This window comes from Lithobates pipiens, unplaced genomic scaffold (genome assembly GCF_037356315.1).
Source record: "Lithobates pipiens isolate NorthernLeopardFrog02 unplaced genomic scaffold, aLitPip1_a1.2 Scaffold_75, whole genome shotgun sequence".
NCBI lineage: Eukaryota > Metazoa > Chordata > Amphibia > Anura > Ranidae > Lithobates > Lithobates pipiens.
This window is the reverse complement of record NW_027507898.1, coordinates 739,232-811,320: the sequence shown is the minus strand read 5'-3', so window position 1 is coordinate 811,320 and position 72,089 is coordinate 739,232. Positions and strand designations below refer to the sequence as shown.

The following is a 72,089-nucleotide window of genomic DNA, read 5'->3' as shown; positions in this document are numbered from 1 at the left end:
TCTGCGCCCACACTTGCGCAGCGCTTGCTATGGATGTTATAGCAATGGCGGGCTTACAAGCACCACCTACCGTGAGGTAAACCTTTCTTAAGTCCATGTCAATGCATCTATCAAGGATATTGCAAAAGGAGAAAGAGTCTTCCATTTGATGTGTCACATTCTTGGCCAGTCTGGTGACTGCAGCATCCACCATTGGTGGGTTAGATAAAGGAGCCAAATCCTCCTTGAGTGGATATAACTTCTGGAACCTATTGGTTGTGGAGGATTTTCTCTCCCCCTTCTCCCATTCCTCCTGAAACAGGCCTCTTATTTCTGTCATAAGAGGAAAGGAAACCTGCTTCTTTAGGTTCCTCCTATGAAACCCAAAGGGTTGTTCCCCCTTGCAGCAGGCTCTGCTATTGCAGTGAAAAGCGATCTGTGCTTAAGTCACTTTTCAGAGGCATTTGATATTATCACGTAGAAGGGACAAGTGTCCCCGCTATGCAAATTTCAAAGAGTGATTTGCACGCAATGATGTAACTCGCTTGGGGAGGCCTATTCACTTACGGGCCGCACCTACGCGTGCAAAAAGAAGCCCCTGCTCCTTTTTAAGGGGCGACAAGCTTTGCACAATGTTTTTTAAAGGCGCATTCTCCTACGTGACAATCACAGCAGAATCGCATCGCATTTGAGGTGCCCTGAAAGGATAAAGGCACCTAATGCGTGTTGTGTAGCGATTGCCACACAATTTAAAATCAGATTGTATGGTGTGTGATAATAGTTTTTCTCCTTCTTTGGAGGAGGTTTTACTGCCTTAATGAATGGTGGTATCAGCACAAAATCAAAGCCTGAACCTTCAGGCTCCTCTGCCGAGGAGGCGATATCTTTTCCCTCTGCCTGGAAGGTTGGCTGTAACACCGGGTCTGAGGAATCAGCCTGCCTAATCCGCTGGGCTGGAGTCACCCTTGAAGTGCCTGGTACCCCTCTAGTTAGAGAGGGTTATATGGCTTGGTTCAGGACTGGTGCAGGGCCCACACCGTTGGTCCGCTTCTGTCCCTGGTTGTCCGAGATGACCGGAAAACTCTGCCAGGGAATGGGGGACTACTATCTTGAGCAAGGTTAACACCTGCTGACTCTCATACTCCTGGTCTCTGGCAAGCTGCCTGAAGCATTTGCTGCAAAGTAGCTTTCCTGGCATAGGGTCATTTGCCTTTTGGGCGCTAAGCCCTTTGGAGGAGCAGCGGTGTGCTCTCTCTTAAGCGTACATTTGAACCCTTTGTACTGGGGTCTTCCAGGACTGGAGGAGTCACTTTCTGCCCTGGAAAAATCCTGACGATCCAGGGGGCCCCTGGACCTCCTAGAGTAGTGTGTGTGTGTGTGTGTGTGCGCGTGTGCATGTGTCTGTGTCTGTGTCTGTGTGCGCGCGCATATGTGTCTGTATGCATGTATGTTACTTTTAATCCGGACACCCCCCCCCCCATTCCTGTACCATCAGAACTGCTTTTGTAGGGCTTGTTTGTGAAAGCAGCCAGGACTGCTGCTCCTCTGAAAAGCGATCTGTCCATGGATTGCTTTTCAGAGGAGCAGCATTTGACAGGCGGTTAAGAGGCATTATGTTGCCTCCTCACCACCTCTAATAAGCCTGTAAATGCAGCATCACTATACCGCAACTGTGCAATGCACACAGTTGCGGTGTAGTTGCAGTGCAGCCCCATTCAGCCTGGGTATACCTCCAGCTGCAGCCACAGCATGTGTACACCCCCAGCTGCTCCCTCTACAGCTAAAGGGGGGAGAAGTTGGGGTGGTAAAAACATCTTAACCATGTGGTTTTACTGCCCCTCAAACCTGACATGTGAACAAGCCCTTGGTTCACATCTGTGTGGCTGCGTGTAGGGCAGCCCATTCATTTCAATGGGCTTCCCTAACCACAAAAATCAAGGGAAAGAAGTCCTCGACCTTTTTTTTTTTTTTTTATTTGCACTTCACCAAAAGCACCCCACATTTTCCAATGTGTGAGGTACCATTGGGAATTAACAGTACCCCTAAAGAGCAGAACATTCATCTGTGTGTTGGGAACGAGCGTGACAAAGGCAAGAGAATTCTTGTTGGGTAGTGTAGTGCTCGGATGGACACACTTAGACCGAATTTTAATGGTTCAAAAAATGTCAGGCAAAATGGTCGGCCCTCACGCATGTTCACTTCATTAAATCTGGCCATCTTTGAAAAAAGTTTGGACACCCCTGTTGTAAATAGTGGATGCGTATGGATTATTTTTGAAGAATAATTATATTGTTTAGTGTCATGGTATTAATAATAAAAGGGGCTTGCTAAACCTTGTCCATGCGTTCGGAGAGGCTTTTGTTCTTTCATATGTTAAAATTCTAAGAGCTCTCCTCTCTGCAGTAATAAGGGCGGACTGGATGACTCTTCCCCATTTTTAATGGATATATATAATTTTTATCCAAAAATATATTAATGAAAAACATTTTTTGCATACAATACACAAACATCTCAAAACGTATAGTATAGGGTCCTTGTACAGAACCAGTTTCAGAACAAAAATCATTGTATGTACAAGGAAACACACAGCTATAAGCTGTAATCATAGAGAAGCAAAAAATAAACTTTGAACATCAAATGACAAATCTCACTCATCAAACATATGGGTAGACCCCCAGTGTATAGTCAAATTTTTTTATGTGGCTGATTTCTGATTGAAACTTTTCCATATGTACTGAAAAATAGTTTATGCTGTGGGTATTATTTTCAGTTGAGTGTACATAAGGCCCCTTTCATACTGGGGCGGGAGTGGCGTTGGCGGTAAAGCGGCGCTATTTTTAGCGCCGCTTTAACGTTGTTTTAGCAGCGGTATGCGGCCGCTAGCGGGCCGTTTTAACCCCCGCTATCGGCCAAAAAAGGGTTAAAACTGACCGCAAAGCACACAAAATTCCAACCGAAACGGTCAGATTGGATTATATTGTCGGAAAATCCGATCATGTGCGAGCTCTATCGGACTTTTTCCATCGGAAATTCAGACGGAAAAAATTTGAAAGTAGGATGTCAAATTTTCCGACAACAAAATCCCATCTGACTTTTTCCGATCATTTGTAGAGAATTCCGATCGGACAAAGTGCCACGCATGCTCAGATCAAAGTACGAGAGCAAAGCTATTGGCTACTAGGCTGAACGTAGTCCCATTCGAACGAACGAACGTCATCACGTTCCGATTGATCAAACTTTCCAACAACTTTGTCCAACCGTGTGTATGCAACACCAGTTTTGGACAAAATCCATTGGAAAAAATCTGACGGATTTTGTGGTCGGAATTTCCCACTGTGTGTACAAGGGCTTATATTAAACTCGCAAGGTCAGCCTGCTTGCCTAACAGACTAGTCAGATGACACTCTCAGAGACGACCAATCACTACTCCCCCCGTCCTCACCGTTTTTAATGAACATTTAGAGCCCTTTCACACTGACTGTCAGCCACGTTAGAAGTAAAGTGCCGCTAGTTTTAGCGACACTTTACCATAGTTGTAGTGGTGCTTTTCAGGCGCTAGAGGGACACTTTTAACCCCCGCTAGCAGCCAAAGAAAGGGTAAATAGCGCCCGAAAAGTGCCGCTGCTGAACAGCTTTGTAGGCGCTTTGGCAGCGCTGCTCATTCATTTCAATGGGCAGGAGCAGTGGAGGAGCAGTGTTTACACCACTCCTCCACCGCCCCAAAGATGCTGCTTGCGGGACTTTTTCTAACGTCCTGCAAGTGCACTGCCCCAGTGTGGAAGCACTCGGGCTCTCACACTGGGGCTGCAGACAAGGCATTTTTCAGGCGCTATTTTTAGCTCAAAAGCACCTGAAAAAGGCTCCAGTGTGAAAGGGGTCTTAAAAGTGCAAAAACGGGGGGCGTGGCCTGCACCGGAGCTTAATGGCAGCATAAGTCCGGAGCTCCGGAGACATGGTGGAAACAACGGCTTAACCCTACTGATAGACACCCCGTTTTGGCCCCTAAACCTGGCGTTCTACCTCGGGCACCGCTGAGGATCATGCCGAACAAGAGAAAAGGCTCGTCCAAGCCAAAACGCCTGATGGATGACTTTACCAGGCCGGGGCATGGAGGTAGGCAATATGGCGCTGACGCCACATCCACCCCTTCTCACACTCCTCGGTTTACTCAACTGAATGCTGACACCTCACCCTCCCTAGATGAACCGCAAGACAGCTCACACTCCCCACCTCCACACTCTCCCTCCGGAAGCCCGGTTAAGGCTAAGATGATAAAAAAAGCAAAGGAAGAGGCACCTCTGGGTGTAGAGATAACATACACTTTAATTATAAAAACATTTAATACAGGCAACTCACATTTTGGATGTGGTCTATGAGCATTCAGTCACTTTAAAAGCAGAGCATGGATGTGGTCATCTGATAGTCTGTCAAGCTGAGGCGCTGTAGCTGCTAGTGGCCAGGAAGTGGCACAGACACCGGCTGTGGAGTGCAGTTCAAAGCAGAGCGAAGTCTGGAGCGCCGGCGGAGAGAGAGATGACATCATGAGGTGGGTGCGACCGGTTTCGTGAGCGTACAGGCTGAGGTTGTTTGACAGCCGCGCACCTTCATCAAGCAAGTGGGACAACAACAAAGACTGATATATATAGGCCATGCACAGGAGGAGGGGGAGGAGGCACTTAAAATGCAGGTCCAGAGGATTACAAATCTTAGTTGCAAAAAAAAAAAAAAAAGGGTGTCAGCGAGAACATGAAATAAGATATAACTGGATTGGAAATGGAAGATGAACAAAACAAAAACAAATTAAAATAAATAAAATAATAAAGATGATGAATGTAAAAATAAAATTTAAAATAAAATAAATATAACCATGGTACGGAAAATAAATAAATAAATAAATTAAAAATGTTTTTTTTTTTAAATTCAAGACTCATGGGTAAATACAGAGACAGCAATAGATAAATGATATACACACTATATCGTAAATAAATTAAAGTTAAATCGATATGATATGGAGAAAAGGGAGGGAGAGAAAAGGAACAATATAAAAATAACTGGCATGAGGAATAAAAACTAGTTGTATAAAAATCATGTATTAAGAAGTTACTGCTGATGAAAAAATATAAATATGTATATAGGTCAAAAAATGTACACATATAAACATATATGTACATATACATGACCCTTTGGGTCATGGGAACCTCAACTTGTCCACTTACGAGTCCCCGGACCAAATAATAGGCTTGAACTTACCCCCAGCCTACTTGAGCAGCGTATAGCTGCACCCGGGTATATACCCCTTAGAACCACTTAGGTGTCGCTCTTCTGATGGCTCCCTGTTCTACAGTAACACGTTCACGGTATTACCCATCGGCAAGTACCCCTCTGCTTTTGTTCAACTTTTTATATTTTTATCTGTTTTGTTTGTTTTTTATTTACTTTGCCCTCACACAGTCTGGTGTCACAGTCGAACACGATCTGCCGCGAGATCTCTCTCCCACGAGATCCTATGAAGTTATGGGATGGAATCAACACCCTGCCTCTCGGACTAGACCTGCACTCACAGTGAGTAAATGTGATTTTCTTGTGGCAGGGGCACATTTACCTTTTTTGGAATGGGTATGTGTTATGCCGCTCACACTGAGACAACTACGCCAACATCCTCATAGCACACTATTGCTCCTATGGCTATAAACTTTTTATCAGTTAATGTTAATGGCCTCTACCACCCGGTGAAACGGAAATCTCTATGGGCTGAAGCCTTACAGAACAGGAGTGACGTCTTGTGCGCCCAGGAAACCCACTTTTGCGAAGCTTCGGCTCCACCATGCAGTAATAGGCAATATCCACATGTTTTTACAGCTAACTCCACATCCAAAACTAGAGGGGTGCTGACTGTGATTCGGGACACTGTTGCATTTACTTTACAAGAGGAACACAAGGACCCCAATGGTCGATTCCACATACTCATTTGTGACATTAACCAAATAACGTATACTATTGTCAACGTGTACGTCCCTAATTCACGACAGCTTAGTTTCTTCCTTAAGCTCATGAAAAGGATCAACAGTATTAGAAGGGGTCTCTTGATAATGTGTGGCGACTTTATTGTGGTGCCTGACCCCACGGTGGACTCCACAGCAAGGACGACCCGCACAAGTTTATCCTTACTTGAAACACTTTATGGGGAGAAGTTGTTCGATGTGTGTCGCTGTCTACACCCTGAAGGAAGGGACTACACGTTCTTCTCGGCGACACATCGAACTTACTCCAGGATCGACTTGTTCTTGGTAGACCAAAGGACTCTGTCTAGGATCATCTCTTCTGATATTAATGATATCACGTGGTCTGACCACGCTTCTATAAAATTTTCAATGACTGACACCTCCATGGTGGGCTCCACCCCGGTCTGGAGAGCTAATTCTTTTCTTATGCAACAACCGGAGTGTAGGCTGCGCATGGAGCAACTTTTGAAATACTTTTTTGCCTTAAATGAACCATCGGTGTGCAATCAGTTCACCTTGTGGAACTCCCACAATGCGTATATGAGGGGAATTCTTATCCAAATGGGGGCGAGGGCAAGAAGGCAGCAGCAGAAAAAGATCCATGACATCACATCTAAAATTAATGACCTAGAATTAAAAAATAAACACCAACCATCCCCCTCCAATTCTAAGATGTTAACCCAACTAAGATATGATCTCAGAACACTCTTATTGGAGGATTTTGAGAAACATACCAAACGACTTAAAATGAAATACTACGCACATGGAAATAGAGCAGGGAAACTGTTAGCACACCAAATTAAAGGGCATAGACACAAAACCAAAATCCCATTCCTCTTGCACCCCACCACTAAACTGAAAATGCAACATCCACAAGACATAGCAGACACATTTAGCCACTACTACAGCACCCTCTATAACCTTAAAAAAGACAGAGATACACCACAACCCACCACCGACATGATCAATTACTTTTTACTGAAAATCTCACTACCAACACTAACACCACAACAAATAGCATCCCTGAACGCACCGTTTACTACTGAAGAAATAAATGAAGCAATTGATACACTTCCAATTAACAAATCCCCAGGCCCGGATGGCTTTGTGGGGGAATATTACCGCATTTTTAAAGATATCTTAGCACCTTATCTGGGTAAAATTTTCAACAATGCGCTGCCTCTTCGTCCTTCCTCCCTGAAATGCTCGAAGCCTTAATCGTGACATTGCCGAAGCCAGGGAAAGACCCAAATGCACCTGCAAATTTTCTACCTATCTCCTTGTTGAACACCGATCTGAAATTATACGCTAAACTGATAGCAAACAGCCTGATAGACGTTCTGCCACTTCTAATAGACCCAGACCAGACTGGTTTCACTAGGGGGCGTCAAACTTCGGATGCCACCAGGCGACTGATGAACATTGTTCATCTGGCTGGGGCTGAGAGGAGGCCTTCTCTGCTGCTGGCATTGGACGCAAAGAAGGCCTTTGACCGGGTACATTGGGGCTACATGGAGATGGTCCTGCGGCGATATGGCTTTCAGAGATTTATTCTGCAGGCAATATTGGCCCTATACTCTACACCGTCTACCCGAGTGTACACCTCGGGCATTCTCTCCAAGCCGTTCCAAATTACTAATGGCACCCGTCAGGGGTGCCTGCTTTCCCCTTTAATTTTTAACCTCATATTGGAGCCCTTGGCCACCCTTATTAGAGGGCATCCTAACATTACTGGCTTCCATACCCATAAATCTGAACATATCATCAGCCTCTTTGCAGACGATATTATTCTAATGCTTACGAACCCTGAAACACGGTTTCCATATGCCTGGAGCAAAGATAGGGTCAAATACCTAGGGATCTTCCTGACTGCTTCAACTAGAGAACTCTTCTCGGCCAATTATATGCCTTTTCTTAATTCTCTGCCGTTGAATCTTCAGGATCTAGCGAAGGCTGAGCTGCTTTGGTCGGGGCATCTAGCAGCGTTTAAAATGGTGATCTTACCACAGATCATCTATCTATTCAGAGCATTACCCATCCCGATCCCCAACTCATACTTTATAAAAATGCAATCTATAATTAATAAATTCTTATGGAAAGGAAAGAAAGCAAGGTGGGCCTTTAAGAAATCAATAGCGGTAAGAAGATCCGGAGGAGTGGGTAATGTACTGATTAAAGATTACTACACGGCCTCGGTTCTTGCGCAACTGAGATCGTGGTTTCCAAATTCACCCAGAACGAAATGGCAGGAGCTGGAGGAATTTCAGCTTTCAGGCGCCAACACCTATAACTACTTAATGGCTAGTACTATTAAACGGATGCCTGATGTGTCCCTAGCCCCAGCAATCCGTGCGTCCTTACAGGCCTGGGAACTCCTACTTAATACCCCTCACACTAACACTCCCTTGTCCTCAATTCAGTTACCTCTTGCATGCCTATCAGAGATCATACCTGATCTTCAGGTGACGCATTGGGTCAGGAAGGGGATTAAGAATATCGCTGAACTACTCATAGGACCCTCTATGAAAATGTTCAGGTCGCTACAAATCGAATTTGACCTTAAAGACTCTGACCTCTATAGGTATACCAAAATACAACACTTTCTCAAAGATAACTCCCCTATCTCGATTCAGCTACCGTGGAGGATCTTCCTCTACTTAAATAATACAACCACTAACATTAAAGGAATTTCCCTGTTCTACAACTCATTAAACGGTAAATTATCGTTCACCAAAAGCTATAGTATTATGGCCTGGGAACGGGATTGGGGATCCCAATACTCATCAGACAAATGGCAACAGGCACTTCAATTCACGTACTCTGCCACCATGTGTATCAACTTATGGGAACTAACACAAAAAATACTCCTGAGGTGGTATTTAACCCCGTACAGAGTGTCCAAGTTTGATAACCAAACATCCCCGCTGTGTTGGAGGCAGTGTGGATGTGTAGGCACGCTCTTTCACATTTTGCGGGAATGCACTAGCATTCAAACACTCTGGGATAAAGTGTTCTATACGATTGAGAACATATTACAGATACAAATACCAAAACACCCTGGTATGGCCATTCTGTCACTTGACTTGGATACACTACCCAAAAGAGCAAGAGTAATAGCTACCCACATCTTACTGAGCACTAGGCTGGTGATCATGAGACATTGGAGGGATCATAATCCCCCTGATCTGGGAGAAATATTAGCTACCACTAATATTCATGCTACGTATGAAATTCTATTTGCCTCATCCCAAGGCAAATATCCGAGGGCACAAGAACAATGGAAACCGTGGACTGACTGGTACAGACTAGAGCAACACCCCTAAAAGGGCTTTTGACTACTTGAGTAATAGATGTGAATTAATTACAAACAACAGACACAAAAGACTGTGTACTTTTATTTAAATTTCTCTTTTTCTTTTTCTGTGTTTTTCTTTTATCTCTTGCTTTTGCAAATCTATATTGAATTTGGTTCAAATTACACTGTATTTGCCCCCACATTCAATACAAAGTTGAAGATACTGAAGGTTATCAGTGACAAGGTCCTCCACAACCAATAAAACGCTAATAGCAATCGGGGAGGTGGGAGGTCCTCTTGGCCCTACACAGTGTGGTCCCAGTTGGGGTGGTGGGTCGGGGGACGCCCAGTTCTTCCATTATATAAGCATTGATGGCGGGGGTAATATTATTATATTATTCTACCCTGATTGAAGTTCCACCAAGATTTGAACTGTATCAGATAGATCTAATATGGCCGTCTAGGCCGTTTGAGCGTGAACAAATGTTGTTTATTTGTTAAGAAACACTGTTTATACTCTGTCTATGGAAAAAACCTGTATATCTTTTATATACTTTAATAAAAATTGTATTGTTAAAAAAAAAAAGTGCAAAAACGTTTTGAAGACCCCTTGTATTACATTGATGGATAAGGGAGAACCTATATATTCTGGTGAGGTCAGGTGATCTCTGTTCTGTGCCACCTGGACAGCTGTCTGGGTGGACGTGTGTCCTGTGCCCCGTGCTGCTAGGCCAGAGATTGGGCCTATCCTGGGGGCAACTGGTTGCTAGGCTGTGTGATGGCCTATTCAGAGGTAGGAGAGCAGCACAGGGTTGGGATTGCGGCTTGCAGTCCAACCAGAAGTGACGGTTCTGCCGGCCGGAGAACCTGTCAGTGGTCGGAGGTAGAAGGGAAGCTGTCGCCACAAAGGGACCTACCACCTTTATTAGGGACCACAGTGAGTAACTGAAGTAAGTACTAGAGCAGCATTCTCACCAAACGGGCACGGTGGAGAATTGGGAAACTTCAGATGGTGATCAAGTCAGGTACCCAACCAGCGCAGGTGACGCTTGCAGAGCAGCCTTGTGAGTCAAGTCAGGGACCGATCCAGTTAACAGGGGTGAAGCTTGAGAGCTATCTGGAATGGCAATCTAGGGACCCAGCAGGGAAGCATGGGTGATGCTTGAGGGAGGTACCACCTCAAAGTAGGTGTTCCAGGGATTCAGAGTCAGTGTATCGGGGGGTCCAGTGAGAGACCAGGAGCTCAAGGGGCTGAAGAACTACAAGTAGAAGTTGTAGCGAAGCAAAGAGGACTGTAAAGATTTGTGTTAGGAACTGTTATCCCTTGTACACACGGTCGGACATTCCGACAACAAAATCCGTTGGATTTTGTCACACGGATTTTGTCCAAAACTTGTGTTGCATACACACGGTCGGACAAAGTTGTTGGAAAATCGTTTGGAACGTGATGACGTTCGTTCGTAAGGACGGGACTATGTTCAGGCTAGTAGCCAATAGCTTGGGTCTAGGAATTTGATCTGAGCATGCGTGGCACTTTGTCCGATCGGAATTCTCTACAAACGATCGGACAAAGTCCGATCGGATCATGTTGTCGGAAATTTTTATAGCTCAGCTCTAAAACTTTGTCGGTCGGATATTCCGACGGAAACAGTCCGATGCAGCCCAAACACGGTCAGATTATCCAACAACACGGTCCAATCGGACATTTTCCGTCGGAATGTCCGGCCGTGTGTACAAGGGCTAAGACTGTTGCCATAGGAGACAGCAATCCTGCATGTGCAGATGTGGCACCTTGCTGGGACCTTTCCCTGTACGGCTGTCCTCTTATTGAAGTCTCAGAGTCTGCCAAATGGAATTGCAACTTCTTAAGGGTGTCCTGGCCCTAACCCTCTTTCCCCCTCAAAGTATAAAAAGGACTGTTAAGAGAACTAATACCTCTTTTACATCCAAGACGTGCCTGGCGCCCAATAACTTTATCCACCTTGCACCCACTATGCCTCACAACCCACCACATACAGAAGGATGTCGGCTATTCTTGGCCCTGAAAGTTCTCATTAGACTGGACAAGGCCAGAGACCTTACTACATATGAGTGATTAGGATGCAGGCAGTTGCTTTCCATTGCTTTCAAATGGGCTGCCTCTCACAGGTATGAACTCATCCTTAGCTGACTTTGTTAATGTATTTAGGCCTAATTCACACCTATTCAGGTTGCAGTTTTCATATTCCAGGTGCATTTTGCATTTTTCAATGCACATTTTTGATCCATTGAAGTCTATGGAACCAAAAGCCAGAAAAAAGCCCCTGGGCCTTTCCATAAAATGCACAGATGTAAACTACATCCATAGGAAACAATGTTATATGGACAGTAGTGTGTTTCTGCAAAACTGAAATTGCACAAAGAAAATGTATAGGCGTGATCCAGGCCTAAAAGAAGAGCCCCAGGTTCCTTCAGAAAAAATAAGTCAGCAGCTGTAAATACTGTAGGGCACTTACCTGTCCAGGAATGCAGAGGTGTCCTGACCCAAGCCGATTTTTCAATCAGCTACCGGGTGCTGCTGCTGCCATCTCGATTAAAGTCTTGTAGAGTGGGAGAATTATTGCTTTATCCCTGGAGGTAATCCCCTTTGTAATGCATGCCAATATTCTGTTTGCTTTGTTAGCAGCAGCTTGGTATTGCATGCTCTTGCTGAGTCTATCATCTACTAGGACCCCCAGGGTCCTTTTCCATCCTAGATTCCCCCAGAGGTTCACCCCCTGGTTCACCCTATGTTGATGTGTTACATGACAAAGACTGTGTATGTATGATAAATACTGGTCACTGCATACAATAAAGAGGCACTTCATCCCCCTTCCCCCTCCCCCGAAGTTAATTTAGAAGTTTATTTTACCCTAGTGATCCAGGGTGCGATGGTGATGCTTGTCAAATGCCAGTGTGCCTTCTATGAATACCGCAATCAATGCAGCAGTTCGCTGGCCAATGCACTTAGGGTATGCATAGCCCAAACCTATGTTTCACTTCTGCAAAGTACTGAGGGTACTCCTGTCCGAGTATCTTCAGCTGTAGCAGCGGAGATTAGGGCGTACTTCTCTGACTTGTATGATATCAGGAAGGGATGGACTCCAGTTCAGTTGGCAACCCATAGTAAGAATATCAGATGTATCAAGAGCCCGTGGCCCCAGAGGCCTAATGGTAACTTCAAGGGTTAGGGAGAGCTGACATCCATCCTTGTAGAGTGGGTTACCAGGTATGGTGGGTGTGATGCAAGATGAAATGATGGGCACATGTCACTTTTTGAATGCGAGCATGAGATTTATTGTCTCTTAACAGAACTGTGAGAGAGAGGGTTAGGGGCCAGGACACCCTTGAGTAGATGCAATGGTAATTGCCAGACTCCGAGACTTCTATAGGCAGACAGCTATACAGTGTAAGGCCTCCAGCTGGATGAAACTTCTGTATAGGTAGGACCGCTGTCTCCTATGGCAACTAATCTTGCAACAGTCACTAACAGTAGTTGTACATAACTCTTTGTAACACAGAACAGCCCTTTTCTTATCTCACAGTATCCCACTGTAGTTATTCACTTACTGAACTCCTGGTCTCTCACTAGACTTCCGAATCCCCTGAGCTCTTCCACAGCTATCTCACTGTATACACCTCAGGCGTCACCCCCGCAATCCTGCTGGGTCCCTAGCTTGGCACTTGCATCCCTGGCTAGTGAGAAGTTTGCTCTGGTACTGGCTTCAGCTTACTCACAGTAGTCTCTGGTAACAAGGTAAATGGCCCCTTAGTGGCGACAGCTTCCCTTCTACCTCTGACCAAACTGGTTCCCCGTCTGGCTGAACCTTCGCAACTCAGTTGGACTCCAATCCTGCAGTCCCAACCCTGCGCTGCTTCTACTGCTCCTGGAAAGGCCTCAGGCAGCCTAGCAGCCAGGTGTCCCTGGGATAGGCCTCAGGCTCCTGGACTAGCAGTCCGGGGGGCGACATAAAACACATCCACCCAGACAGCCGTCTAGGTGGCACAGAACTTCACCCAAATAAATAGGCTCTCCCAGCAGGCCAAGGGACATAATTAAACCCTTGTCTGTTGGCTGAGACACCCCATCCATTCATGATCTGTCCTTGCTATGCCCTTGTATATCTAATGTCACTTAATGACAGAAGAGAGAAGTGCAACAATTCCAGAATTAGGAGGAAATCAGTGGATCTCCTAACAATTAGCCAGGACAATTACTACCTGGCAAACTAAATTTGTTATAAACCCTGCCTAAACACCAGGGTTCTACAAAGAGAACACTGTATCTCTTGCAATCAACATTACCCACCATTCAGCCTGAGGTGATTGAGGAATTAGAGAAACCTATCACGCCTGATGATTTTCTCCAGGCAATTAGGCAGACAAAACCAGGCAAGGTGCCTGGGCCAGGTGATTTCATCTTGGCCTACTATAAATGCTTCTAAGACAGACTGGAATCATATTTTGTAACAATCTCTCATGCAGCCTAACCAGATATGGTCAGAGTCTCTGGCAGGATATATTAGAGTTATCCCGAAGCAGGTGAAAGATGTCACACATTGCCCCAATTACAGACGCATATCTCTCCCTAATGTAAATCTCAAACTGTTCACCAAAATTTGGCAGGTCATCTGCCTCCAAACGATAATACACTTAGATCAGGTTGGCTTTATGCCCTGCAGAGAAGTAAGAGATGTAACAATTAGTGTACTCAATGTGATTCACTCCACCCTGTCAAAGGCAGAACCTGCTTTTATTCTATCCATGGATGCTGAGAAAGCCTTCAACCATCATTTTTATTTTGACGCTCGAGCCATTCCTTCGCCAGGTCAGGTCAGGTGAATCCAAACATCAGTGATATAATAATTGGCAATTACTGTCACAAAGTATCAGCTTATGCACTTACTTGTTCTTCCTTATTCACTATTTACTGTTCTCCCTAAGTCAACCTGATGTCACTGTCTCTAATCTGCTAGTGGAGTTTTGTCGGTATGGAAAACGTTCAAATTTTCAAATATCAAACATCTGAAGCATTAGCATATAAAATTATGACAAGGTCGTACCGAATGCCAGCTACATTACACCGAAGATACTGTTGTTGGCAAAGGTGTATTTTAGTTTTGTGCTACCCTAGGCAAGACTAAAATCCCACCCCTTCTTCTCAAGTGGCTGTCTGGGGTCTCTAGTGGCTGTGTGGGGCCTCCAGTGGTTATGCAGAGTCTTTAGTGGCTATGCGGGGTCTCTGGTGGCTGTGTGGGGTCTCTGGTGGCTGTGTGGGATCTCTGGTGGCTGTGCGGGGTCTCCGGTGGCTGCGTGGAATCTCTAGTGGCTATGCAGGGTCTTTGGTGGACTGTGGGGTAGTAACCCCCTGCTAGCCTGCCACAGCCCTCCCCCCCAAACCCCTCACTTGCCTGCCACAGTGCACCCCCCAACACCTTGTTTTCCCTGCGATAGATACACCCCTGGTTGTTGCCACTGTGCTGCTGAAGGGAGAGATATGCTACACATATTTTGGTCTTGCCCAGCCCTTCAGCCCTTCTGGAAGCGAGTGCATGCTATTATGCAAATATTTACGAAAACTCAGGTCCCCTACATGTGTGCTTTCTTTCTTCTACATCACTCCCCAATACAGGTGAAGGTATACAAGAAATCAGTGGTGCAACATTTGGTTAATGCATCAGTCCCTTCTCTCACACAATGGTTCCGTGAGGTTGAGGATATTCGCCATTTGGAGAGTCTGACCAGCCCCCTAAATGATAACGAAGAGAAAATGAATAGGACCTTGTCCTACTGCCCCATGGGTCTGACAGCTGTTATGGTCTTTGCTGACAGCTCCCCGAAATATTTTTAAAAACTCCCAAGGCACACCTGCAAAAATCTCGTGGCACACACAATTTGAGAATCACTGATGTAGAGACTAGCCATGTGTAGCAATGGGATATCGCATACCTAAAGATTAGCTTGACCGTCAGTTACAGACCATCAGGCACAGATTGGATAAGGAGCAGATTTGCCTACAGCCCACCTTCCCCTATTCCCTCCCTACTACATAGCCTTCCCCAATTCCTCCCTACCGTCTTATTTTTTTTAATTTTTCAATTTTTATTTTATATTTTTTGGACCTTGGTGTAGTCTTTTGACATGGAGCATTGGACTGGTAAAGTCCAGGGAAGTGGCCAACTCACTGATGTATAGGTGGATCACCTGCACTGTTTTCCAAGGTAGCTGGTGACCTGTATTGCCATCCTTCTGGCTGGACACATACTATATAAGTTTCTCACTTCATGCTCCTCTGTATGATGAGTAATAAGGTCCTCTTCTGTAAGAGAATGTATATTTACATTTTTGTTGCACCCAATTTAGGGTGGTTACTGTTGTATAATTTTTGCTTTTCCAAATCATGTTGGATCTTTTAGAATGTAAAGATAAAAAAGTAGCAAGGTCACTTGAAGTGCAACCATGGGCAGTAATAAAACTTGATTTACCAGATACACGAAACTATACTGCTGAAGTGCATTAATTGCAACTATCCAAGCCTAGACTGATTGGATATGCAATGTCTGTAAAATTGAAAAAAAGAGAAGGAATCAAAAGGGACCTGCAGGATGGTTGTGCTTGAGGGGCAGTCCTTGATCTTCTTCTGCCAGCTATCATTGGAGCCTTTTAAGAACTAGTTTTGAACTTACTGACAGTTTAAATAAACCAGCATGTTGTATGGTTGCAGTAAAGATGCAGTCAAGGTGCAGTATAGGTGTGGTACAGGTGCAGTTGTATTGCTATGGCTATTTTTGTGATTTTTGTAGCATAGATATATGAAATTTAGTGTTTGTTTTGTTAGTATTTTTGCTTTGTGCTGCTTCTTTTTTTTGCTTTAGTGCTGTGTTGCTTTGTGTCTTAGCCCTTGTACACACGGTCGGATATTCCGATGGACAATGTCCGATAGGACCGTGTTGTTGGATAATCCGACAGTGTGTGGGCTCCATCGGACTGTTTCCATCGGAGTATCCGACGGACCAAGTTTTCCAACTTGTCTATAAAATTTTCTGACAACATGCTCCGATTGGACTTTGTCCGATCATGTGTAGAGAATTCCGATCGGACAAAGTGCCACGCATGCTCAGATCACATTCCTAGACCAAAGCTATTGGCTACTAGCCTAAACGCAGTCCCGTCGTAACGAAATAACGTCATCACGTTAAGTACGATCGGATTTTCTGACAACTTTGTCCGACTGTGTGTATGCAACAGTTTCGGCACAAAAACTGACGGATTTGGTTGTCGAAATGTCCGACTGTGTGTACAAGGGCTAACAGCCATAACAATGGAATTTTAAAGTGTTGTCAATTAGAGAATCCAAGAGAAGTAATAAACATCCTTCTATTGCAGCAGTAAGAGGCAGACTCCATAGCGTGTGGAAAGGGACAATATCTTTAGCAGGGAGATGTTTTATGGGAAGTCATGGATAAATGTTTAGGCTGGAGAGACCCTAAAGTGATTGTAAGGGTAATTTTTTTAAACAAATATGTCATGCACACCTCCGCTGTGCAGCTCGTTTTGCACAGAGTGTCCCCGAACCTGCTCTTCTGGGGTCTGCCAGCAGCTCTAGCGGCTCCTCCCCACATCTGATAACCTTGTGGGCATGCTCCCAAGTCCAGAATTTGTGTTTATAGATACAGAATGCCAGACTTGGCCCCGCCCCCCAGCGCTCACGTCATTGGATTTGATTGACAGCAGTGGGAGCCAATGACTGTTCTGCTATCAATCTATCTAATCAAGAGCTGGGAAGCTCATGGAATAGGAGCCAGCGTGTCCCCACCGACTGAATGAAGGGGTTCAGGTAAGTAAAACAGGGGAGCTAGGGGGCCAGTGACTGCCTTTACAACCCCTTTAAGGACTTTCTCTGATAAGCATAATTGCACAGTAAATGACGTATTTAGCTAATCCACTTTGTCCTGTCAAAGTAAGAACAGTTGCGATCCACAGTTCTATGCAAGGTCAAGGGAATTAAAACTACTTTAAAAATTCTAGTTCCTTAGCTCACTGAGTATTCAAATTAGGAGTTCTTGCATTTACATGCTTCTTCTGCATATATAGCCCAGAAACTATTGAAATCAGAAAAGGACCAGTAACTACTGTAGCATTTTCAGAATATCAGCATGAATGGCAGCAATTGCAACCTCAGTACAGATAAAAATGATCTGATTTATATTGCATTTGCTATGGCCTTACCTGTTGGATAATGGTATATGGATATCTTGTCTACATTTGTCTTGCATGACATACAGATTAGTGGCAGGGAAATGGTTAATGGTCATTTGTATTCTGTCACTCTGTCCCAATTTCTCAGTTAATCATCCTTAATCGGCTTTGTACTGTGACATCCCAGCAGTCAGGATAGAACTTAACCCTTGCATGATCTGGACTACCAGAATGCTTACGTACTAAAAGCAGAAGAGTCTGTTTCCAGATCTCATAGATATTGAGACATTATTAGAATGGCTTCAAACAGTTAGCCTTATCTTTAATTAATGAAAAAGCATAGGCTGCCTTTCATTTTCCAGCCTCCAGTAATGAGACATACTGTATCTGCTATATTGCCTCCTAAATGTTCCTTGTTCAGAGAGGTCTTGCTCTTCTGGAGTCGAATTGCTCTGTCCCTTTCTTCCTTAATTCTCTATTCTCTTTTTTCGCAAAACCATTTTAATCTACCAGTTGTATTCTACTGCCTTAAAGTGGTTGTAAACCCTTACAACACACTTTCACCTACAGGTAAGCCTAGATTAAGGCTTACCTGTAGGTGCTGTAAATATCTCCTAAACCTACATGGTTTAGGAGACATTTACAATTCCGCTTACGAGGATTCCTTCTGCGCATGCGCCAATGTATTCGGCACATGAGCACTATAGAAGGGTCACGGCATGCCGTTTTCATTAAAGGACATGCCGTGACTGGCAGCTCCCGTGCACACGTGACTCCGGCCAGTCATAAAGCCGGAGTCCGTGACCCCGGAAGGAAGATGGGGGCTTCCAGCCGGTGAGGAAATCAGGGACATCGCTGGCTCCTGTGTAAGGTAAATGACACATAATGGGGTACTATGCGATGCATAGTAGCCCATTATGCTTTGCCTTTGCAGGGAAACAAAGAGGAAGTAAACCCATCAGGGTTTACTTCCTCTTTAAACCCATTCATCCAAGCTTTACATAATTGCAGCTGTGAAGTTTTTTGTTGAAAACCCACATTAAAATGGAATAAACCCCCAAAAAAAATTGTAATACTTAGTTTTCATCTGATGATATGCTGTGTCACTTATTTGGTACACTGGTCCTATTTCGGTCTTGATTAGGACAATCCTGTTTTTTATACATGTGATCTGGCCAGTAACACACCTTCTGTATTAGAGTGCCCCCACTTTGGATGAAAGAGCACAAGGGGCACATTTGGACACCAGCTGAAGTGTTAGATGTACTAGCAGATTTAGATAAACTAACAAATTGAAGCCAAACTTTATAATTATAAGCAGTTAAAACAAACATTTTTGTTTTTCTTTTGGGATAAAGGTTTACATAAATAAATAAAATATAACTATTGTAAACACCCCTGTCAATGGTAAATGGTTTGTCACAACCCTGTAACTGCTACACCTACAGGAGAACTGTGCTGTTGTAAAGAAACAGACTTACTGTCCAGATTACTAGATGCAAATAAGGGAAGGAAAGCCTAAAAAAGAAACCTAATATAGCCATCATATCTTAAGAACTGATAAGCAGCAATATATAATAGTTTGCTTTTCGGTTTAATACAGCTTTAATACATTTTTCAAGGTACCTATAACTGGGTTGAAGGTTATGAGTAGAGCATTGTTGTGTGTTCTTCGTTGTACACATTTGTACTGCAAGGTGTCAGAAAATTGGAAATTTTATGTGGGCATGTCAGTGGCAGAACTATCAGAGTTGCAAAGGTCGCATTTGCAAACAGGCCCTGGTGTCTCGCCACTGTTGGGGGACCCCAGCGGGGTTTCTTTTCACAGGACTCTGAGCTGAGAGCGTCTCTCTCATACAGCTCAGAGCCTACACTAACAGTTCCACCTACCTCTGCCCTCGCACAGATGAGAGAGGAGAGAGACAGTCTGCTCCTTCTCCTCCGTCCCCGTCCTCCTGTGTGTGCACCATGGAAATTGTGAAGCTAAGCAGCTCACACATCGTGCATTGCACACGCAGGAGGAGAGGGGTGGGAGGAGAAGGAGAAGATTTCCTCTCTCCTCTCTCATCTGTGTGAGAGAGAAGGGAGGGGGGACTGTCAGTGCAGGCTCTGAGCTGTATGAGAGAGACGATATCAGCTCAGCTAAGCTCAGCTAAGAAGCATTTTGCACCCTAGGCAAGACCAGCTACTTGCGCAAAGGAAAAAAAATAAGATTTTCTCTTACTGTCAGTTTTTAGATAAATCAAAATTTCAAAATATATGTGTAGCTGCTGGTACCTTCTTGCAGTATGCCTTGGGTTTTGCCAATGTTTCCCCACAATCCAGTGGGCAATATTTGTCCATACTATAATAAATATGTACATGATGCCATAATACTGTACACAGGGAATTTTGAATATGATTGCTGCAGTTGCAGACTGTGTATAATATACTGCCTGTTTGTCTACAGCTTGAGCAAGGCAGCAATTATTACAGGCCACACGGTCTGTTACACACACGTATACTGTACCTTCTCTTTTCTTTTTTTCTCTTCTCAGCTCCAGAGTGAGCCTCCACAGTTCTCACCGTGTGGGACAGCCGGGGACTGCACGAGCTCTTCTGCTCTGTTGTGGGTGGGACCGGAGGAGGGAATGACATTATGTTGAGGCAGGCTGCGTGCCGTGCCTGCACTCAGCACATCATTGGCCATAGTGCCAGCCAGACTGCAGCTTAATTATAATTGCAATAGGGATTGGTGGGGTCTGGCAGGCGGCAGTGTCAGCACCAATCCAATTTGTGCACAGACAGTGCTGCCCGGACAGACCGCGAGGCCTACACACTGCACCGCAGCAATACACAGTGAGTGAAACTCACAGAGTGAGCACACAGGACACAGCAATATTCCAATGGAGCCGCGGCTGCCACCGGGCCCAGTGAACTGACATGATGATCCATCTGTGCTGGCCTGCACCCCTTCCAGCTAGGCAGCAGTGCACCCCTAGGCGGCAGTGCACCCTGGCGGCTGTCTAGTTTGCCTAGTGAGAGCGCCAGTCCTACCAAGGAGGCACTGTTAGGCTGCACTGAAGGGCAATGATATATGGCATTGATAAGCACTGATAGGTGGCACAGGCGGCACTGGTAGGTAGCATTAATGAGCTTTGATAGGTGGCACTGATAGGCAGCATTGATGAGCACCAATAGGTGGTACTGATGGGCACTAATAGGCGTCATTGAGCACTGACAGGTGGCACTGATGGGCATCGATCACTGATGGGCAGCACTGATAGGCTGCACTGATGACCACTCATAGCTGCCACTGATGGCTACTGATAGGTGGCATTGAGGAGCACTGATAGGCAGCACTGATGAGGCTGCACTGGTAATCAGGGCACTGATGATCAGTGCCAGAGTTATTAGTGTAAACAATGCACTGGCAGTCTTAATGGTTACCAGGTCTACTTTTTTCACACAGATATAGCGTGGGAGGACAGGACTGATGATAACCGGCAAATCTATTTACAAGTGATCAGATGGTAAAGGGCCACTGTGATTGACCGATACTGTGATCAGTGATCACAGCATTCACAGAGTGCGCTGGATGCGTTACCCAGGAGGCAGGGTTTTGTAAGGATGTTCATACATACCCTCCCAAAATTGGAAGCCTGGGGCATGCCATTCACGTATTTTATTTGAAGTTTATACATGGACCTCAATGTGCTGTAACCTCTCCATAGGAAAAGAATACTGTTACAAAAAATATAATGGCAAAGTTTTCTATCTCTAGATGGTAACTAAATGTTAGCTAAGAAATGGCATTGTGTTATTTGGTAAGAGGCAAGCTAAAAATACATGTCAATGTTGGATTAGTCTTGTGCTTAATCTTTAAACTGCTGACAAAACAAGTTCTAATAATGAAATCCAGGACTGTTGGGCCGAATGTCTCTGTTTTTTTCATAAGCTCCCTGTATAATTTGCCTTGCACACAGCTGCTAGCCTGGGCACACACACTGGCTGTAAGTTGCCTTGAACCATCCAGTCGATTTTGCAGTCGAAAGCTGGTTGATATCACCTAAAATGTTTGCTGCCTTGGGATACATACAATATTTTGCAGCAGTGAAGTGACGGCAAATTTACACAATTCCTACTCCACATTCTATTAATTTTCATGGGAGACTGAGCTCTGCTAATCCAAATGGATCAATAATGATTATGTATAGAAAAGGAGGGGAAGACAGGAAACACCACCTGAGTGTAGCATTAGTGTAAACAATTTAATTGTCAAGATATAAAACACAAAGATACAGGTTTAAAAAATGCTCATCTGTAGTGGGGTGTCACTCAGGTCTCTCCGAACATCCTCACGCTGTATCCACGGGCTGTGAAGGTGAAGGGAGGTCTGTAGTCTGTTCTATGGCCACCAGAAAGTCCAACAAACACACAGAAATTACATCACCAGAAGTGGGGAGACAGCCGGGAACACTGCACAGGATTGGCTGCGCGCTCGGAACATCAGCTACTTCTACTCGGCAGTAGAAGGAGCAGATGTATTTGTGATATAAAAAATTAAAAGTCAGCAGTTACAAATCCTGTAGCTGCTGACTTTTAAAGGGGTTGTAAAGGTAAAAGTTTTTTCACCTTAATGCATTCTATGCATTAAGGTGAAAAAACATCCGACAATGCCGGCCCCCCCATCCCCCCGTTTTACTTACCTAACCCCTCGAAAGTCCCGTGCTTGCCCCCGACATCCTCTTCGCCGCTCACTCTGGCTGTTGATTGGCTAGAGTGGATGGATTGAAGGCAGCGCAGCCATTGGCTCGCGCTGCAGTCAATCACATCCAATGATGCGGCGCACCGGGGGAGGGGCCGAGTGATACAGTGAGTGGCTACTGCCGCCTGCTGTATCACGGGAACGTGCCCAGAAGCACGCCACACCATGCGAGGGAGCTCGCATGAAGTTGTGGAGTCCTTGCGGGGAGGAGCCGAGACAGCCGCAGAGGGACCCCAGAAGAGCAGGTTCGGGGCCACTCTGTGCAAAACGAGCTGCACAGTGGGGGTAAGTATAACATGTGTGTTATTTATTTTAAAAAATGTAGTGATCCTTTAATAAAAGGACACTTACCTGTCCATGGATCCAGCGCTGTCCTCACCTGAGCTACTTCTTCACTAGCCTTCAGGTTCCCAGCACTGGCATCCTAACTGTGGGTAGCTGGTCTTTACAGCCAGCTGCCCACCTTGTTGCATGTTGTGAATGGTCCCGCAGATCTCTCATGGTCCGTGCAGGGGGAGGGGGAGAGGAGAACTGTCAAAACTAGGTACCCACCCCCCCCCCCCCCAAAAAAAAATTACATGTCAAACGAGGCAGGGAAGGAGGACTTAAAGTAGAACCTCCCCTCTTCGGTGGAGTTCTGCTTGAAAGGACATCTTCCCTTTTGAAAAATGTTTTAGGTCTCTTCACACCTGTCCAGTGCTTTGCATTAGTCCAAGCATGTGTGCATTATGTTAAGGCAGTGCAAATGCACAGCAATGCATAGCAAATTTGAAAGGCGAATAGCAAATGCTTTGAGCTTTGTTAGCCTAAAGGTTTGGTCTAAAAGTGGCAACATTTTTAAACTGATAAATTTGTAAGAAAACTGCCAAACTTGAAAGAGAGGAAGAATGAGTGACTTGTGAATGAGTGAAATTTATTTTTTAAATTCAATTTCATAGCTTTAAACGTGAAAATAAAGTGTAACAAAGATGGCTAAAAGACAATTGAAAAACTGTGATCGTGAAAAGAAAGATAAATGACAAATTCTTGTGCTGAACAAAACCAACAAGCCTGTTTTTATATGACTAAAAATTGGCCAATAATAACAAAAAATGTGGCAGCTACCGTAAGTAGAGAAAATAGCTGCTCAATGTTTCATAAATACCCCCTTTGTGTTCTCCACATTTCAGTTTACCGTAAATTACTGCATCACTTAGATTAATTAATTTAACAATCCAAGAAGCATTTAAACAACCTGAAATCATCTACATGATTGGGAAAATTAGATTAGAGGAGGTGATAAGGGGAAGTGGAGGTAGCCAAGGCTTTAATAAAACTATGTTCTTCTGTGGCTATCAGACTGAAAAGTCCAGTGTCCTTTATTACAGTTGCTTGCTCAACTTTCGCACTTGCCTCTCCCGGGCTTCAAATGCTATTTTGGTGTCCATCAGCTCATTGACGGAACGTTTGACTTCAGTGAGATCTCGCTCCGCTTGAGAAAATCGCTCTACCAGCTCTCGGTTTTCATTTCTCAAGTCTTCACAGAGTTGCCTCACCTCATCACTCTGTCGCTGGCATCGGACTCGTAGTGCTTCTGCCTCTGCTAGTAGGGTTTCGACTGTACGGACCACCCCTTCTAACTGCTCCCGAGACATATCTGAAATTGCAAACAAAATGGTCCACAAAATAATCTTAACTGAAGTATGTTGTCTATAGGAGACTCTGTCATGGTAAATTTGATTTATCTAGTGCAGTCTTTCTCAGCCTTTTTCCCTTTGAGAAACCCTTGCTAACAATTACAGTATCTCACAAAAGTGAGTACACCCCTCACATTTTTGTAAATATGTTATTATATCTTTTCATGTGACAACACTGAAGAATTTACACTTTGCTACAATGTAAAGTAGTGAGTATACAGCTTGTATAACAGTGTAAATTTGCTGTCCCCTCAAAATAACTCAACACACAGCCATTAATGGCTAAACCACTGGCAACAAAAGTAAGTACACTCCTAAGTGAAAATGTCCAAATTGGGCCCAAAGTTTCAATATTTTGTGTGGCCACCATTATTTTCCAGCACTGCCATAACCCTCTTGGGCATGGAATTCACCAGAGCTTCACAGGTTGCCACTGGATTCCTCTTCTACTCCTTCATGGCAACATCGCGGAGCTGGTGGATGTTAGTGACCTTGCGCTCCTCCACCTTCCATTTGCAGATGCTTAATAAGGTTTAGGTCTGGAGAATTGCTTAACCAGTCCATCACCTTTACCTTCAGCTTCTTTAGCAAGGCAGTGGTCATCTTGGAGGTGTGTTTGCAGTCGTTATCCTGTTGGAATATTGCTCTGCAGCCCAATCTACATAGGGAGGGGATCATAATCTGCTTCAGTATGTCACAGTACATGTTGGCATTCATGGTTCCCTCAATGAAGTGTAGCTCCCCAGTTCCAGGAGCAGCACTCATGCAGCCCCAGACCTTGACACTCCCACCACCATGCTTGACTGTAGGCAAGACACACTTGTCTTTGTACTCCTCACCTGGTTGCCACCACACACACTTGACACCATCTGAACCAAATAAGTTTATCTTGGTCTCATCAGACCACAGAACATGGTTCCAGAAATCCATGTCCTTAGTCTGCTTGTCTTCAGCAAACTGTTTGGGGTCTTTCTTGTGTATCATCTTTACAAGAGGCTTCCTTCTGGGATGACAGCCCTGCAGACCAATTTGATGCAGAGTGCAGCGTATGGTCTGAGCACTGACAGGCTGACCTCCCACCCCTTCAACCTCTGCAGCAATGCTGGCAGCACTCATACGTCTATTTCCCAAAACAACCTTTGGATATGACGCTGAGCACGTGTACTCAACTTCTTTGGTCAACCATGGTGAGGCCTGCCTGAGTGGAACCTGTCCTGTTAAACTGCTGTATGGTGTTCGTCACAGTGCTGCAGCTCAGTTTCAGGGTCTTGGCAATCTTCTTAAAGCAGACGCCATCTTTATGTAGAGCAACAATTCTTTTTTTCAGATCCTCAAAGAGCTCTTTGCCATGAGGTGCCATGTTGAATTTCCAGTGACCAGTATGAGAGACTAAAAGCGATAAAATACCAAATTTAACACACCTGCTCCCCAATCACACCTGAGACCTTGTAACACTAACGAGTCACATGAAACCGGGGGAACGGAAAATGGCTAATTGGGCCCAATTTGGACATCTTCACTTAGGAGTGTACTCACTTTTGTTGCCAGCAGTTTAAACATTAATGGCTGTGTGTTGAGTTATTTTGAGGGGACAGCAAATTTACACTGGTATACAAGCTGTACACTCACTACTTTACATTGTAGCAAGTGTATTTTTTTCAGTGTTGTCACATAAAAAGATATAATAAAATATTTACGAAATTGTGAGGGGTGTATTCACTTTTGTGAGATACTGTATATTTATAGTTCATAACACATTAGCATAATCAGTAAGCGTTATAAATGTAATTCTGTAATAAAAATAATACAAAAAGTGAATGTGATGTATTAAACACCTAAGGGGGATTTTGTTTTTTGCATATGCCAAAATCCTTGTACCCACAAAAAATCCTTTAATTACTGTGCCACGAGCAAGAGTCTAACAGACACTCACAAACCTCAGCACAATAATTTTTAGAAAATACATATGTTATGCATATGCTTTCTGAACTCACATCCATAGCTCACCTCTGCTCTTCCCTTTCACGTCTGCATCTCTCTGTCCAAGACTTACCTCTATACCTGTTCTGCACAGCACACCTCTGCACCCCCATCCACAACTCACCTTTGCCACCACATCTACAGTCCACCTCTCGCCTGCTGTCTCCTTCCTTCCAGCAGCTGGATTGCCTCTATTACCACCTGCATTGAATATCTCTGCCTCCTGCCTTGGCACACTGCGGTAAGAGCTACTAACTGGATCCTCCACAAATTCTCTGCAGTAGCGAAATAAACATGGTGGACGGCAGTGCTCTGATTTGGAATAAATATGCTGATATAGAGAATCAGATAGAAATCAGAACTCATGATTTGCATGCTTGTTCCAGATTAGGGTCTCAAAATACCAGAGACAGAGACTGCCAGGCAACTAACATTTTCAGAGGGAGGTCAACATTGTCGGCTTTTATATTTCTTGACAACAGATCTCCTTTAAGGGCAAAACCTTCACTGTAGTCTTAAAAGCAAGGTTAGATATACTCCCCCTTGCTAAACCGACAACTACTTGGTAGCCCAAACAATCCCTTTTTTTAAAGAGGAAGTAAACTTCCTTTCCAGACTTTTACCTATAGGTAAGCCTATAATAAGGCTTACCTATAGGTAGTGTATATATCTCCTAAACGTACTCTGTTTAGGAGATATGTACATTGCATGCAGCCAGTGACATCACTGGCGCATGCGCTCTGAAGGAATGGCCACCCATGCCATTCCTTCTGAGCCCTGTGTCGTAAATGGCGGCTCCTGTGCACACGTGTTAGAGTGACGTCATCGCTGCTGTGGCCAGCCACAGAGCTGGAGCCCACGAACCCGGAAGCAAGATGGGTGAAGATTGAAGCGGCACTGGAACAGCTTTGCTTTAAGGTGAGTTTCACATAATGCACATTATGACTTTACCTTTCAGGAAAAAAAAAAGCCATCGGTTTACAACTGCTTTAAATGAGACTAACCTTTACTGAAAGAGATATTTACAAGGAGGGGTCAACAGTGGCATATTACATGCTTCCTTAGTACACAACACAAATGAGCAGTAAATATGTCATATAGCCTTCTATTAAACTCTGCTGAGGGTTAGGCCAACCAATACTGCACCATAGTCACAGTCAAGATTACCTAGCATACATAAAAGAAGTGATAGAATCGACTCAAACTCATTACATTTATGAATCAATTCTAGCTCTTCGGCCTCACAAAAAAGAACATACTCATAAAATATGGCAGCCATGGTTAAAATGGGCTAGTCCCCAAAACATTGCATGAGTTCTTTGTTCCTAGATAACTTGAATTAAAAAATTACTTACCCCGCTCTAATATTTTAATCTTTTTGTATCTATTAAATGACAGGTTACTATTACTGTCCCGAACACAGTTTAGTACCCATAGGGGTGTTCGGGAATATATTTATGTTCATCATCTTTGAATTACTTAAATTGGCAGTATATAAATATATGAAGATAATATTGATATTACTTTTGTGTATTGTCTCCACATTGGATGTATTAATAACCTCCCGATCGTTATCTTTATTATTCCGATTATAATTGAGATAATTAATATGGTTTTCTTTATATTATATTTTCTTATTATTTTTGGATACTATTATCTATGTATCTAACTACTGTAATTATTTAGTCATAATTTCTGTCATTTGTCTTGATAAAAATGTAAACTTTAATAAAAACTATTGATTAAAAAAAAAAGATTACCTAGCATACATTGGTTCAAGATGATCACATCACCTTCACAGTGGTTGGGGGTATTGTACTCATAACATATTCTATACTTTAATTGCACTATATATAAGATTTTAAATTACTGTCTGGACTTTAACCATTCTATCCTAAACTTCCTCTTGTTACATAATAATTTCATAAGAATGAATACATAAATAAATGTGAATGATAAGTCTGCACTTAGACCCCTTTCACACTGGAGGCATTTTTCAGGTGCTTTAGCGCTAAAAATAGCACCTGTAAAGCGCCTGAAAAACACTTCATCTGCAGTCCCAGTGTGAAAGCCAGAGTGAGTTCATACTGGGACACTGCGCTGGGAGGACGTTAAAAAAAAGTCCTGCGAGCAGCATCTTTGGGGTGCTTTAGGAGCCCCTGCCCATTAAAATCAATGGGCAGCACCGCCAAAGCCCTTTGCAGGCTCTTTTAACCCTTTATTCAGCCACTAGTAGGGGTTAAAAGTGCCCACTAGCTGCCGAAAAGCACCTCTAAAAGTTAAATTACCGCTAAAACTTGCGGCGCTTTACCGCTAACGCGGCTGCGCTGTCAGTGTGAAAGGGCTCTTAAAGACAAATTTATCTCAACACTATAATACAAAACAGCAGGGTCTGAAATTGTATAAAACAGTAGGTTATTTAAGGTGAAGGTATAGGGTGGGTCATTTAAACATACACTTGGTAGGGTTAATAGGCACATTATCTGCGACCGTCCTAGCTTTCTATATGTATTGCATATTGGCAAAGTAAAATATCCCTGCTATAATTCCTAATCCTGTACATAACTTCTAAAAAATGCTTTGGATTTGAAATAACTAACATGTTTTTCTTTTTTTTTCATTAAAACAAATCTGTCACAAATGAAATAAGATCATAGTGTTGTAGCAAGTGATCATATTTATGGTAATTGTTCTACAATGATTTGGAGTTCTTGTACAAAGCAATAAAATAAAAGACTAATAAAAAAAGAAAGCTGATTGCTATAGGTTAGTATAGTTTGTATTAACATTGCCATTTGCCTTTCCTTATAAAATAGTGCTGATGTGCACTGTTATTTTAAACAGAAAAATATTAACATCTGTACCACCTAGCCTCACTGCGGACATTGCGCCAATACACAGACAAAAACAAAAGGTGGTAAGGAAAAAAGAATATCTGGAAAGCAATTAATGTGCTTCACATTGGGAATAGTAGTGATGTTGGGTAGATTGATATCATGCTTGTCTTTGGAGATTATTTAGAAAAAGGATGGTAAAATAGAAGGTTTGGTAAGGAGGAGCAAGAATATGGGGAGCGTCTTACCGTAGAAGCGGCTGCTTTGCTTCAGATAGATGTTGAGTTGAGTTAATGGGTCCAGCGTGATCAATGTATGCCTCAACGGCTTCCTTGGTGTTCTAATTTTTTTATAATGTGTACAATACTTCGCCCTTTGTCTTGTCAGTTTCCGCTGATGTCACTCTTCTTACCTCATTCCTTCATCAATGACCTCTACACCTCTTCTCTTAATATGATCAATTCTTTGTCACTATATGCATCATAGTTTTATTGCTGCCTTTTGTTTGCCCCCTTTGTCTTCTGCCCTTTGTCACAATCTCATTCTCTCCCCTTTGTGATAATCTTTCCATTAATCCCTCTCTTCTCATCCCAATCCCTGCAGATCCCCAGCTGTTTCTTACGTGGAGGTGATCGTCATTCTAATCCTGCTCACGCCATCTTGTGTTTGATACTTGGCCTTCTATCTGCTTATGTCTTCAGAGATTTCAGCTCTGATGCTGTCATACAGAATTATATTGTGTTACTAATATAACAGAGTTAGTTAAGTAGATAATCATAAACAAGTGATTATCTCAAGGTGTGTGTATATTTGCATAGATGCACATATTAGAGGTTTTGAGGTTCATCATGACCAAAGCTTTGCACGTATATGTACATGTACCATAGGCATAATCAGTCTTTATTGAAATTGATTGTTGGTAAACCATTGTATCACAGCTCAAATAGAAACATCACATATAAACCACTGGCTTCCTACTCGGTCACTGCACACTCTACCAATCCGGTAAATTAACAGGTCCTAAGTGCTCAAATACCTACTAAGTGCTCCGGCTGTGAATTGCAGTTCTACCTAGCTGAAGGAAATACAACACTGCAGGAAGAATCCTGGAAAAAATTACCTCCCATTGGCTCCTGCTGCTATCAATCAAATCCAATGACACATGTTCCGGAGGCGGGGCCGAGTCCAGCATTCATGTCTTTGGGCACACATGCTGGACTCAGGACCGCACCCTCAAGGTAAACACCCCCCCCCCCCCCCCCCGAGAGAGTGCTTCTCCTAGGGGGTTATCTCATAAGAGGAGGAGCCGCGAGAGCCACCAAGGAACACCAGAAGTCTGTGTTCAGGGCCACTCTGTGCAAAAGGTAACTGCACAGTGAAGGTAAGTATGACATGTTTGTTATTTAAAGAAAAAAAAAAAAAAAAGCAAACCTTTACATTCACTTTAATGCCTGAATGTGTAATGCACCTTTCTTTGCAATTCAGTCTAGTTCAGGGATTAGCTAGCAAACATTGAGCCATGCCCTCACCACCAATCAAGGCTACCTAAGACTACTGAACTCTGCTCTGACTCTAGCTAAAGTTTCCATAATATAAAATAATTGTAACAAATCCAGTAGAGACCATGGGGTTCCCTTTGCAAAAGGCCTCAAAATTCAAGAGATCTTTTTATTCTTAAAAGCTATAAGAAACTGTTAGGTGGTTTTAAGCGAGCCTGACCCAGACCTAAAACAAAATATCCTTTACAGCCAAGGAAGCCGCCATCTTGGCCTTTGTTTGGGCTGCAATTGCCATGGTGCTGCACATGTGATCAGTTATGACACCAGCTGTTTGATGGCTTGACAGTTCGGTTGAGAGCACAAGCAACTGTGACAGTTATCATTCATGGCATGTAACTCCAAAGTAACAATAGTATTGAAAAGCTTTTTGAAGCCTGCACTTGCCCCTGTTGGTTGTCAAAATGATCTTTGTGTTTCAGGGGAGCCCCTATGATCCTAGGTCCAAACTGAAGAAGGAGCCTTGAACTCTACCCACATTTTGTTTCATCCCTGCTCTCTCCTAGCACTTTGCCTGGCCCGCTGTATATCAAATGCTAAATACCAGTAATACTGGTATTGCTAAATACCAGTCATTTTACTACTTACTGAAACTTTGGCATTTAACCACTTGCTTACTGGGCACTTAAACCCCCCTCAGTCCCAAACCAATTTTCAGCTTTCAGCGCTGATGCACTTTGAATGACAATTGCGCGGTCATACAACACTGTACCCAAATGAAATTTTTATCATTTTTTTCCCACAAATAGAGCTTTCTTTTGGTGGTATTTAATTACAGCTCGGAGTTTTATTTTTTGCTAAACAAACAAAAAAAGATGCAAAAAAAAAAAAAAAAAAAATCATGTTTTAATAGTTTGTTATACAATTTTGCAAACGGGTCATTTTTCTCCTTCATTGAAGTGCGCTGATTAGGCGGCACTGATGGCTGCATTGGTGGGCACTGATGGGCTGCATTGGTGGGCACTGATAGGCTGCATTGGTGGGCACTGATAGGCTGCACTGGTGGGCACTGATAGGCATAGTTAAGGCGGCACTAATAGGCACAGATAAGGCGGCACCGATCGGCACAGATAAGGCGGCACTGATGGGCAAAGATGGGTACAGATAAGATGGCATGGATGGGTGGCACGGATGGGTGGCACGGATGGGCACTGATAGGTACCACTGATAGATGGGACTGATGGGCACTGATAGGTGGCACTGATAGGTGGCTCTGATAGGTGGCACTGCTGGGCACTGATGGGCGGCACTGCTGGGCACTGATGGGCGGCACTGCTGGGCACTGATGGGCGGCACTGGGGTGCAGCACCTTTAAGGAAGATTGTGGGCACTGTGGGTGGCACTGTTGGTTGCACTGCTGGATGGCACTGTGGGTGGCATTGTGGGTGGCACTGTGGGTGGCACTGTGGATGGCGCTGTGGGCACTATGGGCACTGCTGGGTGGCACTGATGGGGGGCACTTACTTTCATTCAGGATGGCACTGCGGTGGGCAGGTGGGCACTGGCAGGAGGCAGGTGGTCAGCTGTATTGCTGGCCGTGATCGGGACTGATGTCCCGATCACGGCCGCCGGTGATCGGCTTTTTTTTTCTCTCCTCGCGCTGTCAGCGCGAGGAGGAATAATAGCCGATTACCGGCTCCGTTCTGTCACATGATCAGCTGTCATTGGCTGACAGCTGATCACGTGATAAGGGGTCGGGATCGACCCCTTGCACGGAACGGTGATCAGGCGAGTCTCGTGGACTCGCCGATCACAGAGCGCGCCGCGCGCGCCCCTCAGGGGGCGCGCAGGCCGCTCGTAACCGGGACGACGTCAATAGACGTAGTCCCGGAAAAGTAGATCCGCGCTAATGCCGTCATTTGGCAATAGCGCGGATTTCAAGTGGTTAAATAGATCCTGTCACCAGAATCAACATTAGGATATATATATATATATATATATACAGTGGTGTGAAAAAGTGTTTGCCCCCTTCCTCATTTCCTGTTCCTTTGCATGTTTGTCACACTTAAGTGTTTCGGAACATCAAACCAATGTAAACAATAGTCAAGGACAACACAAGTAAACACAAAATGCAATTTGTAAATGAAGGTGTTTATTATTAAAGCTGAAAAAAAATCCAAACCATCATGGCCCTGTGTGAAAAAGTGATTGCCCCCCTTGTTAAAACATACTATAACTGTGGTTGTCCACACCTGAGTTCAATTTCTCTAGCCACACCCAGGCCTGATTATTGCCACACCTGTTCACAATCAAGGAATCACTTAAATAGGAGCTGCTTGACACAGTAAGGTCCACCAGAAGATCCTTAAAAGCTACACATCATGCCGAGACCCAAAGAAATTCAGGAACAATTGAGAAAGAAAGTAATTGAGATCTATCAGTCTGGAAAGGGTTATAAAGCCATTTCCAAAGCTTTGGGAACCCAGCGAACCACAGTGAGGGCCATTATCCACAAATGGCGAAGACATGGAACAGTGGTGAACCTTCCCAGGAGTGGCCGGCCGCCCAAAATTACCCCAAGAGCGCAGCGACGACTCATCCAAGAGGTCACAAAAGACCCCACAACAACGTCCAAGGAACTGCAGGCCTCACTTGCCTCAGTTAAGGTCAGCGTTCATGCCTCCACCATCAGGAAAAGACTGGGCAAAAATGGCCTGCATGGCAGAGTTCCAAGGAGAAAACCACTGCTGAGCAAAAAGAACATCAAAGCTCGTCTCAATTTCTCCACAACACATCTTGATGATCCCCAAGACTTTTGGGACAACATTCTGTGGACCGATGAGACAAAAGTGGAACTCTTTGGAAGGTGTGTGTCCAAGTATATCTGGCGTAGAAGGAACACTGCATTTCATAAAAAGAACATTATACCAACAGTAAAATATGGTGGTGGTAGTGTGATGGTCTGGGGCTGTTTTGCTGCTTCAGGACCTGGAAGACTTGCCGTGATAAAAGGAACTATGAATTCTGCTGTCTACCAAGAGATCCTGAAGGAGAATGTCCGACCATCTGTTCGTGTACTCAAGCTGAAACGAACTTGGGTTCTGCAGCAGGACAATGATCCTAAACACACCAGCAAGTCCACCACCGAATGGCTGAAGAAAAACAAAATGAAGACTTTGGAGTGGCCTAGCCAAAGTCCTGACCTGAATCCTATTGAGATGTTGTGGTATGACCTTAAAAAGGCCGTTCATGCTCGAAAACCCTCTAATGTAACTGAATTAGGACAATTGTGCAAAGATGAGTGGGCCAAAATTCCTCCAGGACGCTGTTAAAAGCCTCATTGCACGTTATCGCAAACACTTGGTTGCAGTTGTTGCTGCTAAGGGTGGCCCAACCAGTTATTAGGTTTAGGGGGCAATCACTTTTTCACACAGGGCCATGATGGTTTGGATTTTTTTTCACCTTTAATAATAAACACCTTCTTTACAAATTGCATTTTGTGTTTACTTGTGTTGTCCTTGACTATTGTTTAAATTGGTTTGATGTTCCGAAACACTTAAGTGTGACAAACATGCAAAGGAACAGGAAATGAGGAAGGGGGCAAACACTTTTTCACACCACTGTATATATATAAAACAGTGTTTTATGACCTGGACTGTAGCTTATAATTGCTGTGGAACTTCTTCCTTTGTTGCTGCCGTATTATCCTTCTGCAGTAGGGACAGTACGGTTGAGAGCACAAGCAACTGTGACAGTTATCATTCATGGCATGTAACTCTTTTAGGAAACGGTTGGATGGATGGGTTTAGTTCTGATTTAAATGATTCCAAAGTAACAATAGTATTGAAAAAGCTTTTTGAAGCCTGCACTTGCCCCTGTTGGTTGTCAAAATGATCTTTGTGTTTCAGGGGAGCCCCTATGATCCTAGGTCCAAACTGAAGAAGGAGCCTTGACCTCTACCCACATTTTGTTTTATCCCTGCTCTCTCCTAGCACGTTGCCTGACCCGCTGTATATCAAATGCTAAATACCAGTGATTTTACTACTTACTGAAACTTTGGCATTTAACCACTTTCAGACCAGACCATTTTGCTGGCTTAAGACCAGACCACTTTTTGCGATTCAGCACTGCGTCGCTTTAACTGCGCGGTCGTGCGATGTGGCCTCCAAACAAAATTTACATCCTTTTTTCCCACAAATAGAGCTTTCTTTTGGTGGTATTTGATCACCCCTGCGGTTTTTATTTTTTGCGCTATAAACAAAAAAAAGCAAAAATTTTGAAAAAAATGCATTATTTTTTACTTTTTGCTATAATAAATATCCCCCAAAAATATATAAAAAAACATTTTTTTTCCTCAGTTTAGGCCGATACGTATTCTTCTACATATTTTTGGTAAAATTTATAGCATTTCCAAAATAGGGGATAGTTTTATGGCATTTTTATTAATATTTTTTTTTTACTAGTAATGGCGGCGATCAGCGATTTTAATTGTGACTGCGACATTATGGTGGACACATCGGACACTTTTGACACATTTTTGGGACCATTGTCATTTAAACAGCAATCAGTGCTATACAAATGCACTGATTCCTGTGTAAATGACACTGGCAGTGAAGGGGTTAACCAGGGGGTGGCAGTGTAGGCGTTAAGTGTGTTCTAGGGGCGTGTAGCTAACTGTAGGGGGCTGGGCTGTGTGTTAGTGAACACTGATCTCTGCTCCAATCACAGGGAGCAGAGATCAGTGTCACTTGTTTAGCCTGCCTGTGAGACGATCATGGGTATCCCTGCGGCGATCGTGTCTGCGGGACCCGCCGGTGGTGCGCACGCAATGGCAGGGCGGAAATTTCAACTGGACGTACCTGTACACCAGTTTGCCTGCCCGTGCCATTCTGCCGATGTACATCATCGTGCGCCAGTTGGGAAGTGAGTAAAGAGATCCTGTCACCAGAATCAACATTAGGCTATATATATATATATATATATATATATATATATATATACATATATATATATATATATATTAAAAACAGTGCTGTATAACCGGTTGCTGACCAGCGCACGCCGATGTACATCGGCAGAATGGCACAGGCAGGCATATTGGCATACAGGTACATCCAATCTTCAATGCCTCCCTGCCATCGCGAGCGCGCCACCGGCGGCACGCTCGCGTGTCGGTCGGGACCCCGTGAGTCCGGTCGTGGGTCCCACGGACTCGATCGCCGCGGGCATACCCGCAATCGTCTCACGGGACGGCTGAATGGAGAAATGCCGTTGTAAACAGCACTTCTCCATTCTGCCTAGCAACTAGTGACGCTGATCTCTGCTCCATATGATTGGAGCAGAGATCAGTGTTCACTAAATGAAAGCCCAATCCCCCACAGTTAGTAACACACCCCTAGGAACACTTAACCCCTACACTGCCACCTCACTGGTTAACCCCTTCACTGCCAGTGTCATTTACACAGGAATCACTGCATTTATATAGCAGTGATTGCTGTATAACTGACAATGGTCCCAAAAATGTGTCAAAAATGTCCGATGTGTCCGCCATAATGTCGCAGTCACAATAAAAATCGCTGATCGCCGCCATTACTAGTAAAAAAATAAAAATAAAAAATTATTAATAAAAATGCCATAAAACTATCCCTGTTTTGTAAACTTTTGCGCAAACCAATCAATAATTGCTTATTGCGATTTTTTTAACCAAAAATATGTAGAAGAATACGTATCAGCCTAAACTGAGGGAAAAAAATGTTTTTTTAGATATTTTTGGGGGATATTTATTATAACAAAAAGTAAAAAAATAATGCGTTTTTTTTCAAAATTGTCACTCTATTTTTGTTTATAGCGCAAAAAATTTAAACCGCAGGGGTGATCAAATACCACCAAAAGAAAGCTCTATTTGTGGGAAAAAAAAGGATGACAATTTTGTTTGGGAGCCACGTCGCACGACCGCGCAATTGTCAGTTAAAGCGACGCAGTGCCGAATCGCAAAAAGTGGTCTGGTCTTTGACCAGCAAAATGGTCTGGTCTGTAAGTGGATAATCTGGACTGTAGCTTATAGTTGCTGTGGAACTTCTTCCTTTGTTGCTGCTGTATTATCCTTCTGCAGTAGGGACATGGTAAAACCGAATAATCATTAATGCAGAAGTGCAGAAGACATCAGTAAGGAGACCACATTGCAATGCTTGTCTATGGAGTGTCTCCAGTGCAGTGAACAGCAATCTTGGCTGGGTCTGGATCCATCCTGGAGGATAGTGATTAGCTGTCAGCTGATGCAACAGAGCAAGGAGAAGTGTGTCTGCCTGTAAGCAGGTGCTTACAAGGGGCTCTATGTATTAACAGTTTTTCTTTTGCTGTATCGTGCTCTGAGGTCAACTGTGTTTATGTGTACAGCTGAATGTTACAATGTAACTGTTTGAAACTTTTTCCATGGTTAACCAGTTAGCTGGATCTGAGAAGGAAGGGTTAATGCTGCTGACCGTGTTGCCTCACTCTTTTGCAGAAGGGTACCGCTTCCTGCAGGTCAACCCATATAAATAGGGGCTACTATGTGGCAGATGAGGTTTATTGTTGATAAATGTAAAGTTATGCACTTGGGGGCTAAGAATATGCATGCATCATACATATTAGGCAGAGTACAATTGGGGTAATCAATGGTGGGGAAGGATCTGACTGTTCTGGTAGATCATAAACTTAATAATGGCATGCAATGCCAAGCTGTGGTTTCCAAAGAAAGCAAAATACTTTCTTGTACTAAGAGAGGTATAGAATCCAGAGCGAGAGATATAATTTTGCCCCTGTACAAATCATTAGTAAGACCTCATCTGGAATATGCAGTTTAGTTTTGGGCATCATTTCACAAAAAAGGATATCGGGGAACTGGGGAAAGTGCTGAAAATAACAACCAAACTGCTAAGAGGCATGGAGGAGCTCAGCTGAGGAAAGATTAGAGGAACTGAATTTATTCTCTCTTGAGACAAGCAGATTAAGGGGGGATATGATCAACATGTATAAATACATAAGTTGACCATATAGTGAACTTGGTGTTGAGTTATTCACTTTAAGGTCATCATAGAGGACCGGGGGGGGGGGGGGCTCTTTATGTCTGGAGGAAAAGAGATTTACTCTCCAAATATGGAAATTTTCTTCACAGTAAGCCCTTGTACACACGGTCGGACATTCCGACAACAAAATCCGTCGGATTTTTTCCAACGGATTTTGTCCGAAACTGGTGTTGCATACACACGGTCAGACAAAGTTAGCTATGAGTAAGCGCTGGTTTTAGCGTGAAACGCATCAGCAATTTCGTTCTATATTTTTTCCCTTTGCTGTGATGTCTCGTGTGATATGGAGTTTTTTCACTTGAAAAAATAAAGGCATTTTCATTTTTCGCCTAATCCGGAGTGCGGCTGTCCAGAGTTTTGTTCGTTTCCCGTATACTTGGTTTGTGCAATCAGCCTGCACCTGGAACCCCCACCTGTCTGGAGAGTTGGTAGTCTGTCGGTGGATTGGCCTGGAGCGGTGGACTTTCGCTTTCTTGGTCGGACAAAGTTGTCGGAAAATCTGATGGTTCAGAACGTGATGACGTTCGTTCGTTACGCCGGGACTACGTTGTGGCTAGTAGCCAATAGCTTTGGTCTCGTAATTTGATCTGAGCATGCGTGGCACTTTGTCCGATTGGAATTCTCTACAATCAGACATCCGATCGGATCATATTGTCAGAAAATGTAATATCCAGCTCTCAAACTTTGTTGGTCGGACATTCCAACAGAAAAAGTCAGATGGAGCCCACACATGGTCGGATTATGCGACAACATGGTCCGATTGGACCTTTTCCATCTGAATTTTTGACCGTGTGTACAGGGACTAAGAGCTGTGAAAATGTGGAATAGACTACCTCAAGATCTGGTTCTGTCCAGTTCAGTAGATTGCTTTTTAAAAAAAAGGCCTGGATTCTATGCTAAATGTACATAATATAACTGGATACTAATGTTTATAGGTAAAGTTGATCCAGGAAATATCCAAATTGTATCATGCTTTGCTGGTGTTTTCTTGCCTTCCTCTGGATCCACTGTGGGTAAAGAATTTTTTATATAGAATTTTATATTTTTTTTCTCCCTTTTTATTGGTTTAACTAGAAGGACTTGTGTCTTTTTTCAGCCAGACTAACTATGTAGTACCCCAAGGAGAGGTTTCAGATATACTGTAAAGATGTAGCTGTTACTCTGCCCGTTTCCCTCCATGTGGATGGCCAATCATGGTTCCATAGGGTCTGGATCTACATGGATTTATACTGGATTTTTTGGATTAACTATTGCCTTTGTGGATTTACTGCTCTTGGAAATCTTGTCTTGCTATGGATTATGTATGAAGTCTGCTGCTAAACGCAAATATAATTACCTCAAGGGGCACTTAAAGAGTTTTGTACAGGAAGGTATGCTGAAGATGTCTTGGAGAACTGTTTGTGTGTTACCGTCAACTTCTTTAGTAAATAACTATGTTGTTCAGTTTAATTGCCTGATCTGAAGTCCATAAATGGGTGCATGCGTGGCGTATTAAAGAGCAGGGCTTACAACAGGGGACTGAAGAGGTTAGAAAAGATACAGTACAGAGGTCTAACAAGCAGCATGATGACCAGATAATGCTAAATTGCCATTTCTGAAGACTACAGTATTTGTGTCCAGTGCCGCTGATAGGGGGATCACTGGTCCTCTTGTAGGGGGCTCTTCCTCCAGCAGCTGATAGGTGGTCTCCCCCCCCCCCGCTACCAGCTTTTATCTTCTGAGAAAGAGGCAGTTGTCCCTCACTAATCCCCCCTCTCTGTTTGGGGCCCCCCTCCCAGCACTGGCTCTAATGTTAGCTCTGCTCCTGAGTTTGTTATCTCTGTAACTTTTTTTTCCTCTGTCTCTCTGATGATCCTGGAGCTCCAACTGCCCAGCCTGTATACATTTTTTTTTTTTATCTCATCGTCATTTTTATTTATTAATTCAGTTTTGTGTTTTAGATTTAGCAGGAATTCTGTGAGCATTTGGGATCTTATTGACATTGAACCTACTAAGGATATGGAGAGTATGAGGTTTCTGAGAACCAGTCACTCTGATATATCCGATTGTGCTACTGCTTACATTGCAAGTTCATTAAATTTGCACAGAACAAAATACTAGGCACACTGTTAAACATTGTTTACTTAAATCCCATTATGTTACTGTTGCTTATTGCCCGTTTTGAAAAAAAAAAAAAATCTGTAAATATTGTCCTGCACCCTTTTTCTTTATTAAAAGGATATTCAAAAATCATGAAGCTAAATCTCTGAATGCTCTAATCAAAAATAAAGAACCTGTATGTAGTGTATGTAGCTACTGTATTGTAAACTCCTGTTTGGGAGTGGCTGCAAGTTAAACAGACATATTCTTTAACCACTTCAGCCTGGGAAGGATTTACCCCCTTCCTGACCAAGCCCTTTTTTGCAATACGGTACTGCGTCAATTTAACTGACAATTGTGCGGTCGTGCGACGCTATACCCAAACAAAATTGACGTCCTTTTTTCCCCACAAATAAAGTTTTCTTTTGGTGGTACCGGATCACCTCTGCATTTTTTATTTTTTGTGCTATAAACAAAAAAGGGTGTCTATTTTGAAAAAAAAGCAATATTTTTTACTTTTTGCTATAATAAATATATAAAAAAACTAATTTCTTCCTCAGTTTAGGCCAATATGTATTCTACATATTTTTGGCAAAAAAATAGCAATAAGCGTATATTGATTGGTTTGCACAAAAGTTATCGTGTTTACAAAATAGGGGATAGATTTATGACATTTCTATTTTTATATTAGTAATGGTGAATTTTATTACTGCAACATTGTGGCGGACAGATCGGACACTTTGACAGTATCTTGGGACCATTGGCATTCATACTTCAATCAGTGCTATAAAAATGCACTGATTACTGTGTAAATGTCACTGGCAGGGAAGGGGTTAAACACTAGGGGGCAATCAAGGGGTTAAGTATGTTCCCTCGGCATGTTCCAACTGTAGGGGCGATGGGTTCTCTAGAACATGACAGAGATCTCTGCTCCCAATCACTGGGAGCAGTAGATCCCTGTCATGTTGCTAGGCAGAACAGGGAAATGCCTTGTTTACATAGGCATCTCTCCATTCTGCCTCTCCGTGCCACTGGCGGACATTGAGTTCACTGGACCTGCGGACACGCTCCCCTGGCACGCCGGCTAGCCGCCGATGACGAAGTGACATACGGGTATGTCATTTTGCGCACCTGTGCCACTTTGCCGACGTATATCGGCGCGAGCCGGTGGGCAAGTGGTTAAAGGTCAGAATTGCAACAGCAGATGCTGTGGATGGCATCTCCCCATTCTGCCTCTCCGTGCCATGATCGCGGGCCACTGGCGGACATTGAGATTGCGGGACACGCTCCCCCAGCACGCCGGCTAGCTGCCGATGACGAAGTGACGTACGGGTATGTCATTTTGCGCACCTGTGCCACATTGCCAACGTATATCGGCGTGAGACGGTCGGCAAGTGGTTAAAGGTCAGAATTGCAACAGCAGATGCTGTGGATGGTGTGTATTTTTGTTTAAATCCCACAGTGACAGCTACTGTGTGTGTAAATAGTTAGCTGTTCCGTTAACTTGCTCCAGTGATGATCACTCTCAATCTGCTGGTTCTTAGATCATTTCCCAGAGATGGAAATTCTTTGCACAGGGTGGGAACTAAGAGTGTAATTGTCACAATGACTATTATCAGATATGACTAAAATCAACAAGAATTGACAAAAATACAGCGACCTAATAACAGTTGATCATCCGCACAGTGTTGTATCCCACAAATGTACATTTATATGTGCACTGGGTGTCTCACTAGTGAATCTCTAACCATTGGTCATTGATTGGAAAATGAAATAAACTGAATGGTAAAATATAGCCCATGTACAAAGAAGACTGTTTTCTGAGTTCTTTACCCTATAGACATCATAGTCTAAAGCAGACATATTCAACAGGACTGGTTTACAGTTATATAATGTCTATGCTTGGCTTACATTTGCAAAGAATGTCTCTAAACCAGTAGGAATAGTTTACTAAAGTGTGAACTGATGTGAATAATACACGCATTCCATCATCTGATGAACAGGGCCTTCTGATTCCTCCTGGATTCAATTGTATTGTAACTGTACTGTCTGCCCCCATGTTTGCTCCAAAAACTGTTGGCGCTATATAAATCCTGTATAATATTATTAGAATATTCCTTTGCACATGACTGAATAATAAAATTTAACATGGTTCAGTTAGGCTAAATAAACATTTTACCCATTTAGTGAGTCAAATCCAGACCATTTTTGCAGTCTGCGCAGGGCCCTATGGAACTCAGTGGCCCATTTATACTAAATGAAGGTCAGACAAGTGCTGCCAGCTCTTCTGTCACTGCATAGATCTGGGCAAAGCTCCCCTCTATAGCAAGTAAAAAGCAGGAGGCATTCTTTAGGGTTCCCTGACCATGTTCCTGGTTTGTAACATCTATCATTCTTTACAAAGAGAATAAGTGTTTGCACTTGGGCAGTAGTTGAAAAAGTTAATAATAGGTCTAAAAAAAATTCTAGCATTGGGGCCCATTTTTGACTTTGTCCTCCTTTTGAGTCTAAACACCTACTTGCATCTTCAAATTGGACATAACTAGGCAAACCTTAAAGGACAATGAGGAGGGCCTTGTTTATGCTTTGTTTATGCGGCTTCAGGTTCCAGATGCTGCATGCAGGCAGGCACTTTATTTCTATTGGGATACCGTGGCTGCATGGACACAGCCACTTGTCCCAATTTGACACCTTTCAAATTGGGATGAGCGTCTGTGTCCATGCAACCACTGTGTCCTAATGGATATGAATGGGCTGCCTGCACGCAGCATCTGGTGGCTGAAGCTGCGTAAACAGGGCACTCAATCACAGGCTATGTGTGTCAGCACCCATCTGAATGAGGCCTAAGCTTTTTCCTGGAAAGAGCTGGGAAAGGAATAAATCCAATACAAACAATACTTCTTTCCATTTATTATACGGTATATTTACTAGTAAATTAAAGCACAACCATACACAATTTATTATAAATATTAAATTAAAAAAATGAATTTCAGAGCAGTGCTTGAATTTCAAACCTGCCCAGAATCACAATTTACATAGAATATTTTATATAAATATAACTAGAAAGCCTTATAAATTAAGGGGTAAAGGGGTATACAACGGGATGTTTACACAGTGTTCATTTTTAATAAATGTTTCAAACAGAAAATTCAAGCTGGGGTCCATAGTAAATAAAAAGATATTTACTTTATGTTTGCTAATCGCATATGGAATAATTAAGGGCTGATTGTAATTATTCAAGGGTATATCCACCTAAAAGTAGTATTTTACGGACAGACACTAGTTTGTTGACTCGCTTATCTGCTTTGTATTATTTCTATCTAAAAATGATCAGATCTTTAAATAGTTAACTACTTAACCCACCAGTATTAACTGTAAAAATACATGTAATGCTGGCCATACATTATACAAATTTCTTGTACAAACTTTCTTTAAATTTACCAAAACCATGTGATATGAGGTCAAACCTAAACACTTTCAATTTGTGTGCAATCAGGCAAGCCCTTGCCCTATATAGTTGAAGGTGAATCTAAAGGAAATTGAATTTAAAAAATGTATAATGTAGCTTAAGTTTTTTGGGTGGACTAATCTAAAATGAGAATTCTGATCAATTCCTGATCTAAGGATTGTGGCACCAGTTATAACTTGATTTCCACCTTGAGTATCAATAAAAATGAATGCACCTTTCCATGCACCAGACTTTACCTGAATGTCCATCACATTGAATCTAGGGTGATAAAGCTGTGCAATGGCTACATTGGTTGATGACTGCTTATTGTACATAGGGTCCCAACTTTTAAATGTTTTTAAAACATAGTGCAATTACTGTAAGCCTCTATATATGGTTGGGTGATTCTGGTGGTGTACATAAGTTAATATCGGGCCAGACGACACATATCACATTGGCATGTCTCTGCAGAACCAATTTCGATTTCCTCCCAGCGAGATGCCCCACAAAACAGATGAACCTTCACCTGGAAAAGGACAGGATCACATTGACATATTTTAGTCTATTTTTTTCAAATATAACGACAACCAAATATACAGCAATTTTACTATTATTATGAAGATCATTTACATCAGTCCTTTCATCCCAAAACAACTTTCATAGTGGTATTCCCATACCAGTCATACACACAGATAGATAGACACACCAGAATCAATTTGACTGGAAACCCAATATCCTATTAGCAAGTTTTGTGGGTTTGGGGCAGGAAACTGGATCACACAGATACAATGAGAATATAAGAACTGCATGCAAATAAGATCCTTGAGAGAACTGAACCTAAGTTCAATTTCTACCAAGTACTTGTGCAAACCTTTAGCATTTTCACAATTAATCATGTTGGACAGTATATTTTTAAAGTACATAATTTAAGAAGTACTTAATGTGACGTCAAGAACCTTCCTGATAAGGTCTTACTATGGGTTGGTCTGTGGTAAATTTAAAATATAATTCCATCCAGTTCTACTTTTTATAAAACCATATACAAGACTGGACAGGATTACAAGCAGCTGATTACATTAAAGGGTTCACATACGGTATATGTATTTAATGCTTTTATCTGTTTGCCTGCAATTCAACTTTAAGGCTGGGTTCACACCAGAGAATGTAGCGGCTCACAGCAGGAGCCCAGTGCATCTCCATTCACCATTTCAGGTCCAATTTCAGTCCCAATTTTGGGCTGAATTCGGACCTAAAACAGACCAAAAGATGCACAGGACTCCTGTGCAATTTGCACCAGAGCCACTGCAGAGATGTGTGAACCAGCTCCATAGAGAGCCTGTCACAATCTCCTGCTATGCAAATTCACAATAGTGTGAACCCAGCCTTAAGGAAACCTTTAACGGAAAAATATTGAGGCTGCCATTCCTGACCTCCTAAATTAGATTCCTGGCTGTCTATGGTTTCAATACTTGTGGTATCATTGAGCCAGCAGTGTAGCTAAGTTACAGTCACTGGTAACATTTGTTGGCAATTGCAGGTATGTGTACTCAGTTGTGAAACCCAGGTATAGCAATGACCTACTAATTTAAAACTAAACTTAAAGCCAAAGTCCATGTTTCTTGTCACTTTATATACTGTAATTTGGGCCAAGCAGGTCCAAGCAAACCATTTCCATTGGTAAGTTATTTATCAGCTCTGAGTACTGTATTATACTGTAGTAGCATCAGCTACATACAGTATGCAATGCTAAGTTCTGGCAGTAGCATGGATGACTTCCGCTGCCAGAACAAAGATGGATTAGGCTGAGCACCATTCAGAGGAAGCCTTGTATTTTTATGAGTGAATTGGCCAAGGTAGACAGGAAGTGAGTTGATGTCAGTATTATCAGGTTCAAATAAGGGGAAAAGAGTGTAAGAAAAAAAAGAAAACAAATGTAACCACCACATTTCAGGACCACTAAAACAAAAAATAACGCATTTGGCTAGTACTAGATGGTCCTAAGTGTCATAGGAACTTTCTAGTGGTGAAATACAGTATTTTCAATTTAAATCCATGAAAAACATTTGACTGGCACAGGAAATGGCCTAAAAACACTTATTTTTGCTCCATTTGCTCTGATTGATTTTACATGCACTTGCAAATTGCTATGCAAATCTTTTATAAATACAACCCTACTTTACAATAGACCAGGTAAATCCAGCATAAACAAGTAAATTGGGATGATTTTAACAGTTGTTTTGTCAGCTATCAGAAAAACAGTGTGTTAGTGGAGACAGCATTATAAGAAAAAAATAAATGGGTCCAGGAGTGAACACTGTGAAAAAAAATTGTAAAAATTGTAATTGTTGTAATAGTAATAAATGTAACTGGGAAAACTAGCAGCACATAGTAACTAGAACGTGTTACAAAAATGGACTTGTGCTTTCAGTGCACTTTAAATGCACATCTGCGATTTCCTTTAACTTTATTGGTGTAGTATAAATAAATGTTGAGGCTGTGTTGTACCATTGAGTTTCTTTGAATGCAGTAGGTCCTATTGAGATCTGTTTTATTTTACATATACAGTTTAGCTCATAAGTTTACACACCCTGGCAGAATTTATGATTTCTTGGCCATTTTTCAGAGAATATGAATGATAACACAAAAACTTTTCTTTCACTCATGGTTAGTGTTTGGCTGAAGCCATTTATTATCGATCAACTGTGTTTACTCTTTTTAAATCATAATGACAACAGAAACTACCCAAATGCCCCTGATCAAAAGTTTACATACCCTGGTGATTTTGGCCTGATAACATGCACAAGTTGACGCAAAGGGGTATGAATGGCTATTAAAGATAACCATCCTCACCTGTGATCTGTTTGCTTGTAATTAGTGTGTGTGTGTATAAAAGATCAATGAGTTTCTGGACTCCTGGGCAGACCCTTGCATCTTTCATACAGTGCTGCACAGACGTTTCTGGATTCTGAGTCATGGGGAAAGCAAAATAATTGTCAAAGGATCTGCTGGAAAAAGGTAGATGAACTGTATAAAACAGGAAAGGAATATAAAAAGATATCCAAGGAATTGAAAATGCCAATCAGCAGTGTTCAAAGTCTAATCAAGAATTGGAAAATGAGGGGTTCTGTTGAAACCAAACCAGAGTCAGGTAGACCAACTAAAATTTCAGTCACAACTGCCAGGAAATTTTTTTGGGATGCAAAGAAAAACCCACAAATACCTTCAGGTGAAATACAGGACTCTATGAAAACATGTGGTATGACTATTTCAAGATGCAAAATAAGGTGGCACTGGAAGAAAGATGGGCCGCATGGTCCCGTCGCCAGAAGAAAGCCATTACTATGCAAATGCCACAAAGTATCCCGCTTACAATATGCCAAACAGCACAGAGACAAAGCTTCTGCCACAAAGTCATTTGGAGTGATAAGACCAAAATTGAGCTTTTTGGCCACAACCATAAACGCTATATTTTCAGAGCAGTCAACAAGGCCTATGATGATTCCTACTGTGAAACACAGAGGTGGATTGCTAATGTTTTGGGGATGTGTGAGCTACAAAGGCACAGGAAATTTGGTCAAAATGTATTGCAAGATGAATGCAGTATGTTATCAAAAAATACTGGAGGAACATTTGCATTCATCAGCCAGGAAGCTGTGCATGGGACATACTTGGACATCCCAACGTGACAATGATCCAAAACACAAGGCCAAGTTGACCTGTCATTGGCTACAATAAAGTGAAGGTTCTGAAGTGGCCATCTCAGTCTCCTGACCTCAATATCATTGAGCCACTCTCGGGAGATCTCAAACGTACAGTTCATGCAAGACAGCCCAAGAATTTACAGGAGCTTTTTGCCAAGAAGAATTGGCAGCTTTACCATCTGAGAAGATAAAGAGCCTCATCCACAAATACCCACGGTAAAGACGGTATTAAGAACTGGAGTATGTAAACTTTTGATCAGGGTCATTTGGGTAGTCTCTGTTCTCATTATTATGATTTAAAAAGAGTAAACACAGTTGATTGATAATAAATGGCTTCAGCCAAACACTAACCATAAGCAAAAGAAATGTTTTTGTGTTATCATTCATATTCTCTGAAAAAAGGCCAAGAAATCATAAATTCTGTAGGGTATGTAAACTTATGAGAATAACTGTATAGCAGGTAAAACACAGGCTTTGCTGCATTTTATGTTAGAATTCATGGGTTTGAGCATCACCGATTTTAAATGCAAAGGGCAGTATTTTTCAGTGACATCCATTTACATGAACTCTGTCACTGTCGGATATTTTCAAAACAGTCAGTCAACATTTTAGCCAGATATACCTATAATCAGGTGCAACATAACAGCCCTCTTTTTTTCATTATTAGATATCAAATAATTACCAAGCAGAACCATATAATCATTTTACTGTATCAGGTATAGCCTTCTATTTTTAAGATAAGAAAAAGCATGTAGTGAAAATTTATATTTAATGCTCCAAGCTTATATTTTGCTTTCAGTTTGCAGCGCTGTTTCTAATGGTTAGGCATTTTTAACCAGGGCTTTTTTTTCAGCGGAAAAGTGGGGGAACGCAGTTCCACCACCTCCAGCAATGAATGTACATAATTGAAAGAAGTGCTGGAGGGTCTATTGATCCTGGCAGCTGGGGGATCTTATTGTCGCTGGCGGGGATCTATTTTTGTGGGGTAGTCTATTGTTGCTGAGTAGGTCTATTGTTCCTGGTGGGGGTGGTCTTATTTGCTGGCGGAGATCAATTGTTGCTAGGATGGATCTACTGTTGAGGGAGAGGTCTATTGTTACTGGCTGCTGGGAGATCTGTTGCTGCTGCTGGGAATCTATTATTGCTGGGATGGTATTTAGTTGCAGGGGTCCATTGTTGCTGAAGGGGAAGTCTATTGTTGTGTGGGGATCTGTTGTTGCTGGGGTGGGGCCTATTGCTGCTCACTGCATCAGATCTATTTTATATCTTATTATCATTAACAAATTTCATGAAAATCACTTAGTAGGACAAAATGATATTTGAGCTCTGTATTCTCTAAAAGGGGCGGTATTGGGAGATGGGTAGGAGGTGGAACCAAGGGACCGTGCTCCAAGGTGAGTAGGGGTCAGAAATTAAGGGTGACTCAGAAAGGAGGAGTTCCTGCACCTATTCTCTGAGAAAAAAGCCCTAGTTTTAACTATGATCAATGTATTATAAATATAAGTGCAGTGTAATTATTGAACCCAAATGAGGTTTACTATTGTCAGCAGAGGGAAAATCATCCCGGATTATTGTTATCCTTTAGTAATAATTTTTCTTGGAAGCATTTGCACAATAAAAAAGGGAAAACACAAATACACCAAAAGAAAACATATTAGGAATTATTCAAAAAATGCACTATATATTTTATGTCTGTATTTGTTTTTCCTTAGTGGGAATTATTTTATACCAAAATTGCTGATTTGCAGCAAACTTTTGAAATTATTGTTATGAATGCTCCCCACTATCATTGCATTTTAATAAATATTTAATTGATTATTACAGGTACTTACCTTCTGCATTTTGCTGATGGTGCAGCACTGTGACACTGATGTTATATTGTGTTTGAATCCGCTGGCCACTAAGACAGAATACTTGGATGGGAATGCACTGGATTCACAATGACCAACGCATGCATTTATAATGTGCGTCCCTCTGCAGGTCCCTTTACGATCACTTCTTATAGTAACATTAAATGCTGCAGGGTAGAAAAAAAAGGGTCAATTTATGAAGAAATAACATCACAAAATGTTGATCAAGGGTGTTATCCAATTGCTTTTGAGGAACAGAAAGAATTTTTGTTGGATCACTTTAGACTATCCTTGGTGTGTTTTTTTAATACATTTTTTTCCTTCCTCTGGATCATTTGCAGTTATATCTTTCTGAGAATGCTGCAGTGTTTATTTTTTCTTGTTTCAATTTACTTTTTTTATCTTTCAGCTAAGAGCAGAAAATAATAATATTGTATTTTGATATACTAAACTTACTTATTTAACCACTTACGGACCGCCTCACGCCGATATACATCCTAACTTTGAAGTGGAATATCATTGTTATGACAGCATCTAGCTGCCATAACCCCGGTATCTTCTTCTTCGGCCAGCAGTCCGCTTTCCCATAAGAGTTGTCTCTGCGGCGGATTCACTGCAAGATCACTTTTATCGGCGACGAGAGGAGGCCCCGCCTCCCGCCGTGGTTCAGTGCCCTCTGCCGCTTACCTGAGCCATTGGCAGTGGCAGAAACGATCGGATGTTCTCCCTTGCTGTGTATGGAGAAAAGTGAGGGGAAGATTGTCCCCACCCGTCTGCTTAACATTGCAGGGCGGAAGCGACGCCAAAACATCACTTCCGCCCATAGCTCTTAAAAGGCCATTTTTTATATATTTTTTTAAATGACAATTTTTTCATATTGCATTTTAGTGTAAATATGAGATCTGAGGTGCTTTTTTTCTATTACGGGGGATGTTTACATTCCTTGTAATAGGAATAAAAGTGACACCATTTCAAAAAAAAAAAACAGTGTAAAAATAAAAGGTAAAATAAAGAAAAAAAAATGTTTTAAACATGCCCCATCCCGCCGAGCTCGCATGCAGAAGCGAACGCATACGTGTGTAGCACCCCCACATGAAAACAATGTTCAAACCACACATGTAAGGTATCGGTTGGTAGAGCGAGAGCAATAATTCTAGCCCTAGACCTCCTCTGTAACTCAAAACATGCAACCTGTAGAATTTTTTAAACATTGCCTATGGAGATTTTTAAGGGTATAAGTTTGCCACAATTCAACGAGCGGGTGCAAATTTTGAAGCGTGACATGTTGGGTATCAATCTACTCAGCGTAACATTATCTTTCACAATATGAAAAATTGGGCTAACTTTACTGTTTTATTTTTTAATTCAAAAAAGTGTATTTTTTCCAAAACAAAGTGCACTTGTATGACTGCTGCACAAATACAGTGTGACAGAAAGTATTGCAATGACCACCAATTTATTCTCTAGGGTGTTAGAAAAAAAATATATAATTTTTGGGGGTTCTAAGTAATTTTCTAGCAAAAAAAAATGTTTTTAACTTGTAAACAACACATCTCATAAAGTGTCTCAGTCTTTAAGTGGTTAAATCCACAAACCACTATTACACATGGGGGTTGATTTAATAAAAGCATATACACTGTGCACTTTTGCAAATGCAGTTTCTCCAGAGCTTAGTAAATGAGGTAAAGCTTCACTTTGCAAAGAAAACCCAAATTAGTGCAAGGAATGTTAAAAAACAAAACAAAATTAAACAGCATTTTTGCTTGCAAATGATTGGATGGTAGAATTCAGCAGAGCTTCTGCTCATATACTAAGCTCTGGAGCTACTGCATTTGAAGAGTGCAACTGCACATTTTGAGGTGCACAGTCAATTTGTCTTTCATAAATCAACCCAAACGCTTCACTTTACAAGGAATAGCCAACCACATGAAAGGAAAACAAAATAACAGCATTTTTACTTGCACATGATTGGATATGGAAGTCAGCAGAGCTTCCCCAATTTACTAACAAAGTGATAGCAAAGTGCAATCTATCTGTCATTAGTAAATCACCGCTAAAATGTGTTATTATGCAATTATTTTGAATGTTTACTTATTTATCATTATTTCACCAAACTCATTTTGCTTTAATATGGCATTCTTCAATAGGCAAGATACAGATAACTTTCTACTTGTTAGCAGTTTTGCTAATTACATTTTTTCTGTAGCTATATATCTATATTGCTGAGATTCCCCAGCACCTTATTAGGCTCCAGTGCTCACTTACGGTGAATGTGGCATCCTGGCGTAGCGGCATCATAGCTCTGAGTCTTTAGGGCAAGTTCAGCAAAGATTAGGATAACAGGGGCAAATGTCAAGTACATGATGGCTGTATTGGAGGAGAAAAAAAACTGTTTACTATAGTCATCATTTATAACTACGCTAGTCACTAAATGTAACTGAAATGTGACTTATTCTGGCTTAGAGCCATTTCTCCTGTGCAAACTATAAGCCCACAAAACACATAATAGGGTTGATTTACTAAAGAAGCAAAACATTCTCACTTAGCCCCAATTCACGCCAGTGCGACTTGTCATGCGATTTGACAGGTTCAAATTGCATGACAAGTCGCACCCTATTGTCGGCAATGGAACTGTTCAAATTGGTGCGACTTTGCGGTGACCACGTTTTGAAAAAAAGTTTCAGGTGCGACATGCATAGACATCTGTTCATTAAGTCGCACAGATGTTAGCCAAGTTGCACCAGAAATCGCACTGACCTGCGGCTTTGAAGTCGTACGATTTCAAAACCTTCAGTGTGAACGGGGGCTTAGAAAAGGAAATGTTCACTTGGCTAAATAAACTGCCTCTGCTACTTAAATCATCCCCAATGAGTATTATAAGTAAACATATATATATATATATAAGGATACTATTCTATAAAGCTAAAAAGTCATCAAATATAAACTTGAGTATCTAATCAGGAGTACTTTTGTTTTCCTAGAAATGATAATCATATTGCTAAACTAGAAATTAATGTAAGTTCTGCTTTTCAGCATCTTACCTGAGTAATAATGAATGCCGGTTATTCAGTACAGTCCTCTCTTCTTCATCTACTTGGAATATATACACCTATATGTACTATGTACTGACACACCCATCCACACCCGATTTCTATAATACCACCCACTTGTGCAGTACCCATCCCTTCCTTGGGGCTTTCCAATGATCCAAAATATTGAAAGATCTTCTTTTTCTCACCACTGTACTACAAAACATTGTACTGTATGATGTATCACTAGTACTGCTGCTCGAATAAATGTAAAATTAGGAGTATGGTATTAAAGCATAAGCAGCACAAATTAAATGCTCGTTTTTTTTGTTTTTTGTTTTATTCTTTTTTATTCAGTTTTTAAGCATACAAATAACACTTCGGCTGACAACCACCGGTTATAACACATTTTGTTATAAAACAAAAATCAAGCATGGAATTAATCCCCCCATCCTCCCCCAAAACAATAGAACTTTTGCCTAGATATATACCGTCCAAGTTGGCCTCCAAAATGGAGGAAGGCACTAGGTGACACCCCATCCGTGTTTTGGGCTGTGATGTTAAATACAGTCCAAAGTATGGCCCCGGCTCCCCTTCCCTCCTCCCCAGGACCAAGAATTTTATATGAAGAAATAACTCACCCCCCCCCCCCCCCCCCACAAAAGGGACCAGTTATCCTAATGCAGAATTATCAGTATTTATCTTGTATGCCAGTCATCATATACATCTCCCGTTATGGCCTAGCACACCAATATCAATAGCTATAGGTTATCTGTAATTAGTCTGATACCATATCCGCCGATGCCATCCAACCCCCCCCCCCCCCCACACACACACACACACACACGCACACACCTTGTTGAATTTGGCCAGTGCCCCCCTACTCAAATAAGTGGCTTTATAAAATGGTACTGCCTTATTAACCAATGCTTTCCAGGATTCCAAGGTTGGGGCTGAGGTACTTTTCCAGGAGAGAATAATCTGCTTTTTGGCATAAACTAGCAATAGGGTAAGATGAGTTCTAATAGCCCTGGTAGTAGCCAGGGGCAGTAAGCATACCTCAACCATCATGGGAATCAAAATAGAGGTGACCGACCTTATGCAGCTTGCTACAGTCTGCCAGTATGCTTTGACCTGTAGGCATTCCTAAAAGATATGCATAAAATTTGCTAGTGGCGAGGAGCACCTCCAGCAAGAGGATTGTTGATTCCCAAACATTCTAGCAAGTCTAGCTGGGGTCAGATAGATCCTGTGCAGGAATTTATAGTGAATTAGTCTGTCCCTAGTAGAGACCAGGGTCTGAATTGCATACATCATCCCAGTCATCTCTGTCTAACCCCGAGGTTGCAGCCTCCCGCGCCTGTCTGCAAGGTTCCAACAGTTTTGTCATTTCCTGAAAGAGGTCTTTGTATAGGCTGGAAACTGGTTGAGCTAAAGTGTCACTGCAAGTCAGCAGTTCTAAGTCACTGGGCTCAAGGTTAAGAGGTCCTCCACCAAACTGGGATTGAAAGGTAAGCCTTAATTGAATGTACCAAAAAAAATGTGTATTTGGTAGTTCATAACGTTCAAAACATCAAAGGACATTAGGGTGCCATTTGCTACAATGTGATTTAGTGTCTTAATTACATATTTCGTCCACACTATCAGGTCTGGGTGATCAAAGAAGTGTTGTAGATTGGGATACTTCTACAAGGGGAGGTTTGAAGAAAATTGATCATGACTAGAAGGCCGGAGCCCCTGAGTCACCATGTCCTAATTACAGAGCGCATGGAGGACATCAGCGGGTAGGGGTCCTATAAACCCCCATATACCAAGTGGAATAGTGCTTCATATGAACCCACACATGCTGCCTCAAACGACACCACAGCATCATCCGAAGGTGTGGTCATCCAGCAGTGCGTCACCGTTAATCAGCCAGCTAAAAAATATTTATGGAAATTGGGTACTGCTAGGCCTCCCTCCCCCCATGGTTACTGTAAGATGATCAGTTTAATGCGGGGGATTCCTCCCTGCCACAGAAAGGTAGAGATCATACTGTCTATTGACTTGAAAATTGTTTTTGGTATCCACACCGGAGAGCTTCTAAGGGTATACAGGAGTAAGGGTTAAATGCTCGCCCTTTGAATGATATTTAGATTCTTAAATCGGAACTAAACCCTTTTATCCTTTACAATCAAAGAAGCTGCCATCTTAGCCTCTCTTTAACCTGAAGTTGCCATGGTGCTGCTTTGCAAGGATGAGAAACTGATAGATCACTCCCTCTGTACAGAGTTCTGTGTTGTTTATCAACACAGAGCTCTGGGCTGTGATTGCACACAACCGATCAGCAGGTCCCTGCCATGAATCTTTGGCCCGGCCTTGCTGACAAGCTCCTGCTGTGTACAATCACTGCAGGTGCAGGATGAGGGGCATGCAAGCATGCATGCATCCTAAACCCAGGAGTAGGCAGCGATGTACGATCAATTGGTTAACCCGAGCTAAAAATGCACTACAATCATAAAACTTGACATCAGCACTGACTATTTTAACATAGATATACAGTCATGGCCAAAAATATTGGCACTCCTGTATTTGTCAGATACTGTACCACTTTGCCTAGAAGATTGTTAGAATTACAAATGTTTAGGTATTTTCATGTTTATTTTCTTTGTATTGGTATGACACAAAAAAGTAGAGAAACAAAAAGCCAAATCTGACACATTCCACTCAAAACTAATAATAAAAAAAATGGACTGGATAAAATTATTGGCACCCTCAATTGAATATTTGGTAGCATACTCCTTGGAAAAAAATAACTGAAATCAATGGCTTCCTGTAACCGTCAATGAGTTTCTCTATTGCAATTCTGGGCCACTATTCTTTTGCAAACTGCTCCCGGTCTCTTAGATTTGAATGGTTCCTTTTCTCAACTGCTGTTTTGAGATCTCTCCACAGGTGGGATGGGATTTAGATCTGGACTCATTGCTGGTAAGTTCAGTACTCTCCAGAGCTTTGTCTTAAACCATTTCTGGGTGCTTATTGATGAGTTCTTTGGGTCATTGTCCTGCTGATCCAATTTTCTGACACTGAGCCCTACATTGCACCCCAGAATTCTTTGGCAGTCTTCAGATTTTATAATGCCATGCACAGGGTCAAGACATACAGTGCCTAAAGCAGCAAAGCAACCCCAAAACATTAGTGAACCTCCACTATGTTTGACTGTAGGGACTGTATTCTTTTCTTTAAAGGCCTCAGTAGAATGATGGGCTTTACCAAAAAGCTATAATTTCGTTTCGTCTGTCCACAGCACATTCTCCCAAAAGGATTTTGGCTTCCTCAGGTATGTTTTGGAAAACTTCAATATGGCTTTTTTATGTATCTCAGCAGTGGGGTCCTCGTGGGTCTCTTATCATTGCGTCCCTTTTCATTTAGATAGCGATGTATAATGCAAGCTTACACAGTTGTACCCTGTGCCTGAAGGTCAGCTTGAATTTGTCTGGAAGTTGATCGAGGTTCTTTATCCACAACTTGAACAATCCTTTGTTGATATCTTTAATCAATTTTTCTCTTTTGTCCACGTCCAGGGAGATTAGCTACAGTCCCATGGGCTGTAAACTTCTTGACAATGTTGAATCATCTTTTCAATCAATGCATTCCGTATAAATATTAACATCTGGTAAAAGGTTTAATATATTTTAACTATTTTTGACAAATTGTGAATTGTTTGTCCCTTACCGTAGTGGCTCAACACGTTTTCAGTGGAATTCAATTAGATCTGCCACAAGGCAAAGTATATTCTGCTATGAGTAAATCATGAAACAATAAATGATGATCCTCTCCAGAATGCAAGTGGGATTTAGATGTTGACGTACAAACTTTTTGAACATCAGAAGCAAACACGTTTCATGAATAAAAGAGAATAGGTCAGAAATCTGTTAATCCTGCTGAATTACACAGAACATCATATTTTCCACTTCCTGTTGTGTCATTTATTTAGGGTCAATTGTGATAACCAAAGGGAATTTCTTTTGTTGGATATATACAAATCGGCTCTTGCAATCCAGGGAGAAGATTAAACTTGTTATGGGATAAAATATGATGAGCAACAAATCCCAAATGCCTGTGTCATTGGAGAGTAGTCTTTCTTCCTGTTCAGGACAATGCCCACCTGAATACATCATTCTGTTACCGTAGTCTGAAGTTTAAAGCCTTATTTTCATTGTTTTTCCATTGATAAGAACAGATTCACACACAGTACATGCTGATGCAATGATGGAAGAAAACCAGAAGTGACACAAAAATTACCATGTGGGCTAGATGGAGCTAAAACCTGAATGTGACTGTTGTGCCATAGGTGGCTAAGATCAGGCATCATATGTTTTCATGGAATGCCTACAGCACCTCCAATCTGCACATCTTATAGCAATAACCATTAACATTTATGTAATAAAGATGAAGAAATTACAGTTATTTGATAACATCTTGCTGTAAAAAATAGATTATAAAAAATGTATTACGGAAACTGTTGCCAACCTACCAGATTGAAATTTACTGACACGACACCCAAAATTTACTGGCACAGCCACGTTTTTACTGGAGTTTCCATAAGTTACAAAATTACAGTTTTTAGGCTACAAACAATATGCAATTAGCAATGTTATTAAGGCTTCTTCTACACTGCAGCTTGAAAAAGCTCAGTACAGCTTTTTTTTTACTGAGCTAAAATACAGGCCATTAACTGTAATGTGCCTATGCACACAGGCACGTAAACAGATGCCATGCATTCTTCAGTAAATAATTTTTTTTTAAAAATCACCATTTTTGGTCAGTAATTTACACCAAATGCGTGCAAATACACACGAATGCACACAAATGTGCGCAAATGGCCATTTACATATTGTGCAGAACAAAAATGTGAGAATAAGTTACAGAGCGTGTGTGTGAATTCGTGCAAAAATTGCACAAACACATATACACGAAAATGCACGCAAATACATACAAAAAAAAGTCTGAAAAAGTAAATGCTAAACAGGAGTATTGTGTGCAAGAGATCTTAGGGTATATATTAAGGCAAAAAACATATTTCTTATTTTATTTTTGATATAGTAAGTAGCATTAGTAGTAGTAAGTCAGGGACACAGGAGGGCAAGAAATTAGAGTGAGCAGGCACACACTTGAAATTGACTCTCACAGTGACACTGACAGCAGTGTGCAGCAGCACAGATGATGATGACACCTCACCGATGCAATACGTCCCCTCCTGAGTCACAGTGACTGTAAGTATATCTCTATGTCACGTGGTCCCTTCAGTCCACTCCAGTCCAGACAGCACTGACAGTCCCGCTCCCGTTTTTCCTTCCTCCCCTCCTGCAGACCTGCATAGGAGGCTCCGTCCACTCCGCTCGGCTCCCTTGCACCATGACATCACACAACAGGCTCAGGCACTGCCTTTGCCTGTCTGCGATATTGCCAAAAATTATGGTGCCCAAAAATTCCCATAGATGATGCTTTAAAAGCCTTCACAGCTCATCAGTTAGAGTTAACTAGGAGCTCTTGTCCTAGAATTACTGTTCTCACTCTGACGTTCGCAGCAATGTCACACATATGCAACTTCAGTTTAAATGTGTGTGCACACCCTGGGCTTGCATTTGCGCTTGCGCAGGTGTGAGGGGCTACAAGGGTTTTCCGAAATTTTGTTTTTAAATATTTTATTATAACCATTTTTTTTTTACTTTTTTCTTCTATTTTTATATATTTTTTTACTTGATCGCTATCACAAGGGGTTAATAAACCCTATGTGATAACATTGGGCAGGTGACAGATACTCTTTATGGACACATTAGGGGTCTAATAGACCCCAGTATCTGTCCTGCCCTTCACACCATCTAACCAAGCACAGATCAGCTTTGTAAAGCCTTGTAAACATGATCGGATTTTCCCAGGGGAATTGTGTGATGACAGGCTGTTGGCTGAAAATATGACCGTTTGTACGCTCTGGTGGACAATTGTTTGGCGGATTTTCCGAGGACAAATGTTAGATGGTAGGCTTTCAGATTTTCCGCAGACAAATGTCTGTTGTCAGATTTTCTGAGTGTGTGTACACAAGTCCGTTGGACAAAAGTCCAAAGCACAAATACGCATGCTCAGAAGGTCTTGTAAACTAGCGTTCCTAATGGAGAATTAACATACGTGACGTGGAAAATTATGAAATCTCGAAATGCAGCGCACATTCTCTTCTTTAATGGGATAATAATGAAGCTGCTTTGCTGGTGATACTAATGGGGTTTTTGCAAACAAATTTTCAAAACTTTTTTTTCTAGTGATATCAAGAATAATATTATCCTTGTTTTTTTTTTATTGGTGTAAGTTACCACAACACCATTATCCCGTATTTTTTAAGATCAAAGATACATCTATGTTAGTGTCCCTTGTTAATTTTACATTGCATTTTTTAAAATGTAACTGCCTACTCCCAAACTGTCATTTGTAGCAAAACACATAGCCAAGTATTATTCTACACATTTTTTTTAATTGTGCATTAAAAAAGAAAACAAATAAAATTGGCTATATAACTTAAAGCGGGGTTCCACCCTAAAGTGGAACCTCCGCTGATCGGAACCCTACCCCCCTCCGGTGTCACAATTGGCACCTTTCAGGGGGGAGGGGGGTGGAGATACCTGTCAAAGACAGGTATTTACACCCACTTACGGGCATAGACTCCCGTGGGAGTCTACGCCATTTCCTGTCCTGCCGCGCTGTCTGCTGGGACACACACGGGTCTCAGAGACAGCGCGGACAATTCCTATTGCGCTGCGCGACTTGCGCATGCGCAGTAGGGAACCGGGAAGTGAAGCTGATTCGCTTCACTTCCTGATTCCGTCACCTAGAATGGTGGCGGCAGCAGCCGAGGGCCAAGCGATCGATCGGCCTTGGCTGCTGGCATCGCTGGAACCCAGGACAGGTGAGTGTCCATTTATTAAAAGTCAGCAGCTGTAGTATTTATAGCTGCTGGCTTTTAATATTTTTTTGTAGGTGGAATCCCTCTTTAACCAAAGGTCATTCTATGCATCCAAAAATATAGAAAATATACCAAATGAAATCATTAATCATTATTCAACCAAAAAATAAAATAAAAGCCTATAGGGGGTCAACAATGCCAAGAGTTGGTGAAAGCAGGGGTCTGTCATCCGGAGATAATTCTGAAAATCATCTGGATTCATCTCCTGGAGCTCTCCCAGCAAAGGCATATGACATAATTGGTCCAAAGCAAACAATTTTTGGTTCAAGAAAACCTCCTCCTCCTGTTCCTGGACTGGACTTGGGTCAAAGCAATAACTCCTTGGCCAATAATAAATAACACTTTATCTCCTCCGATTCTGCAACATGGCTGGTTAATGAACAACCGTTGAGAAAGTAACGGAAAAGCATGAAATGAAAAGCGTGACTCACCAAACGCAAAATTTGCAGAGGGAGCCCAAAGGGTGGCGCTAAAGAGCTGTTTGTATGCAAGACAAGTTTGGGGCCAACAAACTTTGGACAAAAGTCAGAGGTTTTGTCTGCAGAAAATCCGATCATGTGTACAAGGCTTTAGATGTGTCTTCTGGCTGTCTGACTGTGCTGGCCAGGAAAGAGTGCATCTGACATGTGAGATCACAGCATGGATTTACCTCGGTCTCACTGCACTCTCTTTACCCCAGCCATTGGCTATGTTCGTGGACGGGAGGGGGGTGCACCACACTGCCGGCTGTGTGAAAGTGATCGGCACAAGTGGAATACTTTTTTTTTTCCCTGTCCGTCCTAAATAGTCTGCTTCAAGATTCACAACAGGATTGTCTTTGGACTGAAAAAATCACCATTGCACCGTACCCAGCACAGCCATCCAATATTATAGTTTGAGGTTAAGAAGAGCAAGGCCTCCCCAAGATAGGGAAAGCTGCAGAGCCTCTTTGACAACCCTGGGGGCCTCCCAGCCCATACAAAAGCGAGAACAATAGTGTCTAGTTTGGTTTTAGGTATAGGAACAGGAATCTGTCTAAAGAAGCGTACACATACATTTTGATAAAAAAGACTGTTCTGACTATGTAAATTTATCTACAAATTCCCACAATAAATGTGGAAATTATCAATATAATCTTCAAAAAAAAAAAATGTAATGCCCATGTCTTGAAGATGCAGACGAGACCTTCAAAACACATACGCATTTGAGGTTTCTGATAAAACAGATACATGCTGTAGATCAATGAATGTCCACATAAGTTGACAACTAAACCTTTTTACCTTTTATAAGGGAGTGTTTCAGGCCCAACTGGAATAAAATGTTATGAAAAAAATGCTTGAGGTGATTGTAGTCATATTAGTGCACTTGCGACAGAAACAATAGTGAGATAAAAGAGGGAGAGCTATAGACTGGGGGGGGGGGGGGTGACAGTCACAGAGGGGGTTGTAAAACTGTTGGATAATGAGTGGAAAAACCCATATATAATTATTATTAGATATTATTATTTTTTGTGTCAAATAGAACTATCATTCTTAGTTGTAGTTACTGTATATAGTTTGATATCAGGGGATGACAAGCTTCACACTTCGACTGACTGACTCCATAATTCCAGTTTACAACGCCAACAGGCCATCATACACAAGCAGGCCAAAATACTGAATATGTTCAGAAGGCAGAGATAAACATCTCAAAACACTAGCAGACTCCTTCCATAAGAAATGTTACAAAGACAAAAAAAGACAAAACCATCAACAACAAAAACACAGCCTTGAAAACTTGAAGAGAACATCTCCTCCAATACAAAGAGAAAAAAAAATAACTATGTACCTCTGCAATAAAAAAACACTGCAAACTGTGCAACCAAATCAATCTAAAAGTTTTGCACATACAAAAGGGACCTTCAATATCATGGAATCATACAACTGCACCTCTAGTAATGTTGTGTACCTCATCCAATGCAAAAGATGCAGCAAAGGATCTTATGTGGGTGAAACAGGACAGAGGTTGCAAACGAGGATGAATTTGCACAGACATTCCATCAAGGAACATAAAGAAGATTCTGCACACCTGTGGACCACACTTTGGAAGACCTCAATGTCTTAATTCTTAAAGGAAATTTCTAAATTATTCAGAAAAGGAAAACTTTTGAACTAAGAATGGACTAAGAAGGCTTTAAGCTTGACAGCATGGGCATGTGGTCGCCCCCTCCTTCTTGTAAAAAAATAAATATATATATATATATATTATTTCTTTATTATATAAGGGATAAAGTCCCTTTAAACCCTAAAGTGGACCTTCCCCTCATTGGAATCCTCCCCCCCTCCGGCGCCACAATTGGCACCTTTCAGGGGGGAGGGGGGTGCAGGTACCTGTACAGTACAGGTATCTGCACCCACTTCCGGGATGGCTCTCTGCGGAAAGGGGCGTAGATTACGCCCCTTTCCGAAAGTCCCTCCTTATTGCGCAGCGCGACTCGCGCATGTGCAGTAGGGAACCGGGAAATGAAGCCGAAAGGCTCCACTTCCTGATTCCCAAACCCAAGATGGCGGCGGCAGCACCCGAGAGATGATCGAGAGATCGGCTTCGGGTGCCGACATCGCGGGCGCACTGGACAGGTAAGTGTCACTATTTTAAAAGTCAGCATCTGCAGTATTTGTAGCTGCTGGCTTTAAAAAAAAAAAAAAAAAACGCGGACTCCCGGCGGACTCCCTCTTTAAGAAATTTTGAATGGGATTGCGGAGGGAAAACATGGTCACATGACATTTGGGAATTTCCCAGAATGTCATGTGACCCCTTGGAATGTTCTGGAAAGGGGTTTATTATTGATAGGACCCTCTTTTTTAAAAATCAAAAACAAGTTTATTGTATAGAAAACAATAAGCATACATACAGTCAGAAGACTATAGGAGCCTCTTATATGAATATTCCCACCAGTGTCAGCTGGTCAGCATTGGTGCAACAAGCTCCCCACCCTCCCTCCCTAGTCGCTAAGCACATTATGTGGTCTGTCGTCCTTCATATTTGTAGGGGGGGACTTTGGTTATAAATATTCTGTATGCTCGAGTCCTTTAAGACTGAGCTGTTTTAAGTTTATTGTTTGAAATTTAAGAATGGAATTAATTAATACAATTATCAAGATGTTGTTATTATTGTTTATTGAATGGAATACACCATTAAATGTGCTGCAGCCAATTTTTTGCCAACAAGTTGTTATGTGTCATTATTTAAATAGGTATTTGACTTTATGGTATTCGGGGAGGGTAGGTGCAGCCTGCATTCCCATGATAGTTCTATTTGACACCAAAAATAATGGCTTGAATTTTGATATGGGTTTTCTCACTCATTATCCACCAGTTTTGTGACCCCCCTCTGTAATTGTCATTCCTGCACTCCAGTCTATAGCTCTCCCTCTGTGTTTTCTCAATAACTATGCTTATTGTATTATCATTGCTGTGTTCAATTATGTGTGTGTGTGTGTGTGTGTTTGTTTTTTTTTTCTTTTCCCTCAGAGATTATCTCTTATTTAACAATCTGCTAAAACTTTTTTGAATCAGTACTGCATGGACCTTAAAGGGGACGTACCCAAAAGCTTGTCCTGAAAAATTGTATGTCAGTGCAAATAAAATAAGTATCATGGACAGTACTGAATTGCATAAAATAAATTAATTGTCTTTCATTGTTCCTGAGGTGTATTCTTGATATTTGCATGTGTTGAGCTTTAAAATGAGTCATAGTCTTGGATTTTTTTTAGGGTGATTAACACTGAAAAGCTAATATACTATAGGCTCTCCAATTTTATAATTCTAATAGGCAAACCATTGATCAGGCACTCACTGGGGGTTATTTACGAAAGGCAAATCCACTTTGCACTACAAGTGCAAAGTGCACTTGGAAGAGCAGTCGCTGTAAATCTGAGTGGTAGAACTGAAATGAGGTGAAGCTCTGCTGATTTTATTATCCAGTCATGTGCAAGCTAAAATGCTGTTTTTTTTTTACTTTCCTTGCATGTCCCCCTCAGATCTACAGCGACTACACTTCCAAATGCACTTTTAGTGCAATTTCAAGTTCACTTTTCACTTGTAGTATGCACTTGTAGTGCAAAGTGGATTTGCCTTTAGTAAATAACCCCTACTGTGCTGTGCTGAAAACACTAGTGACTGAAACCAGGTGTGTAGCTGGAACATGCCCACAACACAGTACTAAATATTGTCCAAAAAATACAGAGGCTATGGGGGTTATTTACTAAATGAAAATCCACTTTGCACTGCAAGTGCACTTGAAAGTGGACTGAAAGTGCACTTGGAAGTAAAGTCACTAGATCCGAGGGGGACATGCAAGGAAAATAAAAAACAGCATTTTAGCTTGCACATGATTGGATGATAAAATCAGCATCAGTGGATTTGCCTTTCGTAAATAACCCCCTATGTCTAGTTATTTCAGAAGGACGCAATGGGGGTTATTTACAAAAGGCAAATCCACTTCGCACTTGGAAGTGCAGTCGCTCTAAATCTAAGGGGTAGATCTGAAATGAGTGGAAGCTCTGCTGATTTTATCATCCAATCATGTGCAAGATAAAATTATGTTTTTTTATTTTCCTTGCATGTCCCCCTCAGATCTACAGTGACTTTACTTCTAAGTGCACTTTCGGGTGCACTTGCAGTGCAAAGTGGATTTTCCTTTAGTAAATAACCCCCAGTGCAGGGAATACAAGGGTAGCGATCAAACAAGATATGCAGGGACAGGAACAAGCAAGCATATTAATAATAAAATGAAGTAAGAACTACTGATCAGCATACAGGTCAATCCTTAGGGCCCATTCACACTAGAAAAGGCACATCTACTGCATGTTTTTTCCTTGCACATTTACATGTATTTGATGTGCGTTATACATGCAGGAGATGCGCATTTACAGGCATTTTTCTATCTGTATTTGTTCTGTAAGGTTTATTCCTTGTTCTTTCTTTCATTGGGCTTCTATGAGCACTGTAATGTGTTGCAGTGTATTTGCATGCGTCTGCGAGCATTTTTGAACATTGCGGAAAAATGAAGCATGCTCCACTTTTTTTGACTGCACTGCAATAATGTGAACTATGCCCATAGGATTACCTTGATTTTGGAGTGCAGTTCAAAATGCATTCAACTGCAACTAACTGCATCCCACTGTGTTAGATGTGAAAGGGCCCTTAAGGTACTGAAGCTAATGGATCAGCATGACAACCAAATCTTTATGTTCTCTCATTGCAGGTTTCTGTCAATGCACATTTAATTATCTCCTGTATGTTCACCTTAATGCTTTGTGAAGCAAGACAAGCATAACATTTAATATGAACAATCAATTAATCACATAGAAGATCAACTCATTGTAAGGGTGAAGGCTACATGCCCTTTTTTTTTTAACAAAGAACAGTTTTTGTCTGCTCTCAAGCAGTCACTTTGATAATGTACAGAAGACTGAATCTGTACAAAAAGTGCTCTTCATGCATCTGCTTCACGGTCTCTCTAGCACAAATAACAATGGTTACATTTTAGTATTGGGTACGTGCTGCAGTTATTATCTGTTATTCCGTGCATGTACAATATTACATTTATGTGTCTGATGTGTTTAATAGGCTGCCTGTTATTGTCTATAATTGTGTTCATCAATTAAAATTTAAAGAGGTTTTCGGGATTAAAAAAAGTTGACCTCGCTTTGTATTCCTCTGCTCACTTAACTGAAGAGGATCCCCCTTATTATCACCCCCTAGTAATTGTGGTGCCAAAGCCCTATTCCTGGATGCATGTTAATGAAGGAACCCAAGTCCCACAGTGTTGAGCATCTTCCTGCATATATTTTTTATATACAGTGGAACCTTGGTTAACGAGTAACGCGGTTAACGAGCGTTTTTAAAGATGAGCAACTTTAAAAAAAAAAAATCTGTTTGCAAGTGTTATGTCGCAAAACAAGCAGAATTCAAGCTAATGGGGTGTGCAGTACCGCATTTGGCCAGAGGTGCGGAAACCGTTCAGAAATACTCTGAATCATTGGGAAATACTCCGTCCCCGAGTGTTTCTGAGCCTTTCCGAGGCTTTCCAAGTTCAACCGAGCTGTCCCTGATTATTTCCGAGGCTCTCCGGCACCCCCCCCCCCCCACCTCTAGCCACATGCGGTATTGCGTGCAATAGAAGTCAAAGTGGAACAAATTAACTTAGTTAATTGACTTCTATGGGGAATCTCGCTTTGATATGCAAGTGCTTTGGATTAAAAGCATTCTCCTGGAACGGATTATGCTCTTAATCCAAGGTTCCACTGATTACTGTTCCTAAATCCCTATAAAATGCAGTTTGTTGCACTTATGTGATTGTGAATTCTCCTTCTGACGCCTTAGCATTCACAGGTGGGAGAAGTAAAATAGTTTTCACATGCCATGAAATGGAGACGTGTCCTGTGTTTCTGGGAGCCCTCGTACTAAAGGGCATTGCACTTTTCTCAGTTCTGTGGATGGAAGGATGTTGAAGGAGTGCCAATCAAATTTATACTGAGCACTAGTGGCAACATAGCTTAGAACTACCACCAAAGTGTACCATTCCCTTTTGTGGGCTGTAAGGAGGACTACAATTGGCTGTGTGTTTGCTGCCAAATGGAACCAGTCCTCCTGGCCTCACATCTTCTTGGATAGGACTGCTACCCACCTGCTGCTAACTGTAGCCCTTCACCATGTGTGTCAGTGTGTGTCAAACTTCTGGCTGTAGGCCTTGATATTCAAGAATGAACATGAAATATATTTTCCACACTTTACTGTATCTTATTGATTAAATTGGAGGATACTTTCACTAACATTTTTTCTAAGTCCTATTTATATCTCACTTACTGTAGCTCTACTTTAAACCAAATCCTGAGTTTCCATCCTCGCCGGTGGCCACAACAATAAACGGGCTGCAATATATGGTTTCTAAGGATGATTGGGACTATCATCCAAGTAGGTCCAACATAATCTTAAAAACAGAGATCTTTCATGATTTAATATAGACATTCAGGATGCAAATCTTCCAATGATCTCCACACCCAGGAAATTGTGCATCTTTATATCATAAACTGTATACATATATGTTCTGTAAATTACTGTTTCATGCAAACCCCACCCATAACTCTTAGCTTTATACTTTTTCTTTTTTATATAAAAATATTAGCACATTTGCGTGCTGTGTATATTCACGTTTGTGAGCACCTATACATTATGGCCATTTGCATTGTGGAATGCCACGTCCTATGACTCAACCAAGAATTTAAAATGTGCAATTGTTAAGGGTTGACTGTGTGCCTAACAATGTGTAATATGTGTAATGTGTGCTGCTTTTCCTTAACTATGGCTGTGGCGGCAGGGTGTCGTGATTAACAATGAATCTACATCGGGAGGACGTTTTATTTATTTATTTTTTCAATAAAGGACTTGTCAAATACTGTCTATTGTCTTTATTTATACTACACATTTTTTGGGGGTGAATAAGTAGGGGTATTATATACTCCATACTCATTCACATGGAGGGGCCAGGATCTGGGGGCCCTCTTATTAAAAGGGGCTTCCAGATTCCGATAAGCCTCCCACCCGCAGATTCCCACAACCACTGGCCGGGGTTGTGGGGAAGAGGCCCTTTTCCCCCTCAACATAGGAACAACGTGCTTTGAAGCACCCTCTATGATGCGGGCATGTGGCCTGGTATATTTGAGTAGTGTTTTTTTGTGAATGTCAAAGAACCTTTTGAAAATAACTGTGATATTTTACAACATTTTTAAAGGGGAACAATACCACTTTGTGAATAAAGCTCAGTCTGTTTTATGTTTTTTCAATAAGGGATTGGGTAGCCCCAAGTATGTCACTTTTCACAAATATCTTTTTCTTGTTGGTATTATTGTATATAGCTTTATGGTGACACCCGCCTAGAGAAACAAGCAGTTATCACACTTTGCGGATTTCCTGAACCAAAGCTTGGTAGTTTCCCAGATTATCTGTGCAGCTCTTTTGTTAAAATTCTATCATAGTCTCCCCTATACTGGGAAATGTTAAATCTATAGATCCCCATAACTTTAACTCCTTCAGCTCTCCCCTCATGGCGTACATGTTCTGCAACAGGATTAGAAAACTATTTATTTTTAATATCCCTAAAATATTCCTGTAACCTAAGGTTTAGCTGTCTTACTTCTAAACAGCTTGTGTAGTTTGACCTCACTGTATAGTTCTTAGTGTCTCTTGTATCCCAGAAGAATTTCTCTTTTTCCACATATTCACAAATGTCCACATTGATACATGTCAGCTTGGGCCTAACCAGGCATCCTTTATATGGGAAGTAAATTCACCAAGTACCAAATTGTTCTTTGAAATCTGAGCTCATCTTGCTACCAAAGCCCTTGTACACACAGTCGGACATTCCGACGGAAAATGTCCGATCGGACCGTGTTGTCGGATAATCTGACTGTGTGTGGGCTCCATCGGACTGTTTCCATCGGAATATCCGACGGACAACGTTTTAGAGCTGGGCTATAAAACTTTCCGACAACATGATCCGATCTGACTTTGTTCGATTGTGTGTAGAGAATTCCAATTGGACAAAGTGCCATGCATGCTCAGATCAAATTCCTAGACCAAAGCTATTGGCTACTAGCCTGAACGTAGTCCCGTCCTAACGAAATAACGTCATCACGTTATGTACGATCGGATTTTCCGACAACTTTGTCCGACCATGTGTATGCAACACAAGTTTTGGTCAAAATCCATCGGACAAAATCCGACGGATTTTGTTGTCGGAATGTCTGACCATGTGTACAAGGGCAAAGACAATGAGATCCTACAATCTCCTTTAAACTTCTATGAATGATAAAAGGATGGCTTTGTTTTTAAAGCAGCATTACAGTCATGTTTTTTTCTTTTAAAATAACATTCATGTCATACTTTTGCACAGAGCAGCTCATATCCTGGCCCTTCCCTCCTGCTGGGTGCCTCCACAGCAAGTAGCTTGCTGTGGGGGCACCCAAGCAGGAGTATTCCTGAGCCACAGCTCTGTGTGTTCATTCACACACGGTGATGTGGCTTGGCCTCACCCCCTCCATCTCCTGATTGGCTCACTGGCTGTGATTGACAGCAGTGGAAACCCATGGCACCTGCTGCTGCCAAAAGCCAATCAGGAGTGAGTCCCCGGAGAGACAAGGCTCTCATGGAGATCACTGGATTGAGAGCGGGCTCAGGTAAGTATTAGCGAGGGCTGGGGGGGGCTGCTGCACACAGAAGGTTTTTTTACCTTCATGCATAGAATGCATGAACGCAATAAAAACTTGTGCCTTTACAACGACTTTAAGTAGTGTTTGTAGATGTTTCCAGTGTGAGCCAAATCTGGTAATTATTCTGGGATGATTTTCCTTTTCTTCTTCCTTATTTTAGAATTTTATGATTTTAAGCCTTTGATTTAAACCTTTCTTAAGATCCTTTGCCTTTTTAAAAAAAAATCAGTCATATAGAAATAATTACACAGTATAAAGAGGATCTGACCTATTGGGATACCTCTTGGCAGAAGGTTGATGATATCTGCATTACATGACTGTGAATATATTGCCTTTTTTACGCGAGACATGTGGGTGGGATAAGTGAAAAGTTTGAAAAATGTTGGAAGGTGTCAGGCAACAGTACCAGCCCCGATTTCTGTCATATACCTTGATTTCTAAAGCCTCGTACACATGATTGGACTTTCTGACAACAAAACCATGGAATTTTGTTCGAAGGTTGTTGGCTCAAACTTGTCTTGCATACACACGGTCAGACAAATGTTGGCCAACAATAATGAACATAGTGACGTACTAGACCTATTACGTTGTTTTTCATCTCTTTAGCGCCACTCTTTGGACTCCTGATAATTTCGTGTTAGTAGAAGTTTGGTAAGTGTTGATTTGCGCTTTTCTTTTGGCGCTTTTCATTTACCACTTTTCATTTCGTGCTTTTCACTTTGTTTCTGAACGGCTGTTCGTCAACCAGACATGTTGGGGATTCGGAGGAGATAATGTGTTATTTATTATTGGCCTTGGAGTTGCTTGCTTTGACATAATTTTTTTGGTTCAATATTGATTTGATTTGGTAAATTTTCTATATTTATGGATGCATAGAATGCAATTTTTGGTTATTTTCTATTGGCAGATAGCATATCTAATTTGTTTTTGTTTTTTTAATTCACAATAAAAAAATTGTGGAGAATAATACTTGGTTATGTGTTTTACTTCAAATGACAGTTTGGGAGTAGGCAGTTACATTTTAAAAAATACAATGTAAAATTGACAAAGGACACCAACATAGTTGTATTTTTGTTCTTAAAAACTAGGGGATAATGGTGTTGTGGTAACTTGCACAAATAAAAACATAATAATATTATTCTTGATATCACTAGAAAAAAAAAAGCTTTTGAAAATTAATTTGCAATAACTCCATCAGTATCACCAGCAAAGCAGCTTCAGCATTATTATCCCATTAAAGAATAAGAGAATTGTGTGCTGCATTTGGAGACTTCATAATTTGCCATGTCACGAATTTTAATTCTCCATAATGAACGCTAGTTTACAAGACCGACCGCTTCTGCTTCCGAGCATGCGTGTTTGTACTTTTGACTTTTGTCCGACGGATTTGTGTACACACGATCGGAAAGTCCGACAACATACATTCGTTGGTGAAGAATTTGAGAACATGCTAGCCAACATTTGTTGGCGGAAAGTCCGACAACAATTGTCCGATGGAGCATACACATGGTCGGATTGTCCACAAACAACCTCACATCCAACATTTCCCGTCAGAAAGTCTGATCATGTGTATGGGGCTTATGTTTAGGGACCCCGGAACTTTAAGTGCCCCAGCCCCTCGAGGTCTACATCCAGCACTGGCTGTCGGAGTAAAACCTTTGATTTATTGGTCAAGAGCCTCTCCAAACAGATATCTGCATGAAAAAGGCATTGCAAAGTACAGAAAGTGCTGATGAAGTAGAATAATGGGAACATGCAAATAAGCATACTGGATGTCAATGGATGATATGCATTCCCCTTTTTTCAGGGAGACAATTACTGACCTTGCAGATTTCCTTGTGTGGGGTGCCTTTTTAAAGGCAGCTTTAGCTGTCCAGGCTTTTAACCAGAAGATTCTTTGCATGTGAACAGAGATTAGAGCAATTCTGGAATTTTTTTTCTCATGATTTGTTCTGGGGCATCCACACCAAAAAGTGCAGCAGAAGATATTTTCTCTAATTGTTCCATTAAAGCTTAATCCTAAAAAACAGGGTCATGTTGATTGTTCATTGCCCTAGTCCAGATAGCTGCAGTTTGAAATACTGAAATTGCAGCAAGAAATGGGTTGGGCTGCCTGCTAAAGTAAAGAAAGCCTTTAAAAGCCTCAAATTTAGAGGTATCCAATTTTCGGATAAATTATTCCAAATCAGAGATACTGCCGATCACCGTTCCCCCGGCTTTGGGGGACACCTTGAAGGGCTCATTTCCATTCACATGGGCTGCCCCCTCCTTGAAATATCTAGGTGTCCAGCTCACGGATAGTACTGACTCCCTGTATGCACACAACTATTTGCCCCTAATGCAGAAGATTTCAACGGATTTGTCCACTTGGGACAAATCACTTTTTACCTGGGTGGGACGAACAAATATTTTGAAAATGACGATACTACCTCGCATTTTGTTTCTCCTACAAATGATACCGATACATCTGCCGCAAGGGTTTTTCTCTAACCTACGTAGCCTTTTTGTTAAATTCGTGTGGGGCGGGAAGAAGCCGCGTTTGGCCATAGCGACGCTCCAACGCTCTAAGCTGAACGGTGGCCTGGGCATACCTAACATACCGTATATACTTGAGTATAAGCCGAGATTTTCAGCCCCTTTTTTTAGGCTGAAAGTGCCCCCCTCGGCTTATACTCGAGTCACGCAGATCAGGTAGGCAGACGGCGACCATTCCACTATTCAAAAGCAGCGCCTCCCTGTCTGTGATAGGACGAGGATGAGAGGATGTCCGTGATAGGCGGAACACTGACTGCTGGGAAATTGAGTGTTCCGCCTATCACAGACAGAGAGGCGCGGCTTTTGAACAGTGAATGGCCGCCGTCTGTCAGACGAGGAGGAGAGGTGCGGCATGGCACACAGAGGCTGCAGAAGGCAAAGAGACAGGTAGGCTGCGATGGACACATGGATGGACGGGACACAGGGATGGACACAGGCATGGACGGGACACAGGCATGGACGGGACACAGGCATGGACGGGACACAGGCATGGACGGGACACAGGGATGGACGGGACACAGGGATGGACACAGGGATGGACGGGACACAGGGATGGACGGGACACAGAGATGGACACAGGGATGGACACAGGGATGGACACAGGGATGGACACAGGGAGGTATGCAGCTGCAGATGGGCATTGTTGACCCTCTTTTCCACTCTTTTAAGCTGTAACAGTAGCTGCTGCATGTCTCACCCTCGGCTTATACACGAGTCAATAAGTTTTCCCAGTTTTTATGTGGTAAATTAGGGGCCTCGGCTTATATTCGGATCGACCTATACTCGAGTATATACGGTACTCCAATACTACCAAGCGATCGCATTACAACGCATTTTAAATTGGAAGTTTCATACGCTACATAAGCTATGGGTCCCTCTGGAAAAGACTATGGCGGGCAGAGACCTGGCCTACACACCCTGGATCCCGGCTGGGGACTCTCAGGGTGGGTTTCCCCATTTACAGTCCACTCCCTGGAAACGTGGGATAGGGTTAACACACGCTTTGCACTAGCACCACAGTTATCCCCTTTGACACCGGTGAGTGGATACCCGTGGTTCCCCCCAGGGGAACAGATGGTCGCGTTCGGTTCATGGATACGGGATGGGAAGGTCAGCCTGGACAGATTTGTGGAGGGAGGGGCGGTGGTACCCCTTTCTATTTTAAGGGAGCGATATGGCAGCTTCCCCTTTGATTTCTGGAGGCATCGCCAACTGGAGGCCTTTATAACCAAGCACCGTAGACAGACACCACTTCGGGCCACGCTGACAACCTTCGAGAACATGTGGGCATCCGCGGAGCCTCTGACACACATGATCTCAGAGATGTATGGGCTGTTAGAGTCCACCACACCTACTCCCAAATCACACTATATTACGGACTGGGAAAAGGACCTCCAACATGAATTTACAGGTGACCAGTTACATTGTTTATACCGCCTAACACATACCAGCTCGATAGACTCTAAGACTCAAGAAAATAACTATAACATTTTATCCAGGTGGTACAGGGTACCCGTCACACTGGCTAGAATCTTCCCAAACACTTCGGATGTATGCTGGAGGGGATGTGGAATGAAAGGCACCTTCCTCCATATTTGGTGGGAGTGCCCTGTGCTAGCGCCATTCTGGAATATGGTTCGCAAACACGTGTCAGACAGTCTGGGTATTGATATCCCAGCCCTAGCTAAGCACTTCTTGCTCCACATACCCACTATGCCTCCATCACGTTATAAAAAGAGTGTACTCCCCCACCTCCTCAATGCAGCCAAACGCTTAGTACCACTATATTGGAAGAGCTCGCAAATTCCAAGCGAGCAGGAATGGTTGGGGAAGGTGGGGGAGATAATGGAAGCAGAGAGCTGGATGGCCACTTGTAGGGACACCAGGGAGAAGTTTGAGCATACGTGGGCACCATGGAAGGCCCATGT

General features: G+C 42.2%; 1 protein-coding gene and 1 long non-coding RNA gene across 2 annotated transcripts; both read right to left on the bottom strand.

The window, feature by feature from the left end:
- Positions 1–23,132: 23,132 nt before the first annotated feature.
- On the bottom strand, positions 23,133–29,400 carry LOC143959441 (uncharacterized). The gene is made up of 2 exons (XR_013270231.1): positions 28,979–29,400; positions 23,133–23,876 (listed from the first exon to the last, which is right to left on the bottom strand). It is a non-coding gene; the product is annotated as an uncharacterized LOC143959441 (long non-coding RNA).
- Positions 29,401–42,938: 13,538 nt separating this feature from the next.
- On the bottom strand, positions 42,939–50,733 carry LOC143959446 (glycoprotein hormone alpha-2-like). Its single transcript, XM_077468103.1, has 3 exons — positions 50,637–50,733; positions 48,354–48,538; positions 42,939–43,346 (listed from the first exon to the last, which is right to left on the bottom strand). Exons 1-3 carry the CDS (start codon positions 50,731–50,733, stop codon positions 43,245–43,247), a joined length of 384 nt encoding a protein of 127 aa, XP_077324229.1. The 3' UTR covers positions 42,939–43,244.
- Positions 50,734–72,089: the final 21,356 nt, after the last annotated feature.

Coding starts and splice junctions, on each gene's coding strand:
- LOC143959446 (XM_077468103.1), bottom strand. CDS start 50,733: ATGTACTTGACATTTGCCCCTGTTATCCTAATCTTTGCTGAACTTGCC. Junction 48,539..50,636: donor GCCAGGATGCCACATTCACC/GTAAGTGAGCAC, acceptor TCTACCCTGCAG/CATTTAATGTTACTATAAGA. Junction 43,347..48,353: donor CCATCAGCAAAATGCAGAAG/GTAAGTACCTGT, acceptor GTCCTTTTCCAG/GTGAAGGTTCATCTGTTTTG.